General features: G+C 40.1%; 5 protein-coding genes and 1 pseudogene across 8 annotated transcripts in view; 5 read left to right on the forward strand and 1 right to left on the reverse strand.

Moving 5' to 3' along the window:
* Positions 1-1,148: 1,148 nt before the first annotated feature.
* LOC115075014 lies at positions 1,149-2,083 on the forward strand (annotated as a pseudogene).
* Positions 2,084-8,395: 6,312 nt separating this feature from the next.
* LOC115075304 (olfactory receptor 5B21-like) lies at positions 8,396-10,032 on the reverse strand. Its single transcript, XM_029575598.1, has 2 exons — positions 9,124-10,032; positions 8,396-8,497 (listed from the first exon to the last, which is right to left on the reverse strand). The coding sequence occupies exons 1-2, from the start codon at positions 10,030-10,032 to the stop codon at positions 8,396-8,398; spliced, it is 1,011 nt and encodes a 336-aa protein (XP_029431458.1).
* Positions 10,033-21,035: 11,003 nt separating this feature from the next.
* LOC115075305 (olfactory receptor 5F1-like) lies at positions 21,036-22,001 on the forward strand. The gene has a single exon (XM_029575599.1). It carries the CDS (start codon positions 21,048-21,050, stop codon positions 21,999-22,001), a length of 954 nt encoding a protein of 317 aa, XP_029431459.1. The 5' UTR covers positions 21,036-21,047.
* Positions 22,002-34,425: 12,424 nt separating this feature from the next.
* LOC115075206 (olfactory receptor 5F1-like) lies at positions 34,426-38,309 on the forward strand. 3 transcript variants are annotated; one of them, XM_029575470.1, is made up of 2 exons: positions 34,426-34,450; positions 35,190-36,136. In XM_029575470.1, exons 1-2 carry the CDS (start codon positions 34,426-34,428, stop codon positions 36,134-36,136), a joined length of 972 nt encoding a protein of 323 aa, XP_029431330.1. The 3 variants fall into 3 exon arrangements, with proteins under 3 accessions (XP_029431330.1, XP_029431332.1, XP_029431331.1); XM_029575471.1 differs by lacking the exon at positions 34,426-34,450 and adding an exon at positions 38,289-38,309 and having other exon boundaries at positions 35,183-36,112; XM_029575472.1 differs by lacking the exon at positions 34,426-34,450 and having other exon boundaries at positions 35,177-36,136.
* A 13,386-nt stretch (positions 38,310-51,695) lies between these two features.
* LOC115075015 (olfactory receptor 5F1-like) lies at positions 51,696-54,386 on the forward strand. Of its 2 annotated transcripts, XM_029575089.1 has the most exons (2): positions 51,696-52,305; positions 53,440-54,386. In XM_029575089.1, the coding sequence occupies exons 1-2, from the start codon at positions 51,696-51,698 to the stop codon at positions 54,384-54,386; spliced, it is 1,557 nt and encodes a 518-aa protein (XP_029430949.1). The 2 variants fall into 2 exon arrangements, with proteins under 2 accessions (XP_029430949.1, XP_029430950.1); XM_029575090.1 differs by lacking the exon at positions 51,696-52,305 and having other exon boundaries at positions 53,421-54,386.
* Positions 54,387-68,816: 14,430 nt separating this feature from the next.
* The window catches only part of LOC115074790 (olfactory receptor 1020-like), a 7,964-nt gene continuing 4,691 nt past the window's right edge, over positions 68,817-72,089 (forward strand). The window contains exon 1 of the mRNA XM_029574614.1: positions 68,817-68,831. Coding sequence (XP_029430474.1) covers positions 68,817-68,831 — 15 coding nt within the window. The remainder of the gene's footprint in view (positions 68,832-72,089) is intronic.

Genomic DNA, 72,089 nt, shown 5'->3' on the forward strand with positions numbered 1-72,089 from the left:
GAAATAAAAAACCCGAAAGCTTTAAAGCTGTCAAAAGTTCAAATAATGGACTTCAAAGGCAAAACTGTTTGAAACATGTGTCAGAGAAGTCCATATCATCATGTGTTGCTATTTTTATGTGTCAGGAGAACTCATTATAAATTATAGTCTGGCAAGAATGAGAAGCAATTTTTCCAGATGCTTTTTCTTCTCATACTTTTTTGGTTCACTGGATTTTTTTGTTAATAAGAGGATTGATAAACGTAAGCATCTCTAGCATGATGACTAATGACCTCAGTAAAATCAGAGAAGGCTGAGATAGTCCTGTAGAATACTCTTACTGTTCTTTATTAAACAGGGCCAGTAGTTCCATTAGGCAAACTAGGCGGTCACCTAGAGCACCAACATTTTCGGGATAGCAAAATCTAGCCAATGTAAGGACCAGATGAGTGCTCTGCCAGAGCCAAAAATTCAAAAGAAGGGAGTGCTATGCTGGAGTCACTGCTTCCAATAGAAGGGAGTGACAGCCTCTAACCAGTAAGTTGGGGGAGGAGGGTGCATGACCAAAAGTTGCACCAGAACCATTAGTATAGGCCAGACTGGATGTATGGGAGAATAATCTGCTATTCTGTTCTATTCAATTCTATTATCAAGCACTGTTACCATGAATAATGTTTTGATCATCAGTGAATGATGACCTATTCATTTACACCACAGATATAATAAGTGATTTACTGATTGGTTATGTTATGTAATAAGTGGCTTTTCTGTTTTGCAATACTAATGACACTGCCACTGCTTATTGCCGGCATTAGTAGCATGGGATCTATTAATGTTTTGGTACCAGACAGGTACTTGTGATTTGGATTTGCCGTTGTTGGAGACAGAACACTGGGCTTGATGGACCCTTGATCTGATCAAGTATGTCATATCTTATGTTCTTATATTCTTATGTCATGTGCTGACTATCTGCAATGTTTCCCTAGATATTGCCAAAGACATTGAATCAAATGTACTAATATAAGAATATCCAATTCTTTCTTTACGACCAGAATCATGAGAAAGATGATTAAATGGGACTATTTTCAACTTAAAATTACATGAATCATACTTTTATAAAAGTTCTTCAATCCCATTTTTTGTACCTGCAGCTAGAAACAACTGTATAAATGGAAGGCAGGAACCAGACTTCAGTGACTGAGTTCATTCTCCTAGGACTCACTGATAATCCAATACTACAGATTCTGCTCTTTGTCTTTTTTCTTCTGGTCTATATTATCACCCTGCTGGCTAATACTGGGATCATTGTTATAACTTGGCTGGATGTACATCTACAGACTCCCATGTACTTTTTCCTCTCTCACTTGTCTTTTGTTGACATCTGTTATTCTTCAGTCACCACTCCCAAAAACCTCCAGAACCTCCTGGTAGAGAAGAAATCCATCTCCTTCCTTGGCTGTGCTCTGCAACTGTATTTTTGTATTGGTTTTGCAGCTTCTGAAGGTTTTCTGCTGGTGGTGATGGCATTTGATCGTTATGTGGCCATATGTAACCCATTACTTTATTCAGTCATTATGAACAGGAAAGTGTGCATTCAGCTGCTTATTGCCGTGTATCTGGTCAGCTTTGTTATTTCACTCATACATACAATTTGCACTTTTCGCTTATCCTTTTGTGAGTCTAACGTGATTAATCATTTTTTCTGTGATATCCCACCACTGTTGCTACTCTCTTGCTCAGACACTTCTGTAAATGAAATTGTGAGTTTATAATTATTGGGTTTATTTGTATAATCTCCCTTTTGACCATTTTAATTTCTTACACCTGCATTATCTCCACCATCCTGAGGATTCGTTCTGCAGAAGGGAGACACAAAACATTCTCCACCTGTGCCTCCCACTTTACTGCTGTGCTGATATTCTTTGGGACAATTCTTTTCATGAATTTACGACCACCTTCAAGTTTTTCACTGGAGCAGGACAAAGTGATTTCAGTGTTTTATACAATGGTCATTCCCATGTTAAATCCTTTGATTTATAGCCTGAAGAATAAGGAGGTGAAAGCTGCAATGAGGAAAGTATTGAGACTAATCTTGGTCATATGACAGATAGTTGATTACAATTCAATACACATAATACTATTTAGTATTTATCATTTCATACTCATTAGAGTCAGTCCCTATTTCATGATGTTTATAATTTAGTTATGACAAACATACATGACAAACATCTATCGGAAGTGTATTTATTGGATAGAAGTGGTTACAATCTGAATGAAGCCTCAAAGCTAAGTGTTGTTAGGCTGGATTTGAATGTGGACAGAGAGAGAACACGACAATTGTTTCAGAAAGTTAATTCAAGGTGGTATAAGGTGCAGCAAGGTAAAAAGTGTAGTTGGGAGTGAGTGGTGAAGGGAAGGACACAAATTAGAATGGGTTGCCCAATGAATTGAGTTATAAGTATGACTGAAAGGATCAAAAAGAGAAGATCTGTAATGAGGACCTGCAAATGAAAGTAATGCATTTGCTGGACTTGATTAATCCAAAGATAGAATAGCAAATGCTGCAGGAGACTCCACAAAAATAGAAATAATTGTCATGGCTCAAAACAGTATTTGGAGCAAGTAGTAGGAGACAACATAGACACTCTATTAGCCCCTACATGCTGCATATAGACATGCTCGCAAACATTAATTCACCTAAATATATGACTGTGTTTTGTTTAAAATGAACTCTGTATTTCCATAACATAGACAATCAGAACTAATGGTGCTCCCCAGTCCCTCCGAACCAAATAAATCTCAAGCACATGATATGGAATTAACAAAGGTCACAGTTTATTATCACATTTAAACTACATATCTGAAGAATCTGAGCCCAATGTCATGCCTTACTAGATTACTGTTAGTAAGTATCCCCCTCCCTGACTTCCAGTTCTCCACCACCATGGGCCAGCGGTATCAACCTTCTACCAGTGAGGACTTACAACACCACTCCAGCAAACTCTGCAACTTGCTGAGGTCTCTCTGTCACATCCCAACAGGTGAGGTCGCATCGCAACCAGGTCAATGTCCTCACTGTCTGAGTCAAGCACAACAGCCTTCCGGCCCAGCTGCATTCCTTCTTTGACATTATCCGCCACAGAAACCCAAAATTTAACAGTTCATACATATTTGATTGCCAGAACTCGGATTACCCCCAGCTGTGACACAGCACAAGCACAAACCATAAAATATCGTATAGACAAACGATGGAGGAAAGGTGGGAGATGCCACCAACAAAAGTGAGCAGGGTGTTCATCTGCCCAATTTAAACCCATGACTGACCCCTCTCCTGTCTCTGTGAAAATGTACCTCCCAGGGCCTGATTTTGGAGTATTAAAAAAATTAACTCCCAGGAAGACTAAACTGCAAAAGGGGGGAAGGAAAAGAGAAGCATGAGGAATCAACAAAAGGGCCAGCTCCCACTCACCTTACTGACTGACTCCCTTCTCCCACCCCCAAACTCACTCCATACTTGACCGAGCCCTTTTCTCCTTCCAGCATACTAGGCCTAAGAAGGAAGCACTGAGCAGATACATTGTTAAAGCAGCCAGGCAAAGGTTTGCTCATCCAGCCTTAGACTAACGTGGGCAATGAGGACTAAGGCCCTCCCCCAGGACCCCTGATCCCAATAAATCTCAGACATGTGGTAAGGAATTAGCACACATTAAAACTACCCAGCCCGATGCAATGACAGAAGACTGTTAGACACCCCCCCCCCCCCTCCCTTCAGTCAGCATCTGGGCCTTCAACTTCACAGCCCAGAAAATCACCCCTCCACCCACGAGGGCTTCCAACACCTGCTGAGGCCTCTCAGCCACATTCCAACGAGAGAGGTCCCACCAAAACCAGGTCAGTGTTCTCACTGTCCCTATGATTCAAGCACAATGGCCTTCTGGCCCAGCTGCATTCCTTCATTGCCATTAGCCTTCACAGAAACCCCAAATTTAACAGTTCAAACACATTCAATAACCAGGTTTCAGGTTACCTGCCACAGATGTGGACTATCATTCAGATAAGTTCCTGTCCCTTCAAATGTGACCACCTAATAGAGGAGGAGAATCCTCTCCAAAGCCTCCTTTAGGGAATTATTGAAAAGTTCATTACCAATCTTGGACAACTGTACTCCATCTGCTCCATGCAATCCAGAAGAGAGATCCAGGGTCCAGTCATGCCCAACCTGGAATCTATCAGAGAAACCACACAATGGCCTACTTGTTTGTTAACCTTGAATAGGTTTCTGTTCCATAGATGTTGCTCACCCAGTTTAGGCCTAAATAAAATATCAGATCATCTCACTTTCATACCTGGCAACATATTCATTAATAAACCCAAATGTTTCCTTTGCAACAGGAGTGCCTGCCTAAATCATTACCCCATGAATTTATGACAATGGTTTCACACAGTCTCAAAGATCTCAGTATCACAGATTTGCTGCCATGCAGCCTCACCGTGCTCTGCTTCTATCTGCATTTATGCTTCCCCACCAGCAGAGGCCTTCAGCAAGATCTGCTCCCAGCTCCTCACTAACTACCTGACTCAGCAGTTCCTGCACCACTTAAACCAGCCTGTCCTGTCCATCTATGCCTCTTCATGGAATCACCCTTGGCTCTCTAACCTGGTTGCTTTTACCTTGTTCCATGACTTGGGGCCTATTCAGGTGTTTTCTTCCCTTGTGGCCTCTGGGTCTCTAACCTTGTACCTTGCCTTGCTGTCTATTCAGGCCTCTCATTGCCTAGTAGCATCCATGCCTTCTGCATTGCTTCCTTCAGGCCTCAGTGCTATCTGATCTGTGTTGTCTTTGTCTAGTGCTTGTCTGGTCCTGTATTTGTCTGCCTTGTCTAGTCCTGCCTTTGTCTGGTCTTGTTGTTCCTTACCCAGACTAGGTCCTAGTATCTATTCTGTGCCTTACCATTGCATGTTCTTGCCCAATCAATATATAGCCTTAGTCCTTGCTCAGTATCCTGTCCAGTCTGTATCCAGCATAAATATAAACTAGAAGCAAGAACAGTGATAGAGAGAAGCAAAAGCGATAGAGAGAAGCAAAAGCGATAGAGAGAAGCAAAAGTGATAGAGTGCAAAAGTATCTTAGTGGCTAGAGCAGCAGGCAGGAAACGAGGGCTCAAATCCCACTGCCATTCCTTGTGACCATTGGCAAATCACTTTACCTTTCATTGCCTCAGCTATAAACTTAGACCACAAGCCCCAGGGGAAATACCTGAACATAATTTGGTACTGCTTGTCCAGAGCAGTTATATTATTAAATTATTTTTTTGTCGTTGAGATAAAACACCATTCATACGGGCAATAAGCAAAATACTTAATGGTGGTGTTGGGGGTGCTAGTAAACACTGAATATCAACAGCCAGTAAAATAAAAACTTTTAGTCTTTTAATATAAGATATCTCATAATACGACCAGTGCAGTGTATCAGACAAAGCAGAGTAAACTTCAGCTCACCTCTTCTGAGTCAATAAACTCAAACATGTCACCGCCTCTAAACTTACACACCAATAGGTTAGTTTGTTTATTTGCTTAATATTTTACAACTGGTTTGGATTATTGTTATTGCTAGAGATGTGCATTTGTTTTTCCTGAATTAGGCAATTTTCAGGTTAATGCACACTAACTTTGTCCCATTAGTACGCACTATCGAGAGGTCAGAGGTTAGCACACTAATCTGAAAATCGGGGCCCCCTGAAAAAAAAAATACAAATTGCGGGAAAAACTAAATTTCCTGTGGGGGGCCCTGAAATGAAGCCCAACAGGAATTAAAAACACGATGCACATCTCTAGTTATTTCATATATGCTAATAAGACTTGATTCCAGTAAGTCATATGATTTCTTATAAATTGAGCCCAGAAGGCAGAAACAGAACATAATGCTGATCTTTAACAAACAATTTATCGGTGGGCCCGGTGACGAATAACCGCAGCCCACCCTTGACGGCAGTGCGCCCGGCGAATTAGGATGGAGGACGGAGGACGGGGGTGGGGGGGGAAGCGCAGCGAAGGGTGAACGGCCAAAATTCCCCCACACCCAATACTAGCCTCTCCGCCCTCCGATCCTGGTCGCTGCCTCGCCCCGACCCCCGCGGGGGGTCATGACGTCAGGAGGGGCATCGGCAGCACCCTCCGATGACGATCACAGCCCTATAAAGGGACGTGACAAGCGGCACGCCCTTTCCCCTAACCTGACCTTTCCACCCCTTCCCATAACGTTCCCCCCCCCAGCCCTACTCTAAACCACCCAAAATGTTTATCTTACCTTGTGCGCGCCGAGCCGCGCTGCCTTCCCCCGTTCCCTCCCAGGCCACTCTGAAATCGGAGCAGCCTGGAAGGGAGCTTTCCTTCCCCCTAACCTGACCTTCCCACCCCTTCCCCTAACCTTTTCCCCCCTAGCCCTAATCTAACCTCCCCTCAAAATGTTTATCTTACCTTTTGCGCCTGCCTCTGGGCAGGTGCAAGTTGCGTGTGCATACACGATCCTCCACAAAATGACTAGCTGTGAACTATGCCACAAATCATGTTGGATAAACGTGCTGCTAAAAACCAACCTTTATTAAACTATTTATTTAATTTAATATGTTTATAATTTTTTAATTTTTGATTTTTAAGAGACAGAGACCTCAGAACTGGTAAAACAGGTTTGTTAACCAAGTTTTTTTGAAAAACCAGTAGATTCAATCATAAGTCTCTATATGTCTCTCTTTTCTCTATTTTATTAAAAACATTTCCACTCTTTGAAATGCATGACTTTGTAGTCTTGAAAAATAGATAATTAAATCTTATTCGAAATTGGTAACAAACTACTTTCAATTTATGAAATGTTCTCAAACAGTGTGCTTAAATCACTTCCACAGTGAATTGCTTCAATGATGAATATACTTTTTTTAGTTTCTACTGCTTCGGCGGCAAAAGATTTTTTAGCCGCTAACCATCACACTGTTATAAGGATTTTATCAAAGAATAATTTGTTAACGGAAAGCCCATGGTTAGTATGTTTTATCACGTGAAGGACAAGACCATTATGATAACTCTTTGTCCTAGAAAATATTGCACTTATCTTAAGACTTGTGGCCGTTTTCTTTTGTGCCTTAAACAAGTCTGTGCTGAAAGTCCCCGCCAACGTTAACGTTTCGCTTAACGCTTCCTCAGGGCGAAGTCTGTGAAACAGAAATTATAAATTCAACAATTTATCAATAAATCATTTTCACAATCTTTGTATATTGTTGTACTCACGAGACTATCTGTGATTCAAAACGTACGGGCTTCTTACTGCCGACCAACGCGGCTATACTGATTTTATAGTACTCCCAAGTTTTAAAATGTGACCAATCTGGCTCTACGATTTGAGCGTGCTGAACGTGACTGCGTAACTGTTTTTTTATTTTTGTAAAACATTTGACAGCTCCAGCGTCTACTGCGTATTGACGTCAGAATTTAAAGGGAGAAAGGAAATCACCATAAAATTTGATTTTGTTTGTATACTGTGTGCAGGGAAAACTCGAACAGAATTCTTTTACTGCATTTGAATTACTTTATTGATGTAATTCAAAATTAAAGATATTTATATGCAGATTACTTCTGGAGAACGTTAGTTTTAAACTTATTTTATCTAATCAAGCTGTTCCATTCTATTTTGCTATTTAATCCCGCCGGTTCTTCTGAACTCAATTTGAAGATCCATTCTTTTTCTCTTGGTTAAAGTAATTTTTCTCTGTTACCGCCTCTTGCATCCGCTGTAATATGATCAATTGCAAACCAACGGAGTTCATGGATTTCGTGATTTTCTAATAAACAATGTTCCACAATGGGTGCTGTAATTCTTTTATTCTTTAGGCAGCTTTTATATTTACAAAAATAAAAAAACAGAGTTACGCAGTCACGTTCAGCACACTCAAAACGTAGAGCCAGATTGGTCACATTTTAAAACTTGGGAGTACTATAAAATCAGTATAGCCGCGTTGGTCGGCAGTAAGAAGCCCGTACGTTTTGAATCACAGATAGTCTCGTGAGTACAACAATATACAAAGATTGTGAAAATGATTTATTGATAAATTGTTGAATTTATAATTTCTGTTTCACAGACTTCGCCCTGAGGAAGCGTTAAGCGAAACGTTAACGTTGGCGGGGACTTTCAGCACAGACTTGTTTAAGGCACAAAAGAAAACGGCCACAAGTCTTAAGATAAGTGCAATATTTTCTAGGACAAAGAGTTATCATAATGGTCTTGTCCTTCACGTGATAAAACATACTAACCATGGGCTTTCCGTTAACAAATTATTCTTTGATAAAATCCTTATAACAGTGTGATGGTTAGCGGCTAAAAAATCTTTTGCCGCCGAAGCAGTAGAAACTAAAAAAAGTATATTCATCATCGAAGCAATTCACTGTGGAAGTGATTTAAGCACACTGTTTGAGAACATTTCATAAATTGAAAGTAGTTTGTTACCAATTTTGAATAAGATTTAATTATCTATTTTTCAAGACTACAAAGTCATGCATTTCAAAGAGTGGAAATGTTTTTAATAAAATAGAGAAAAGAGAGACATATAGAGACTTATGATTGAATCTACTGGTTTTTCAAAAAAACTTGGTTAACAAACCTGTTTTACCAGTTCTGAGGTCTCTGTCTCTTAAAAATAAAAATTAAAAAATTATAAACATATTAAATTAAATAAATAGTTTAATAAAGGTTGGTTTTTAGCAGCACGTATATCCAACATGATTTGTGGCATAGTTCACAGCTAGTCATTTTGTGGAATAAATTGGATACTAGCTGGTCCCTGTTTTTTGACATACATGATCCTCCGACAGAACAGCAATGGCCGCTCTGTAGGAGGCCTCTGGCCCCGCCCCATCCCACCCCCGGACCACCCCGCCCCAACCCAGGCTGCCCTGCCCCCTTACCGCCCTTTTAGTAAAGCCCCGGGACTTGCACGTGTCCCGGGGCTTTACGCGCGTCGCCGGACCTTTTTAAAATAGGCCCGGCGCTTGTAACCCTTTTAAAATCTGGCCCTTACTATGCAATTTGAGGTCTTGCAATCACTAATTTTATTCCACTGTAACCAGTCAACAAGAATACAAACCTTTTTTAAGTACTTTCCTCAATACAGCTTTCACTTCTTTGTTCCGCAGGCTGTAAATCAGGGGGTTTAACATGGGAATCACCATAGTATAAAACACTGAAGCCACTCTATCTTGCTCCACAGAATAACTTGAAGAAGGCCGTAAATACATGGAAATAATTGTCACATAGAATATAAGTACTGTAGTTAGGTGAGAGGCGCATGTGGAGAATGCCTTGCGTCTCCCTTCAGCAGAGCGAATCTTTAGGATGGTGACGAGAATGTAGATGTAAGAGATTAGGATAATCAGAACAGAGGGTATGCCATTAAATATGAGAATGATAAAAATTACAAGTTCATTGATAGACGTGTTTGAACATGAGATTACCAGCAATGGAGGAGCCTGGCAAAAAAAATGATTAATCACATTGGAACCACAGAAAGATAAGTGGAAAGTGAACATTGTGTGTATCAAGGAGATAACAAAGCCACCCATGTAGGCTACAGTCAACAAACGAGCACAAACTTTTCTTTTCATGACAACCAGATAAATTAACGGGTTACATATTGCCACATAACGATCGTATGCCATTATCACCAGCAGATGACCTTCTATCGTGCATGCAGCGGCAAGAAAATACAATTGTAAGGCACAGCCAAGGAAGGAGATGCTTTTCTGCTCTGCCAGGAGGACTTGCAGGGTTTTCGGAACGACAGCTGAAGAATAGCAAATATCTACCAAAGACAAGTGACAGAGGAAAAAATACATGGGAGTCTGCAAGTTCACATCCAACCTAGTTATAACAATAATTCCAATATTACCCAAAAGGGTAATAATATAAATCAGTGAAAACAGCAGGTAGAGCGGAATCTGTAGATTTGGATCGTCGGTGAGTCCAAGGAGAATGAACTCAGTCACTGAGGTCTGATTCCAGCCTTCCATTTATTATGCTGATTGCATCTGCTGGTATAAAAAAGTGTTTTGAGCTAATCCAGTCACTTTTTAAATGTATTCTAATTATTTATCAATTATGCACCGTAAAGCAGTATCGACTATTCAGTGTGTTTTTAAGTGTCTATGACACAGAAAGAATAATATAGTCTTCCAAAACAGCACTAATCTGCTCATTCTTCAGGGTATTGATCTTCACTTTGTCGGTCTTTGTAAAGTGTTAGTAATCTACGGCATCCTGTAGTCATGCTCTGGGTTTCTATGACAATTTTTTTGTAGATGTAATTACCTATGCAGATTTGGCCATGTACTGTTTGTGTTATTATCTTGAAACTGATTTTTAACTATACATATTTGTTGTGAACCGCTAGAAACTACAGTATGTGTGCAGGCTAGAAATCAATTTAAAATAAATAAATAAAATTTGGGAGGAAGATGGGACTGCAAGTTCACAAGCCACAGCAAATATTGCTAAATCCCTACATGAGTTTGCATTGTTGAAATACTGTATATAGTGGTTTATTATATCACAGCCATCAGCACATTGCTTATTGCATATGTGATGTAATGGAGGCAATTTTTAGACTGCTGCTTTGGGACAAAATCTGCCAGTAATGTATTTTGCACCAAGTTTCACAGAGAAAGTAAAGTATGCACTCAGCAGCACCTACTTTTTGTGCAGGTAGATTTTCTACAGAGAATAAACTGAATTCAAGTATTTTATTATATTTATGAACGAAATTGTAGTGAAGAAATGTATGATTGCTCTGTATTTGATTCATTTAACATTATGAATTAATTCAATATTTTGATGGGCAGTATATCGTATTGCTTCCTATAAACCAATTTGGATTGTTCTTGCGATTAAGGAGGGCAGTGTATAACATGACTCAGGAATGTCCCCTTTAAATGTTCATGTGTTGTGAAAAACTCTTTATTCTTGTAGCCAGATTGATGATGGACAATGTCCAGACAGCCAGTTTACACATCTAAATCACTGTTTACCACTTGGGACAGTTCATATATGCGATGAATACACAGCTTCATGAAACCATTCAACAAACTAGGAACAATAACACAGAAAGTTCATCTGATTGATTCACAGAACTATTTTTTTTTTTATTATGTATTTGTGGCAATATCAACAAGAGATCTATAATGGACCCAAGCAGATCCAGAGAGGATTTATTTGAAAGAACAGATCTGCTGAAAATCTAAACTATCATGAAGCTCAAACCAGACTGAAATCTAACTTGTCTAAGTCTGAATTGTTCAGACATTCTTTTGATTCAAGAAAGCAAACCTTCTAGGCATAATAAATTAGTATGCATGCTGCTAAAATAAAAAGAAAAAGATAGAATTACAAAGCAAACAGAAATAAAGACTTTGCCCAGGTTCTGATGATGTTCCTTTCTGACCTGGGGTAGAATATGATATGTTTTCCTGCTATTCTTATTGGTGTTTATGCTGCAAAATAAAAGGTTAAAAATGCATTATTCTCATATGGAGGTGATTTACGTACATGCTACATTATATGCTTTAGTCCTTTGAACGTTACCTTCCTGTGGGTCGTGCTAGCATAAGTTTTTGATTGCCATGGTTCTTTTGATGTCTGCAGTATTTTAGTAAAGGGCACTGCAATTTGAGGGGTACTTGCTATTATGAATCATCTTCTTGACCAATAGTGAGTCCAACTGTTATGTTTTATATCATGAACTTTAAAATTAGAGATTTTTTTTTTATAATAAATAGCTGTCCTTAGACAATTTATTCTTATTTAAAAAGTTTACAAATTTGAAAGCCAGGGTTGGCCTCATCATTCAGGCTGTCGTGCTTTGTGATTTGTTATAAGGGATTCAGGGTGTGATCCCATCCATTAAGGTCATTTGGACCTGTGCTTACTGCACAGTGATTTACTCAGGCTGGAGAGTTAGGGAGAATTCACAGTGGCAGCCCCTGCCGGCCAACAGTGGTGCTGGGGTGTGTATCGATTGGGTTCCTGTGGCACCCAGTACATACCGGTTTTGGAGACAGGGATTGAAGATGGAGGTTTAGAAAATAGGTGGGGAGGTGGAAAAGGGCGGGAGAGAGACAAAACATGTTACACAGTAGTCAGGTAGTCAAATATCTCTAATTTATCAACCAATTAGTTTTACTGGCTCAGGATTTTCAAATAAATAAAACCACAATAGATGCTAAATATAGGTCACAGAAACAAGATGAAGGAGAAATGCCAATGAAAAAATATATGGCCATTTTTTGTTACCAAACACCAGAAGCAACAAAAGGAATAATTTACCTCTACTAGTAAATCACAATAGAGCATTAAAGAGTGATTTCACAATTGAATACACTATTCTCTTAATCAAGTTCTGAAAAAAACAATTGCAGTAATTGAATGCTAATACTGTTATTTGTGTGGCATGACATGAGCCGAGTATCCATCCATGAATGAGTTTTCAAGATTCTGACACACACAAACACGGTCTCATGCAGGTACAAACACACCTATGTTTCTTTAAGGAGACCATTAAAAAATGCATCCTTCTGGAATCTCACATGGTAAATCAGGATTAACAAACTTCTTTGTCTGGAAATCCAGATAGAGAAACAGCACGATAGCTAACATCGCTAGTAATACATAAACAGTAGATAGTGGAATGAAAATTATGTGTGAAAAGTGATTTTCTTGGGCTGTAATTTTACTATGGTTGTACAAAGAATCTACTATAGCTATATATATATATATATATATATATATAGTAGATAGATAGATATTTGTATAAGTCCAGTTTTTAATATGATATCTTAATAATTAAACTTACCATATATTTATGCATAAAGCCTAGATAATTAAAGAGATTATTATTTTACTGATATTTAAAATGTTTTCTTAAATAGTGAATGCAAATTGAATTAATTTACTTAAGGTGGGACTTGCCCTCCTATTACATGGAAAAAAAGTCAACATATTTTCTGTCTGTACCTGTACTGGAACTGGTGCTTACAATCTACTCCTGCCTGAATCTTATAGAAGAGTTTATAGTGTGTGCAGCAACCTCTGGGACATGACCGTTGGGTACTCACACCTCAGAGAGTCAGACAAATGGAAGTTAAACAATTACATTTCATTTTATTTAATAGACTAAACAATCCTTGCGGCCTACAGCTGCATATACTTTGTATGATATGTTTTCAAAGCAATCTAATACTAGCTTATCTTCATTCCATAATATTTTTCTTGGATCAGTGCTTAGAATTGTTTGGGTCGTAACCATTTAGATGATCTTGGCTTATTTATATTGTTTTAGTGTGTTTATTTCAATAATATTATGATTTAAATTGCTTTTACAATGGTGACTATTTGCATCTGTGGTTCACTGCTTTGTTGTCCCCTGGGGAGAACCCTTGAAAACTATGAAAAGAAATAAATAGAAAGTATGTACTAAGGGCAATAAAGGAGAGCAAAGAGCAGTCTGGGATGACAGTTGTAAAAAATGGCCAAGATCTAGACATGCATGAAAAGCCGAGCACAGCAAGAGCTGGTGCTCCACAACAGCTGACATTAGGTCAAATATGGCACTTGATGATTGTGATAATGGCGGTGATGATTGCTTTGCTGGATCATTCATTTAAAGATGCTCACGTAACATTTCTATTGATGTAGGTGAGGCAATTGTACAAGACTGTGACCCCATCACTGTTCGCACTAATTCGTGTGAGGTGGCACTATTAATGTCAGGGGTTCTCAGCACAAAGCATCTGGGCTTCAGGATCTCTACAGTAAACATTCATCAAATGTATTTGCATGCATGTGGTCTAAAAATAATGTACATTTGCATATTTGTTTGCTCAGAAAACCAGATCTGTTTGTGGCTTAGATTATAAAAGAGATCACTGTCAGCATCTAGTAGTAACAATACAAAATAACATAACAGGTAACTTGTAATCTTGTTTACTGAAATTATAAAAGAAATGTCTCTGCTGTGATAATGCTTACCCTCTACTTTATTGTAATATTTCGAACAATATAATTCCTCTATTATTTTGTAAGAATGTGCATTGATTTTGAAACAAAATGAGAAATGCACTGAAGAAGGCTGTTTCATTTCACTGAAGAGCAAAACAAAATAAACTTGCTAAAGAAAATTTAATTTAAATTAATTTATATTTTGTTTAGGTTTCCATTAAAGTCTATGGGGCAAGCAGTGCATAGTTGTTTTTTTTTTGTTGTTGTTGTTTTTTTTAAGTCAGACAAGCAAGTACCACTGGGGGATGAAGGAAGGAGCAGGGCAGTTTCAACCCACCTATCCCACCTTGCCTGTTCCTTTATTTTTTTAAACCTAATTCAAACAATTAGTGAAACAGAAGCCATTTTGTATCACTTGTTTGAATGAGTACAGAGGTACAACACTCAGGCTGAAGTACCTAATTACAAGTCTCAGAGTTAGAGAAGTTTAGAAAATAATTGTGAGTTACTGTGCTCACTACTACAGTACACTACTTAGTAGGCTACTAATGGGCCAATGCATTAAAACCCATGCTAAAATCAGAATTAGATTTTAGCGTGGGTTTTATTTTATTTGCATGCTAAAATGAGTTGTCTCTGCAGGATGTAGAAAGCTAATAACATGGTAATAAAGCATAATAAGCAGCTTTTCTTACTCTTCAGCCATGTTCCTTATCAGAAGCTTAAAATCTAGGCAAAAAATACCTCCCCCCCCCCCAAAAAAAAAGTCTCTTTTCCACCCCTCACCTCTGATCTGAAGCAACTCCTGCAAGCCTCCAAGAGGATCCTCTTCCAAGGACCTGGGATAGAACTTCCTCCAACTCTGAACTGCCTGATAGGCCCCTTAGCCGGGACTTCCTGTGGTGTTGGCTGATGATGTCACATCCTCCAGGAGTATACAAGGAAGTCTTTTGCAACGATCCAGCACCTCAGCAACAGGTCTCCTGGTGTCCTAGTGTTCCGGTGTGTGTTGATTTCCTTGCCCTGTCCTGCCTTGTACTTTCTTATGTGCTCTTTGTTGTGGATCCTTGCCTTGTCCCTTCCTTCTCTGTGCTCTGTTAGTTGTCTAGTTCCTTGCCTGTCTGCTTTTGTTCAGTTCCTTTCCTTGCTTGTCCTGATGGTCATTTTCATTTCATTTAATAAAATGTATTAATCGCGTCACACAAAATTGCATGATGAAGTGATGTCCAATAAAGTAGTTTTGACTGTAAAGTTATTCTGGAAAGCTGTGTATTCTCCCATGTAGCATTTGCAATGTCATATCTGTTGATTTTTATTCTGGGATTTATGATTTTGTTTTCCTTATTTAAAGGAAATTAGTACCGGAAAACAAATTCTCTTTTTCTGATTTATGTTTAATGTAATTAAAGACACATGTTTTAAAACAGATAGTTATATGCTTGGACTTTTGTTATTAAGAAGGTATTTCAGCTACAATAAGAATATACTGTTAGATATTATTTTAAACAAACCCAATATGAGAGTGATATTCTGTGTCCATTCCAAATAAATGGCCTTATCACTTCTTGCTCATCCTACTTCTCTGTAGGTTGTATTTTGGACCAATGTTTGTAAAACGCAGCTGAAGTATTTTCTGAATTAAGCATGGTAACCTTTTCTTCCAATTTCCTAACTGGGTGTTCAGTCAATAAGAAGAGGGGAGAAGGAATCTGTTCCCTCACTTTTGCTTTCCTTTGGAGAACCTTTAAATTGTAGAACACTCTTTTTTACTGAACTAGTCCAGGTAACATTGGGCCACTTTGAGAATTCCCAATCATTCCTTCTTTCTTCTTCCTCCTCTTCTCTCAAACTATATTGCTGAAGCCCCTGTCTTGATATTCCTGATGTCCGATGTTCCTTCGTTCTCCAGATGTCTTCATGTTCCTGATGTCTGACGTTCCTTCCTGATGCCATTATCTTCGCCTCTGCCTCCAGTTCCTTGGTTCCTTGATGTCCACTTTCCTGGGGTGCCATGGTCGTGGTCCATGACCAGCCCATGGGCAGGCTGTGTAGGGCACCTCATGGTACAAGACTATCTTATCCTTCGCAGTGCAAGCCTTCGGAAGACTTTTGCTTGTCTCCTTAGTTTTGAATCCTGAGTTGTATGAAGAATCTTGTATTTTGAATCCTGTGCTTGAATCCTGTCCCATACTTCGGAGCTCCTTGCATTTGCGTCCATCCATGCCAAAGACTCTGTCTGAATCTACTCCATCCGGCGTGGTCCGCAACCAGCCACAGGCGGCTGTATAGGGCGTGTCCCGGTGCAGGCCTCTTCAGTATCTTCCCCATGTTCCAGTATCAGTCTCCATTTTCTCTCCTAGATTCTGCTTCGAGTCCAACGTGGTCCGTGACCAGTCCCACAGGTGGACTGTGTAGGGTGCACTGCGTCGCAGTCTCAGCCCAGTATTTGACCTTGCTCCTGTATTTTCTGCTGCCGAGCTTTGCTCCTGAACCTTCATCTACAGTGTCCTCACCTGAGTCTTCTTCTACAGTGTCCTCGCCTGAGTCTTCGCCTATGTCTTCGTACAAGAGTCTTCCATGTTCCAAGGTCTCCATCTGCCCTCGTCCTCTGTCCGGCCTGCCGCCTATTGCCGATACGCAGCAGCAGGTCCGAAAGGACTTGGAACGGTTGGAGGACAGTTCATTGACCAACATTGTGTTGCTGGTCTTCTTGGGGCGTGCAGGTCCGGTAGAGGGTCATACCTTCAGTCTCCTTGTCTTCGCTCCAGCCTTGTTCTGTTCCTTGTCTGCCCGTGCTTACATCGGCTTACCTCTCGCTGCGCTCTCAGGTCTCCTCCCTGAGTGGCATGGCGATCCAAGGGCTCAACATCTCTCATCAGAAGCGACATGCCTCCATGCTCGCAACAGCTGTATACATGAACTTAATCTGGAATGGGTCCAATGTTGATGTGGGTCTCTTTGCAGTTGACCCAGTTGCAATCTCTTATGGTTCACACTAGGTGCATTCATTTAAAATGAATGGTCATACTTGGGCTTTGTTCAGATGTCGCCATGGGTACAGACCTACATAATCTGTGTGATCACCTTGTACATAAGGCACATTTTGCAGTCATAACATATTGAAATGTTCCATAGCTCAGTGGTTCCATAGCTCCATAGCTCAGTGGTTCACACTAATTCATAACACTGCTGTTCTATAGATACTAACTTATGGCTTACAGAAGAAAAATAACATATGATAGTGTAGGGACCTTATTGGAAGTACCTGGAGAGGGAGGCAGGGTATAGTTATAGGCTAACATGAAAGCTGACATGAGGATTGGTCTATTATTTTGGTTTACTATGCTCAATATATATACTTGCTTGCTGTCTATTTCTGGAGTTTGTGTAAAGCAAATGTTTGTTCTCATATTGCATAAATAAATAGCTTAAAAGAATGAATAGGCATTCTGAAATGAATTAGGTCTAATTTCTTTCTTTCTGGAGGGCCATTAAATAAATTGAGAGTGACCCTGCATTAAATAAATACTATTTGTTTCATTTGTGTTTTCACCCATTCATTTCTATAGAGAAAAATGGGTGCAATACAGTTAGGAATTGTTATAGAATAGCCATTAACAGCTAGCCCAGTGAGACATGTATGCCTTTTCAGACCTTGGCAGGATATGATGTCAAGGATACAGCATTTTTCTAAACCAACCTATCATTGTTCTGCAGATCTCCAGACACTGATCTTGAAGACTTAGCATGTTTGAGATGTATTGAGCAAAGTTTGCAATGCTTCATTGTCATATCTGTCTGATGCTTGATACACAGCTGCTAAAGTCATAGTACCGCCATAAGGGACTTGTTGTCTCATGTCTACCTGTCATTCCCCTAATACCAGTCAAAATACAAAATCAATCCAGCTATATAGGGAACTCTATGAGACACTTACTTTGCAACCGTCATACGTAGCCGCAGTAGAATGATGGCTTATAATATCAAGCCCTTGCAACTCTGGGCTTGAATAATCATAGGTTGCTGTGAGTGTTTAGAATGCAAACATTGTGTAACCACCACTAATGTCTGCACACCGCTTTCCACCAGTTGGGTAAATGATATCTTACGTCCTGAAGTGCTCGCTCCTTATCCAATCCTTTTTTAAACACAGCTATACTAACTGCACTAACCACATCCTCTGGCAACAAATTCCAGAGTTTAATTGTGCGTTAAGTAAAAAAGAACTTTCTCCGATTAGTTTTAAATGTGCCCCATGCTAACTTCATGGAGTGCCCCCTAGTCTTTCTACTATCCGAAAGAGTAAATAACTGATTCACATCTACCCGTTCTAGACCTCTCATGATTTTAAACACCTCTATCATATCCCCTCTCAGTCGTCTCTTCTCCAAGCTGAAAAGTCCTAACCTCTTTAGTCTTTCCTCATAGGGGAGTTGTTCCATTCCCCTTATCATTTTGGTAGCCCTTCTCTGTACCTTCTCCAGAGGGGTCAGGAAGTGTAGTGGCAGATAGCAGTGAGGGTGGGTCTATGGAAGCATGGTGAGATGGGGGGGGGGGGGGAGCCTGGGAGCACTAGCAGGATTGGGCAGTGGGGGACAAGGACAGCAGCAGTGGGCATGTTGGCAGGGTTCTGTGGGGGTATGGGCCTTGATCACATATTTGCAAAAAAACCAAACAAACAAGTAATTCAATATGCATGGGAGACAGGAGCAGGTATTGTACAGAGAACACATAGGAGTTCTTAGGGTTCAGCAAACAAGCAGACTATGATGATTTCTCTTTCATATAAGGTTCCATGGGCTCCAGACGTTCTGTTTGAGCTGGAGTCCCAAAGCATGAAGCTCAACAAACAAAGGCCTCCTCAAAATTCCTCACGCCAGAACCACACAACTGAATTCAACACGTGAAAGAGATATATCCATCGCCAGCCCCACTCTATGGAACACAATACCAATCACAATAAGAAATCAACCAGATATCAAAACTTTCAAATAAGACCTGAAAACCTGGCTTTTCACCAGAGCCTACTCAAACTCACTCAATCAAGCAGACCACCAATCAACCACGCAACCCAACACCAAGAAAAACACTCCATCCCTCTAACAATTAAATAACGCCCACCATGTGAACACTTAAGATAATGTGCAACTGACCTCACTTATTACTCCTAGCCTCTTTAGTCTATATGTAACAACAATTTCTATTATATGTATATATTAACTTTAATGTATGTAGTAACTCTGCTGCTACATAAGATTGATAATATATAATAATAATTTTATATGTATTTACCAAACCTTTAAACCCAAACATTATTTCAATATGACAGTTTACTGCAATGATGTTTGTAAACAATATTATGTCTCTACTAATGTAAACCGTTCTGATGGCGAAACCGAATGATGGTATTGAAAACACGTTAAATAAATAAATAAATATAATTTACGTTTTCTGCAGAAATCTTTAGTTCAGCTATTGAATATTGTTTGTGCTTTGCCTGTTTGACACCCGGGACATGTTAAACTCCAGAGGTCATGTCCCATATGCCACTGCAGATAATATAAACTCTTTAATAGGACTCAGATGCCAAAACGTTCATATGAGTTCTGGTTTGTACATAATGTAGCAATATCTGCACTCGTATCTGTGTCTAGATTTATTTTGCATAGTATATATTTAAGAATATTAGAGACATAAATCCTATTTAACTGTATTTTCATTCATTTATTTTAATAATGCTTACATATCATTATATTTCTGTTCATCTGCATATTAATAGCATTACTCTATCTGACATATACCTCAAATAAGTGTAGTAGAATAGCAAAATTGCAATTTTTTTGCTGTACTCTTCTGAATAATCTTTTATTTCAGTATAGAAATAGTTATTTTTTGTCAGTTTTTGAAAAGTATTTTATCCTTTTGAGCTAACATTTAAGAATAAAAAATGTGCATTGCCTATTGTATTTGTATACTGCCAGGGGGATTAAAGAATTTGTCATAAGTGGGATCAGATTGACAGATTCTAGATGTAGGACAAGATCAAGCTGTTATTTCCTTTAAGAAACCATAGTTTGTGTGTCACAATCTGTCAAAATGTATTTATGACAACTGGGATTGTATCACATGAAATTCTCACAAAAAATGATACTTCTTTTATGTTTCCCACTTTTTTCTTCTTTAAGAGTTTTCATGGTCATTTGATTGCTGTTTCCGATGAAATTGAAAACAGAAAATGTTAAACAATGTAAATATCTATGCAGTTGGATCACAGAAGATGGAAAATATTTAAAATAATGAAAAAGAACTGGAAAAGCAAAAAAATGAATTTTTAAGATGATAATTATTTGCTGAGGAGGAAATGAGATCAAAAGCCAGAGAGAAGGCTCAAGGTGCATATGTCTTTTCTGCGGCAGAATGCTAAAGTGAAACATAGGTCAGAGAATGCAGAGATTTACACTTAAGTGAAATGTGTTGCTATAGAAGAATTCTGAAGATTGCTGGAAGGACACGGTCTGACATGAAACCTGATGTGATAAAGGGAGGTGGAAAGATGTGATAGAAAACCAGGCCAGGTAATTCAAGTTTTGATTGCAAATTAGCAAATGAAGAGCAGTCTGGGCTGACAAAGCCAACAAATGATCACAATCTGGAAATACAGGGGCAGAAAAAAAGCACAGGGAGAACTAAAGCTCCATTGTTCTCAACTTTTATATCAAAGAAGGCAGCAGATGATGATGAGCTTTTATCACCATGAAAACTCTGAATCTGCTAAACCTCATGGTTTACGGGATCTCTGCTGCATAACATGTTTAAAAATGGCTATAAAACTTGTATTGACCAATGAAAATAAGCCAAGAGTAATTCTATAATTTGGTTGTTCAAGATCTCTCTGCCTTTTGTTTACTGTAATGTAGCATTCCACTGTCATAGCTGTCAATTGTACACTGAGAATAGTTGAATAGGCTTTGCATAAATCTGAGCTGCTGTGTTTAAATCTAATTTCTTATACCAGCAGATATGATCTCTAGAATAAATGGAAGGCAAGAATCAGACCTCAGTGACGGACTTCATTCTCCTAGGACTCAGTCGTGATCCCAAACTACAGATTCTGCTCTTTGTGCTGTTCCTGCTGGTTTACATTATCACTGTGCTGGGCAATATGTCTCTCATTGTTATCTCTAGGTTGGATTCAAACCTGCAGACCCCCATGTACTTTTTCCTCTCTCACTTATCTTTTGTTGATATCTGTTATTCTTCAGTCATCACCCCCAAAACCCTGCAAGACCTCCTGACAGAGAAGAAAACCATCTCCTTCCTTGGCTGTGCTCTACAGCTGTACTTCTATGCTGGTTTTGCCACTGCAGAGGACTTCCTGCTGGCAGTGATGGCGTACGATCGTTATGTGGCCATATGTAACCCATTGCTTTATTCAGTCATTATGAGAAGGAGATTGTGCATTCAGCTGATCAGTGCATCATACGCGATTGGCTTTTGTAATGCCTTCCTACATACAATTTGCATTTTCCATTTATCCTTTTGCAGGACCAATATAATTAATCACTTTTTCTGTGATGGTCCTCCACTCCTAGTAATTGCTTGCTCAGACACTTTTGTCTGTGAACTTGTAATTGTTATCTTTGTTGGTTTTAATATCATAAGCACCTTTCTGGCTATCTTAGTCTCTTACACTTATATTCTCTTCAACATCCTGAGGATTCGCTCTGCTGAAGGACGACACAAAGCATTCAATACTTGTGCCTCCCACTTCACCGCTGTGCTGATATTCTATGGAACAATTTTTTTCATGTATTTAAGACCTGCTTCCAGTTACTCTATGGAGCAGGACAGAGTAGTTTCCGTGTTTTATTCAATGGTGATCCCCATGTTAAATCCTTTGATATACAGCCTGAGGAACAAGGAGGTGAAAGCAGCACTGCTGAAATTATGGAGACAGCAAATTACAGCATTCAGAAGGCTTATTAGGTGAGAAATTGATACTCAATAAGATGGCAAATGGTAAAAATATCCAGGGAAGTTATATGCATAACTTTTTCTAAGTATTCAGCAGGGAAAGTCTGCTTCTGACTATGCTTGGATAATGTTTCACTTAAACTTTTCTTCATCCATGCTTGTACATGGAAATTTAATTGGAAGGAGCTTTGAATATCACCTCTAACAGGCAATAGTTATTTATTTTTTGTTCTATATCAAGGGCATCTAATTTCTATAACTAGTGATATGCTTGTATGAATTTTCTGTTGTATTTATTTGTTTTATATTGCCAATAGTGTTTTGTTTTGCTGTGTTTAACTGCTTATGTGCTGATTGAAATAGCTGAGAATTGTAGATTAGCAGAATATGTGTATCAAATAAATAAATCAATAAAAATATTAATTAATAAAAGGAAATTATCCCATTTTGTCCCAAATTTTTCAACAAATTATCCTCTAAATGGGACATAATGGGTTTAATTACATTCTAGTGTTGATGAAAGTTTTCAATTCCGCCTTCTGTATTGATTGAAGAGGAAACAGTATAATTATATTTTCTGCTATACTCATTGTATAATCTCTTACTCATAAAGATACCCAAGTATTTTGTTTGTGAGATGTATTTGAAATTCCAAGCATATAGTTCATTTCTAAGACTATAACTGTAAATTTCTAATAGACAAAGTATATATCAAATGAAGAATTCTGGGAGTAAGCAATTATATTTCACTTCCGAAAACCATATCCTTATAAATGTTTGATAGGTTGACATGAGGCCCATTATTTCACTTTTGGCTCCTGTTTGGTTGTTTTGGGATCGTACGAATCTAAGAAGATAAGAAGTTGCCATACTAGGTCAAACCAAAATTCAAGAAGCCAATAGCCTGTATCCAACAGTAGTCAATCCAGGATACAAGTGCCTGGCATGTACCCAAATATTAAATAGATCCCATGCTACTTATGTAGATAATGGGCAGTGGATATTCCCTAAGTCAACCTGACTAATAGCAGTTTATGGACTTCTCCTCCAGGAACTTCTTTAGTACATCTCTATCTTTTTGAGATTTGGTGACTAGAACTGAACATTGTACCTAAGGTTTGATCTCACCATTTATTTATTTATTTATTTATTTATCTATTTATTTATTTATTTAGTTGCTTTTATATACCGACATTCGATCGAGATATCACATCGGTTTACATGAAACAAGAAACCAATAAGGCAGGGACTGCTTATTTTACATTGTAACAAGGTAACTTACATTGTAACATGATAACTTACATAATGGTTAAAGCAATACATTTGTTAACTGATTAATATTGAAAAAGCATAACAACATTGTAACTTGAAAGGATACATGAGCTATAGAGATTAATGTTTAGAATGTAGATCGAGAGGAAACGTTGTAGTTAATAACTTGTTTAGGGATACAGGTTGGTTCGTCAGGGGTTTTTTTTTCATGTGTGGGTGGGGGGGTGGGAGAAAGGTGGCAGGGGAGGGGGGGTGAGGGGAGTGGGGTGGGAGATATATAAATAATTATGTAGAGGGGGTTACATCAGGGCGGAACAGTGGAGGGGGTTTCATTTGGAGGCAGGTTGGATCCCAGTGCGGGGGTTATGTATCAGAGGGGAAGGCCTGTATGTGGATGGCTTGCATTCCCCAATCAAGAGGAAAAAAATCTTAGATGAGTTTAAGAAATATAAGACCTCCATTGCTTTCTTACAAGAACGCATCTTGATGATTCAGAGCATTCCAAACTTAAAAGAGAGTGGGTAGGCCAGTGCTATTTCTCCTCATACTCTAACAGACAAAGAGTGCTTGCATTTTTCTTTCATGAAAGTGTCCCCTTTGAATTTGAAAAACAGTTCAAAGACCCTGTGAGTAGATAAATTATTTTAGCTGGCACACTATTCAGGACTAAAATAGTGTTTCTCACAGTGTATGCACCCAACCGCTGCTCTCACAAGTTTTTTTTCTTCTTTGGTCTCAAAACTGTTGTGTTGGGAAGTCTACACTCTAGTAATGGGAGCAGACTTTAATGTTTCTGATAATCCAGTGGTTGATGTTCATCCAGCTAAAACTCCTTAAAAGAATCAGGTTGATTTAGGGATTGATTTTATGTGTCAAGAGTGGAGGGTGATGGACACCTGGCGACTGTTGCATATACATGATAGACATTATTCATTTTATTCTCATGTTCATAAGATTTAATCAAGGATAGACTATCTTTAAATTTATGACTCATGGTTCGATAGGTTACAGTCCTGTGAAATGTATAAGGTGCTCTTTCGGATAATGCATTTATTGTCTTCAAGATGGCTTTTGCTGTGGATGGTGGTTGTAAGCCCCATTGGAGAATGTCAGCTTCCCTATTTTATGATAATGAATTTGTCCAATATCTCCATGAGTGATGAAAGGACTACAATTCTGGTCACCACACCTCAAAAAAGATATAGTTGTGATAGAGAAGGTATAGAGAAGGGAAACCAAAATGATAAAGGGGATGGAATAGCTCCCTTATGAGGAAAGGCTGGAGAGGTTAGGGCTGTTCAGTTTGGAGAAGAGACGGCCGAGGGGGAATATGATAGAGGTCTTTAAGATCATGAGAGGTCTTGAATGAGTAGATGTGACTCAGTTATTTACACTTTCGAATAATAGAAGGACTAGGGGGCATTCCATGAAGTTTGCAAGTAGCACATTTAAGACTAATCAGAGAAAATTCTTTTTCACTCAATGCACAATTAAGCTCTGGAATTTGTTGCCAGAGGATGTGGTTAGTGCAGTTAGTGTAGCTGGGTTCAAAAAGGTTTGGATAAGTTCTTAGAGAAGTTCATTAACGGCTATTAATCAAGTTTACTTAGGGAATAGCCACCGCTATTAATTGCATCAGTAGAATGGGATCTTCTTGGTGTTTGGGTACTTGCCAGGTTCTTGTGGCTTGGTTTGGGCTCTGTTGGAAACAGGATGCTGGGTTTGATGGACCCTTGGTCTGACCCAGCTGGCAATGTCTTATGTTCTTATGATTTTAATGATTCCCACAGTGTTTCTGTAGTCACGTACTGAATTGCTGCAAAAACAGTGATTGGAGGCATATCTTAGTATACCAGGTAAGAAAGCATCATCAAACTTCCAAAAAAATCTTGGAGTTAACTAAAATGTTGGCGCAGTTTAAGCACCTTCACATATGGTTGCAAATGGCAGAGGTTCATAAAGAATTAGATAATATGCTGAATAATAAGGCAAGACAGAACCTGAGGCATTACCGGTACAAATTATATCAATGGGGCAATAAATCTGGAAAATTTCTTGCAAACTTCCTAAAAAATGTTAGACCTAAAACATATGTGGCCACTTTACTATATCTAAATAAGGAACATAAGGGTAAATCAGAGGTTCTTACAATATTTGAAAATGTTTTTGGAATCTCTACGCATTAATGTTCAGCAAAAATTATTCAAGGGGATAATTTCCCCCCAACTTTCTCTAATTTATAAGGATCAACTAGAATCTCCCATTACAGGGGAGGAAATCAGGGCAGTTATACACAAGCTTAAATTGGGAAAGTCATCAGGTCCTAATGGGCTGGGGCCTGAATTCTATAAAATTCTTGGATCAGGTATACTTTTGGTATTGAAAGAGATGTTTACAGCTGCTCAGATTGCAAAGTCATTAGGATCTGAACATAACCTAACAACTGCGGCCTTAATCCCAAGCCTAGCAAAGATCCTATGCTTCCAGAATTATATATAGACCTATATCTCTTTTAAATCAAAATATTAAGATTTATGTGTGGTGTTAGCAGACCGAATTAATCAGGTTATTCAATCGTTAGTTTCTGTTGATTAAATGGGATTTATTTCTGGGAGGAATTCTTTATCTAATTTATTGAAAGCACTTTTGGTACTCTCGTTAGACAAACAGAGCAAGGGTGAAAATATGCTAGCTGGTCTGGATACTATAAAAGCTTTTGGGTTGAATGGCCTTTTATGTGGTGGGTATTGCAGAAATGTATCATTGGGGAGCAATTTTTGAGTTGGGAATAGCTTTTGTAGGACCAGCCTGTTGTACAAATCCTTGTCAATTGTGCATTTTCCAACTCCTTTGTCATGGAGAAAGGAACCAAACAGAGCTGCCCTTTGTCACTACTGCTATATATTTTAACAATATAGCACCTGTGGTGGTATAGGAGAATAGGCAAGTAGACTGGTAGAATCAAGACTCCTGTGATGATAAAAGGGGCACTGCAGGCAGACAGGGTAGTTGCATGAATATCCCTAAAGTGGTATAAGTGGATAGACAGGTAGGCAATGTAGTAGCATCAAGACCCCTGCTGTGCTATAAGGGGCATAATAGGCAGGCAGAGCAGTAGCATCAAAACCCTATGGGGGTGTACAGGTTATAAGCAACCAAATGTCCGATCTTCTGAAAATTGTTTATTAAGTGGAATCAAATATATGCAAATAAGCCTGACTCCAGCCGAGTTTCGCCCTCTTTCAATAGGGCTGCATCAGGGGTCTTTGCATGTGTAATTGCTATATCTTCGGCACAAAGTAGTATCTATGGGCTATGAGCGATGCGAAGTTTCACCAGTCTGTGCAATACAAGCCACAAGAAATAAATTATATCAAAAGTGAGCCTCCCAAGCTCAGGAGTGCAAATTCACTGCAATCGCTTTCTTAACAAAACGAAAATGTTAAGAAAGTGATTGCAGTAGATTTTCAAAGGGATACGCGCGTAACCCCCGAAAACCTACCCCTGCCTCCCCCTGCGCGCAAGCCCCGGGACGCGCGTATGTCCCGGGGCTTGCAAAAAGGGACGGGGCATGGGCGGTCCGGGGTGGTCCGGGAGGCGGGGCATGGCCTGAGTCTACAGGCACAGCGGCCATTTACCGCTGTGCCCGGGATCGCGGGCCGGTCGTCAGCCAGCGCGTGCAACTTCTTCAACAAAGGTAAGGGGGGGGTTCTAGGTAGGGCTGGGGGGCAGGTTAGGTAGGGGAAGGGAGGGGAAGGTGTGGAGGTGGTGGAAGGAAAGTTCCCTTCGAGGGACCTCTCTGTCTATTTAGTCAGATAAATTGGAACTTCTCCGGATAAGTGCCACCTTCAAGAGTTATGAGGCTAAGAAGCAGCAAAGCTGCTATTTATTCATATAGGTTGGAATTTATCCGGATAAGGGTTGCACAAATGACGTACCTGCAAATGTTTATATCCAACTTATTTTATTTATTTTATTTAGAGCTTTTTTATACCGGCATTCATGATACAATCATATCATGCCGGTTTACAGATAACAAGGGGTGCAGTAACTTAGTACATATAACAAGTGCATAAGAAACAATAAAGTTACAATATAACAGGGTTGCTAGAACTGGGGGAGAAAGGAGACCGTAGTTAAATAAATTATACTGAAGTAAAATATTTACAATGAGCAGTAATTACATTATGCAGCAATGGTCTGTTAATGGATTAATTAAAAAATGTAAGTGTGGAAATTTTATCTGCACAATTTACATGCCTTTACCGCCCTACCTCCCCAATAAGTTGAGTTTTATGCATGTGAATCAGGAGATTTTCTAACATGCATATAACAAATTAGTCTACCGGTTTGCCCAGTCTAGTTTGCTCTAGATATAATGCAGGTGTAAATAAATATACACAAGTAAGCTGCCAAAACTTCGTACATAAGTAGTATATAAAATAGCAACTTACACACACATACATGTTAGTCCTGGCCCACCCCTTGTTTGCATGTGTACCTTTACTTGTGCACGTGCATATGCACACATATTTGACCGCTTTTGAAAATAAGCATTACACAAGCTTGGGCCACATGCATGTGTATACAGACATTTTTGCTTGCATAAGTGTCTGCAAATTCACCTTCTCGTGACCCCTGGCACTGCCCAGGCAGAAAAAAAATAAGTAGCAGCGCAGCAACTTTCTCCACCAACACCCAATTCCTTCGCCCTCCTTCAAGGGAGAGAAAAAACTGCAACACAGATTTGTCTAATTTCTGAAACCTGCTCCATTTCTTTTGGGGACTTCCAAAATAAATGAATGAGGTCCTGTTTGCTTGGGATGCACATTCATTTTAAATGAATGCACTTTCCTAATGTAAGTACCATAGATCTAATTAATAGCAGCGTATACTAATGTTCAAAGATGGAAACTAATCATAATCCTGTCTGCAATGATGAAAGTGGTTATGCTGAGGGTGGGAGGAGGAAATCCACCTACTAGATGCAAATGATGGATCATGGCACAAGGATCTCAGCCAAAGTTCTGTTTGATCTGGAGGCCCAAACAAGATAGAGGAAAGTTGTCAGTCAAAAAATAAAAAAATAAAAAATAAAACCAAAGCATGAAGCAATTGCAGTTTTGTGCTGAAATCATTAGTTCAATTATTGAATGTTGCTTATGCTTTGCCTGTCTGATGCCTGGGACATGGTAAACTCCAGAGAGCATGTCCCCTATGCCACTGCACATAATATAAACTCTCTAAGAAGATTCATATGCCGGCACATTAGAAGTATCAACATTCATGTGAGTGCTGTATCTGCAAAGCTATACGTGACGTGGTCGAGGAACAGCCATGATAACCTTCGGGGCCTGAACTCCTGACGAATGTTGCGTATGCATGATAGAATTATTTATTTTACACCCATGTTCATAAGATTTGTAAAAGGACAGATTATCTATTAATTCATGATTCAATAGGATAGTCCTGTGAAATGTATGAGATGCCCTTTTTGGATCATGCATTGATTGTCTTCAAGATGGCTTTTGCTTGTGGCTGGTGCTTGTAAGCCCCATTGGAGAATGTCAGCTTCCCTATAAGATGAAACATAATTTCTCTACATGTGCGATGGAAGCACTACAGGGAATGTAATGGTTTCCTCAGTGTTTCTGTAATCATGTACTGGAATGCTGCAAAAGCAGTGCTTAGGGCGCATATCTTAGCACACCAGCTAAGAAAACATCATGAAACTGCCCCCCAAATTCTTAGAATTAACTAACATGTTTGTGCAGTTTACGCACCTTCACATGCAACACCTGAACCCAGCTGTTAGGTTGCAAATGGGGGAGGCTCGCAAAGAACTAGATAATATGCTGGCGAATAAGGCAAGACAAGACCTGATCATGTATAGAATTGCTTGCAAACTTGCTCAAAAATGTTAGAACTAATGTTGCCAGGTTGCTGTATCTAAATAAGTAACATAAGGGTAAGTCAGAGGTTCTTACAATATTTGAGACATGTTTTGGAACCTCTACCCTAGTGAACCACAATCTAATCAGCAAATAGTATTCAAGGTGGTAGTTTTCCACCAACAATCACCAATTGATAAGGATTGATTAGAAGCTCTCATTACAGGAGAGGAAAGCATGGTGGTTATACACAAACGTAAATTGGGAGCGTAATCAGGCTCTGATGGGCTGGGGCCTGAATTCTATAAAATTCTGGGATCAAGTATACTTTTGCCATTGAAAGAGATGTTTACAGCTGCACAGATTGCAAGGTCATTAGGATCTGAATGTAACCTACAACTATTTTCTTAATCCCAAACCCTGGCAAAGATCCTGTGATCTTCCAGAAACATATAGACTTATATCTCCTTTAAATCAAGATATTAAGATTTTAGCTGTGGTGTTAGCAGACTGAGTTAATCAGGTTATTCAATCTTTAGTTTCTGTTGACTAAATGGGATTTATTTCTGGGAGGAATTCTTTGTCTAATTTATTGAAGGCACTTTTGGTGCTCTCCTTAGATGAACAGAGCAAGGGTGATGGCATGCCAGCTGGTCTGCATGCTGAAAAACCTTTTTACCAGGTGGGATGGCCTTTTATGTGCTGGGTATTGCAGAAATGTATCACTGTGGAGAAATATTTGAGTTGGCTAGAGCTTTTGTAGGACCAGCCTGTTGTGCAAATCCTTGTCAATGGTGCATTTTTCCAACTCCTTTGTCATGGAGAGGGGAACCAGACAGCGCTGCCCATTGTCACTACTGCTATATATTTTAACAATAGAGCCCCTTGTCATCCATTTATACAACTTGACAATTTTCCAAGAAATAGAGTTTAAAAGGAAAGAGGTTAGAATAAGCATGTTCGCAGATGACATGCTACTGTTTGTGAGAAATCCAGTGACTAGTTTAACTGACATTATTGACACTATAAAACTGTACATCACATTTTCGGGTCTCAAGATAAATTATTATAAGTCACTTGCTTTTATCTTAGGTGCTAACCTTCATGGGGGATGGAAGGGAGAGTTCCTTCTCTAGTAGAGAATGGAAGGTATGAAATATCTAGGACTATGACTCTCTCATTCCATCAGAGATATATATCGTCACAATGGTGTTGTCAGCTTGGAAAGAGTAAAAGTACTACTCAGTAGATGGAGCTCATTCCTGTGATCAAGATGAACCTAAAATCCTTTATTATTTTCAAATGATACCACTCTGGCTCGGGAGTAGAGAGATTATTCTTTAAGGATCTTTGATCTCCTCCTTTATATGGAGTCACAAGTGAGCAAGAATTACACTGGATACATTGATGCGTGACCAAACATTTGGAGGTCTGTCCAGATAAGTACCACTATTTGAAACTTTTATGGCTATCTGACCTAGCCAGATAAGCAACTCTATTTGAGAACTATCCAGATATCTAAACGCTTTTTAGACATATCCAACTAAGTAGCAGCTTTACCACTACTTATTCAGAGAAATTAGAACTTATTCTGATAAGTACCACTTTCAAAAATTATCTGGCTAACTAGCAGTACAGCTGCTTTCTATTAGGGAAAATTTGCAATTTATCTGGATAAGTGTCACACAATGGATAAACCTGGGTATTTTTATATCAAAATTAAAAAATATATGAGTGCAGATATTATCTGTGCAATTTACATGCATTTACTCCCACATAAATTTGTATTCATGTTAATAGGGACATTTTCTAACATCTGTATAACAAGGAAAATGACCAGTATTACCACTTAGTCAACCAGTTTCCCATCCATCTGCAGGTAGTCAAAACCCTACCCCCCCCCCCCCTATTTTGAACATATGTAAATTGTATACAAAATAGAAACGTATTTGCATAAATGTTAGCCCTGGGCCAGAATGACCCCAGCTTGCCCCTTTGTTTGCATGTGTATTAACATGCAGATCCATGCATATTTGATCACATTTTAAATTAAGCATTACTATGTGTATATATAGCCTTTTTTTGTATGCATGAGACTGAAAATTCACCATCTAATACTCAATGTCACTGCCCAGGCAGAGACAAAATTAGTAGCAGCACAGATACTCACCCCACCAAGACCCAAATTCTTCTCTCTTTCTCAGAGGGAAAAAATCTACAGCATAGTGGCACAGTGGGTGGCACAGTGGGTGAGGGCAGTGGAGAACAGTAAAATGGGCAGCAGACCAAAACTTGCTTGGGAAAAATTCAAGAGCATTGTCAGAGCTTAAATAACAGAATTCTCCTAAGACAATGTCTACAGAAGTAATGCGCACTTTGCAGAGTATATCATAGACATGCTCAAGATCTGAAGAGCGGCAATAAGTTGAATAATAAAAATATTTAATGCAATTTATTTTCTCTGTGTATCTCCTTGGTAACATGGCCTATTCAGGGTCTAACAAGGCAGTGAGGGGATACATAACTTACTGGGAAGGGCAGCTGGATACTAGAATAAGTAATAATTCCTACCTCTATTACACCAGCACCTTGTCCCATTCATTTTTATGTCCCACAGTCTTCAATGGCAAACAGAAATGAATGAGGCAGGAAATAAATGAGATAAATAGGATTTGTCTAATTTCAGAAATTCCCCTTCCTGTCCCCAAAACACGGCACTGCGCGTGCATGTACCACAAAGAAACCTGAGATCTGCAAATAAAGCTCTGCTAACTGTCCCCTCTGTCAAATCAGCACATCTCAGGCAAGTAAGGGAAAGAGCACTGTCACTGGCTGGTCCTGTACTCTGGAATACCAAGCCACTCGAAATAAGACTACAGACACATCTGAAATTATTCAAAACTAATCTGAAAACCTGGCTTTTTAAACAAGCATTTTATAAAGAGAAAGAAAAGGAGAAAAATAGTTGAGCGATAAGGATGCACCAAGCTAGAAGTTTTTAGTAACCTACATAAGCATATTAATGTTAAAATCAAGCTGCCCAATTTGTTCCTAACAATCAGGTTTAACTTACACACCTAGTTTATTATTTTACATTGTTACCGTACTATGATGGCACACGAGTAATTTGTAATCTATACCACCCATATTTCTCTTTATCACGCCCTTCTGTAAACCGTTGTGATGGTATTTAACTTAACGACGGTATAGAAAAAAAATTTGAAATAAATAAATAAACGGGGTCATGTTTGTTTGGTATGCACATTCATTTTAAATGAATACACATCCCTAATTTTCTCACCATAGATCTATAAAAAGGCAAAACAGCATAAGATGCATTAATAGCAGCAGCAGATATTAATGCTCCATGATGGAAAATAATCATAATACGGCCATTACTATGCAAGGTATGCTGAAGGCTGGGAGGAGGAATTTCACTTAGTATTTCTAATTGAAGCACCATTTCACAAAGATTACAGCCCATGATCATTTTGAGATGGAGACCCAAACAAGACAGAGGAAAATTGTCAAGCCAAATAAGCAAATACATAAATACATATATAAATAAAATCTAGGTATGAAGTAAATGCAGTTTTGTGCTGAAATCATTAGTTTAATTATTGAATATTGCTTATGCTCTGCCTGTTGACTCCTGGGGTATGATAAACTCCAGAGATCATGTACCATATGCCACTTCACATAATATAAATTGTCCAACCGGATTCAGACACCTGCACATCACATGTATTAATATTCATGTGAGTGCCATCTTGTATATAGCTGTATTTGCATACGTATTTGTGTCTAGATAAATGTTACATAATATATATTAATACTAGAGACCTAAAACATGTTTAGCATTACTTTTCACTAACAAAAAACAAAGAGCAAAAATTGCGAACCTGTCGAAACTAAACAATATAGACACAAAAGGTATCGCCAGATACAGTCATTGATAGTTGACACCGTTTGTCTGATCAATCGTATTTTTCACAAATGAAAAAAATGAAAAGATTTTTTTGGAAAAAATTTTTTGGGGAAGACAGGACTGCATCAGCAAGCCATCGTCGACGTGCTCAATGTAACCACATTGAGCCGTCCGGTCTTATCAATCATTTGCAGCCTGTGTGTTGAAATCACACTCTCCGGTGTTGTTTGAATTAATATATGCAACTTGTGTGTTCACAGCTTATTTTTTCAAGGAAATTATAATCAGAGAATCCCACAGTGCAATTACCTCAAGCACTAATCTCTAGCAAGATGAATCGTCAATAACCTTGTAATATCACAAACTGTAGTCCGTTTAACATAAATGCCTTAAATGCATGCAACTTGTATTCAGTATATATTAGGTGCTGACTCGACAGCGGCCGTGTTTCGCAGCCTACGGCTGCTTCTTCAGGAGTCAAAAAAACTCTTAATAAGCGATCTATTTAGAGCAGGACATAGAGTCTCGATGTCATCCTGTACAGCAACGCCGGGCTAGCCAGTAGTTTCATGGACATTTTATAGCTGTTGTTTCTGAAACTGAGAACAGAAAAGTTAAAGAATATAAATATCTCTGTAGTTGGATCACAGAAGATAGAAAACAATTAAAATACAAATAATTACTTGGAAATCAAACAATGATTTTTGAGAATGTAATGATTTCCTTAGGAGGAAATTAGATCAAAAGCAAAAGAGAAGGTTACAGGGTGCATAGATGTACTCTGTGGCACAATGCTAAAGTACAATATGAACCCTATAGAATAGAGATTGTAAAGAATTTACAATCATGTGAAATGCAGTGCTACAGAAGAATTCTGAAGATTTGGAAGGATATGAAACCTCATGTGATAAAGGGAGATGGAAAACCTTGGTAGATAACCGGGTCAGGTAATAAGAGCTTCTGGTGACAAATTAGCAAATGTAGACATAACAGAACGATAGGGGAAAGCAAAGAGCAGTCTGTGCTGATTAAGCCAAAAATGGTCAAGATCTGGACATACAGGTGCAGTAAAAAGTAAAACTGAGCACAGAGAGAACCGAAGCTCCATAGTCCTCAACTTTTAAATCAAAGATGGCACCAAATGATGACTAAGCTTTTATTTCCTTGAAGACTCTGAATCTGGTAAACTTCATGTTTAATGAATCTCTGATGCATATTTATTTCCTGCTGTATAAAAAGTATAAACATGTTTTTAAAAATTCTGGGGTACATTTTAAAAGACAGCGCGCGCGTGTGTACTTTTATTCGTGCATCAGGCGCGAACAAACGTACGCTGGATTTTATAAGATATGCGCTTATCTTATAAAATCCGGGGTCGGCGCACGCAAGGGGGTGCACATTTGTGCAACTTGCGCGCGCCGAGCCCTGCGCGCGCTGCCCGTTTCCTCCGAGGCCGCTCTGAAATCGGAGCGGCCTCGGAGGAAACTTTCCTTCCACCCCCCACACCTTCCCCGCCCTTCCCCTACCTAACTCACCCTCCCGGCCCTATCTAGACCCCCTCCCCCTACCTTTATCTGAAAAGTTACTATTGCCTCCGGGCAGTAGTAACTTACGCGCGCTGGCGCGGCAGGCCCAGACACAGGCCGCTGTGTCGGGGCACTCGGCCACGCCCTCGGACCGCCCACACGCCCCCGAACACGCCCCTGATCTGAAACCATGCCGCTGGCCACGCCCCTGACCGCCCCTTTTTGCAAGCCCCAGGACTTACGCGCGTCCCGGGGCTTGCGAGCGCTGCCGAGCCTATGCAAAATAGGCTTGGCGCGCGCAGGCGGGGTTTAAAAGGGTTACGCGTGTACCTTATGCGCTTAACCCTTTTAAAATCTGGCCCGATATGTATTGAATGATGAAAATAAGCCAAGAGTAATTCTAAAATGTGGTTGTTGGTAAAGATATTTACCTCACAGATTTCTTTGTTTGTTATTACCCGTGGAGTACCATTGTACACTGTGAATCATAAAACAAAATGGTTAAATACGCTTAACTCAAATCTAATCTGCTTTGATTAAATCTAATTTCTTTTACCAGCAGATATGATCTCTAGAATAAATGGAAGGCAAGAATCAGACCTCAGTGACTGACTTCATTCTCCTAGGACTCACTCGTGACCCCAAACTACAGATTCTGCTCTTTGTGCTGTTCCTGCTGGTTTACATTATCACTGCGCTGGGCAATATGTCTCTCATTGTTATCTCTAGGTTGGATTCAAACCTGCAGACCCCCATGTACTTTTTCCTCTCTCACTTATCTTTTGTTGATATCTGTTATTCTTCAGTCATCACCCCCAAAACCCTGCAAGACCTCCTGGCAGAGAAGAAAACCATCTCCTTCCTTGGCTGTGCTCTACAGCTGTACTTCTATGCTGGCTTTGCCACTGCAGAGTGCTATCTGCTGGCAGTGATGGCGTACGATCGTTATGTGGCCATATGTAACCCATTGCTTTATTCAGTCATTATGAGAAGGACATTGTGCATTCAGCTGATCAGTGCATCATACACGATTGGCTTTTGTAATGCCTTCATAAATACAATCTGTGTTTTCCATTTATCCTTTTGCAGGTCAAATGAAATTAATCACTTTTTCTGTGATGGTCCTCCACTCCTAGTAATTACTTGTTCAGACACCTTTGTCTGTGAACTTGTAATTTTTATCTTTGTTGGGTTTAATATCATAAGCACCTTTCTGGCTATCCTAGTCTCTTACACTTATATTTTGTTCAACATCCTGAGGATTCGCTCTGCTGAAGGAAGACACAAAGCGTTCAATACTTGTGCCTCCCACTTTACTGCTGTGCTGATATTTTATGGAACAATTTTTTTCATGTATTTACGACCTGCTTCCAGTTACTCTATGAAGCAGGATAGAGTAGTTTCAGTGTTTTATTCAGTGGTGATCCCCATGTTAAATCCCTTGATTTACAGCCTGAGGAACAAGGACGTGAAAGCAGCATTGCTGAAAGTAGGGAGACAGCTAAGTAAAGCATTCAGAGGGCTTATTGGGTGAGAAATGTATATTCATTAAAATGGGAAATGGCAGAAATATCCAGTGAACGTTATATGCATAACTTTTCCTAAATATTCAACAGGACAAGTCTGCCTCTGAAAATGCTTGAATAAAGTTTCACTCATATTTTTTTCCTTCCAAGGTTGTGCATGGAACATTAGCTGGAAGGAGCTTTGAATATTGGCTCTAACAGGCAATAATTCTTTATTTTTTATTCTATATCAAAGGCATCTAAATTAAAGGCCATGAAATCACATTCTAATCTTGAATGACGTTTTGGACTAGAGGATGAATTTGCATTCAACATTCTGTATTCATTGAAGTGGATATCAATCACAAACACACCCACTAACACACAATAGTGTATTCCAGTAACGTTATTTGTCAACAAACTCAAAACGATGGTTAAATTGGTATATATTTGTAGCACTTCCAACTGCCATAAAACTTTGTTGGACCCTTAATCCTAGAGGCAGTGTTAACAACAGAATCTTTTATGATATAGGGTCACTTTGCTTTTAGTTAATATCACTTATATTTTGTTCATTTTGTATATATTTTGTATATTTTCAATAAAAACAGTCTCTCAGAATTGCTGATGAACTACAAGTCTTAACAACTGATATTTTATCTTTTTCAATGTAAAGCTGGAACAACCACGATATCCGGTCACAATCCCAAAAAATTTTGAAAATACTTATCACAGAAGAACGTGTCACAGTCCCAAACAACCACAATATCCGGTCCCAATCCCAAAAGGTTTGAAAATACTTATCACAGAAAAACGCGTCACAGTCCCGACACGGCCATGTTTCGGAATACAAGGTCCTGCTATAGGGGAATGACTTCTTCAACACTTCTTATCTGTGTAAATCCAGACACTGTTCCATCAGCATAACCGAATGGCTATTCGGGGCGGATTTTCAGAGCCCTGCTCGCGTAAATCCGCCCAAAACCGGGCGGATTTACGCGAGCAGGGCCCTGCGCGCCGGTGAGCCTATTTTACATAGGCTCACCGGCGCGCGCAGAACCCCGGGACTCGCGTAAGTCCCGGGGTTTTCGGAGTGGGCGTGTCGGGGGGCGGGGCAGGAGCGCGCGGCGTTGCGGGGGCGTGTCGGCAGCGTTTTGGGGGCGGGTACGGGGTGTGGCTACGGCCCGGGGGCGTGGCCGCGCCCTCCGTACCCGCCCCCAGGTCGCGGCCCGGCGCGCAGGAGGCCCGCTGGCGCGCGGGGATTTACGCCTCCCTCCGGGAGTCGTAAATCCCCCGACAAAGGTAGGATGGGGGTTTAGACAGGGCCGGGCGGGTGGGTTAGGTAGGGGAAGGGAGGGGAAGGTGAGGGGAGGGCAAAGGAAAGTTCCCTTATAGGCCGCTCCGATTTCGGAGCGGCCTAGGAGGGAACGGGGGTAGGCTGCGCGGCTCGGCGCACGCAGGCTATTCGAAATCGATAGCCTTGCGCGCGCCGATCCAGGATTTTAGCCGATACGCGCGACTACGCGCGTATCTACTAAAATCCAGCGTACTTTTGTTTGCGCCTGGAGCGCAAACAAAAGTAGGCTGTTCGCGCTCGTCTGAAAATCTACCCCTTCATGTGTAGCTTTTTTCTCTTCCCGCGGTCTGGATACAGACTCGCATAATTCAAAAATGGCGACGAACCGGAACCCTTTTAAACCCCTCACCAGAAAACTTGGCAACATCCTCAGTCCTCAAACAAGTCCTCTTCTCAAAAAGTAGTCCTCACACGCACGGTCTTCCACCACGTCCAACAATTAAGTCACGCCCTTGTATTTCTTCAAAAGTCTTCCACCTCGTTAGTGAAGTCCTCTATCACGTCCGATCGGCTCTTTACTCAGATATTCAACCAAACTTATTAAAGTATGGTTCTCTTACCAGAAGAATGTAGTATATATATATAACCTCTTCAAAAATGCGTGACAACCCAGGTGGGAAAAGTTATTCAAAACCATCCCAACGGACCAATCTAGTATATAGAATAAATATAGGCTCAGCAGAACCCCAGGTTAAATCAACGAATACCAATACAGTATCCCCAGGTAGACTTACCTCCAGAAGACCTTTCCTCCCTGTGATTACATCCCGGGGGCTATTCCTCTCAAGGTTGTATGACTTGTAAAGAAATGTCTCAATCTTGAGGCTAAGCTCTTTATTAAGTAAAAGTAGGAAATAAGAGACAGTTAAGAATACGAGAAATACAGTCAGTTCTCTGGAGTAGATTGAGACAGTTCTAATAATGATGTGTCCCAGAATCTACTCAAAAAATACATGGCATACAGCTTTCTTATATACAATCATTGATAGCAAAGTGCTTTACTATTTTTTTTCTTTTCCGGGACTTCCATATAAGAGATGGAAAAATACTGAATCTCCTCTAAAACCATGGCTAATGTTAAAGGTTGCCAAGTGTCTTATCTGAGAGATACTTTTTCTGTTCACTGGCTTCTTGCCTTGGGCTGCTCATGTTTCTCACAGAAATGCCTCTGTTTCACTTGTGCTGTATTTTGTTGAGTTAGTCTTTTTATTATTTATTATTTAATCCAATCTATCTTCAGGGATAGCGTAATATCTTAAATATAATGGGCCGCGGGTATTTTGAGTTATGCAGGGGCCTAGCTGGAATTCTGTGGGCCCTCTCAATCTGGGAACGGATGGTTGAATTTTACCTGGAGGCAAGTCGGAATCAGGTTAACTAAAAAGGCAATCGCGTCAGAGCCCTCTGCCCCTTCGGGAACGCCAAGGGTTCTCAGGTTGTTGCGGCGATTGCGGTTCGAGAGGTCCTCTACCTCCTGTTGTAATTGCGCCACATCACTATTGATCTGTGGCAGTGACACAGTAGAAAGTAGGAGAGACGATGTCTGGGATTCTACATCCTCGAGCCGGCTTTGAAAACTCATGATATGTTGACACATAATATGTAGATCTCCCCGAATCGCTGTCGTAGCTTCAATATTGTGTTGTATCATATCCTTCAATTATTTTAGCTCCAAAAGAACTAAGTCCGCCAATGCCATGTTTTTTGATGTTGAAATCTTTTCTGGCAAGGGTGGGTCTTGCTTCACCCTTTTGCGGTAGACATTTTCCACAAAGATCGTGTTCTTTCCCAGTGGAAATCAGCAGGGTTTAAGTTGGGTTTGCAGTTAATGTAAGCAAAGTCTGGCGGAGCATCAGGATCAGGCAGCCATCTTGTCTCAGCGCAAGAGCGCTACCCATCAGCAAAGGATTTTGATAAATATGCAAATATATATTTTATTGCATTATGTTTATGCTTGCAAGTAATTAAAAAATATCTCTCTTATGGTATTAAATTAATGACAAGCATACATTATAAGAAAAAATCAAAGCTATCTTCTAGGTTCACCGTGATTTCACCACCGAAACCTCACCGTGAATTACTAGTTGGCCCTCCTATAGCAGTATAAATAGTTGACAACTATGTGTGCTAGCTTAAAGGCTCTCTTCTGGCAATCAAAACATGCAATATTATAACACACATTGCAATAATGCCACTCATTTTCATTGATCCTGCTCAATCCCACCCCTTTGAACACTTTTGAAAAATTTGCATTTGCACCACAGGTTGCAATAACTATCACATGTGTTCTGGCATTACCACAGCCATTGGGGCCCTAAAACCATAACACATTTTGATGAATGACCCTGCTAGCCATTATCTGGATAAGAAGCTCTATTTGTGATGTTTCCAGCTACCTTAATGTTTTTCACTTATGCAACTAGGTAGCACTTTTCCATCTATGTAGTCAGATAAAGCAGAACTTATCTGGATATGTTCCACTTTCAAGAATTATAAGTCTAAGAATCAGCAAAGCATCTATTTAGTTGTATGGATTGGAATTTATCCAGATAAGTGTTGCACAACTGATGGACCCACAAATGTATATATCTAACTTTAAAAATATACGTGTGGAAATTTTATCTGCTCAATTTAAAGTCATTTAACCACCCCTCATCCCCATAAGTTGAGTTTCATGCATCTTAATCAGGAAATTTTCTAACATGCATATAACAATGAAATTACCAGTTTCCCAATTAGTTTTCCCATTCCAGTTTGATCTACATATAGCAGGTATAATTATATGCAAGTAAGCTGCCAAATCTAAATATATAAGTAGCAAATAAAATAGCAACTTACACATATAAATGTTAGCCCTGGCCCGGAACACCCCTGGCTCACCCCTTTTTTGCATGTGTACATGTATTCAACCCATTTTTAAAATAAGCATTACCGTGCTTGGGCCACGTACATGAGTACAGCCATTTTTGCTTGCATAAGCCTTTGCAAATTCACCTTCTAATGCACACTGGCACTGCCCAGGCAGAGGAAAAAATCAGTAGCAGCACAGCAATTTTCTCCAAGATCACCCAATTCCTTCGCCCTCCCTGAAAGGAGGGAAAAAACTGCAGCACTGAGTTACTGGCTGGAAAAGTGGGTGATACCAGTGGAGAACCGAGTAAAATGGGCAGCAGACAAAAAGTTGCTTGAAAAAATTCAAGAACTCTGTCAGAGCTAAATCTCAGCATTGTACTATGACATGATCAAATTTAAACTAACAACTGGAAGGGGGACAATAAGTAAATCTGCAGCTCTAACAATAAATTTTAAAAAGGGAAACTTTGATAAAATGAGGAAAATAGTTAGAAAAAAACCTGAAAGGTGCAGCTGCAAAGGTTAAAAGTGTTCAACAGGCTTGGACATTGTTTAAAAATACAATCCTAGAGGTGCAGTCCATATTTTATTTATTTTATTTAGCATTTTTCTATACCGACTTTCCAATAACAAAATTATTGATCAATTCGGTTTACATTTTAAACAATAACAACAATGACAAGTAAATGTCTTACAATGAACAGGTCGAATTAACTTGGATTAAGATATAAGGGGGTAATAACATAATTAACATGAGCGGTGCCTAATATAGGCTAGAGGCTGGGTTTTAATGATAGACTGCCAAAGATAATAGACTGCCAAAGATCATGTGATTTCTTGAGAAGATCTATATAGTTCTCTAGCGTGTTACCACTGAGGGGATATTGGCAGGGATATTTCGCAGGTTGATGTTATGGGAAAGCTTGGTTGAATAACCAAGTCTTGAGTCTTTTTTTAAATGTAGTGGAGCATTGCAGTGATCTGAGCTCTGATGGGAGAGAGTTCCAGAGTTTAGGCCCAGCTGTGGAGAAAGCTCTTTTACTTAATGCTGACTTCATCGGTGGAATTTGAAGGTTGTTTTTGTAGGCTTGTCTCACTGGTCTGGAAGATGTGTGGAGTTGGAGAGGGAATGTGAGCTCGAGTGGTGCCAGGTTGTGTATTGCCTTGTGGGTTACTGAGAGCACTTTGAATAGTATTCTGAATTTGACGGGAAGCCAGTGTAGGCTTTTTAAGATGGGTGAGATGTGGTCTCTTTTGTTGGACTTGGTTAAGATCCTCGCTGCAGCGTTCTGCAGCATCTGTAGCGGTTTTATGGCGTTGGCAGGGAGACCCAGTAGAAGTGAGTTGCAGTAATCTATTTTCGTGAGAATGATTGCTTGTAGAACTAATCGGAAGTCTTTGAAATGTAGGAGTGGTCTCAGTCTTTTTAAGACTTGTAATTTGAAGAATCCATCCTTTACGATGTTATTTATGAGTGATCTATAATTCATTTGGTTATCAAGTATAACTCCTAGATTTCTGACTTGTGGAGTTATTGTTAATTGAGTTGACAAGATGGTACTTGGAAGTGTGTAGGTTCCGTTTTGGGAAATGAGGAGATATTCTGTTTTGTTTTGATTAAGGATCAAGTTGAGGTTAGTGAGTAAGTTGTTGATGGCTTGTTGGCAAGAGTTCCAGAAGTCCAGAGTTTTTTGGAGAGATTCAGTAATTGGAATCAGTATCTGAACATCGTCTGCATATAAGTAGTGGACGAGATTCAGGTTGATGAGGAGCTGGCAGAGTGGCAGAAGGTAAATATTGAATAAGGTTGGAGAGAGTGATGATCCTTGTGGGACTCCTAAGTTGCAGGTGACTGGTGGAGATTCTTCCTTGTTGATCTTGACCTTATACTGTCTGTTCTGTAGGAACGATTTGAACCAGTTGAGGGCCTCATCTCTGATGCCAATTTCTGCCAGGCGATCTATTAATGTGTTGTGATTGACCGTGTCAAAAGCTGCTGTTAGATCTAGGAGGATGAGAAGACACGGTTGTCTGTTTTCAAGTTTAAGTAATATAGAGTCCGTTAATGAGATTAGGAGGGTTTCGGTGCTTCGAGATTGGCGGAAACCGAACTGCGATGGGGAAAGAATTTTGTGGTCGTTTAGGTATTCTGTTAGTTGTTTGTTTGCAACTCGTTCCAAGATTTTTGCGATGAATGGTAGATTAGCTATTGGGCGAAAATTGGCTGGGTTTTCAGGAGAAAGATTAGGTTTTTTTATGAGTGGTTTTATGATTGCCATTTTTAGTGGGTCAGGTACAATCCCGTGAGAGAAGGAGCAATTTATGATTTGTGCGATGGGTTTGGATATGATTTTAGCACAAGAGATGAGGAGATTGGTGGGTATGGTATCCTGAGGGTGAGAAGAAGGTTTGAGCTTTTTTAGGATATTTTCGATCTCTAAGGATGAGGTCGGTTTGAACTCCTTAAGGCTAGCCTTTTGTGATGAGACTGCAGCTCGAGGTATTACTGGCGTAGTGTAATTATTATTGTTATTATTAATGGACTGAGTTAGTAGATTTGGTATCTTGTTTTTGAAGTAGGTTGCCAGTTCTTCTGCTTTGCTTGCTGCTTTATCATCTGGTATGGATGTTGGTAGGGGTTTAGTGAGGGATGAGACCAAAGAAAAAAGCGCTCTAGGGTCGAAAATGAAGTGGTGGATTTTTTGTGAGTAAAAGTCTCTTTTTGCTTGGAGGATGGATATTCTGTAATGGTGCATCATGGTTTTGAATGCTGTGATGTTGGTGTATGTTGGGTTTTTCCGCCAGTGTTGTTCTTTTTTTCTGAGATCCTGTTTTAAGGATTTTAGTTTTGGTGTGTACCAAGGTTTTCTGTTGTCCTTGTTTGCTTGAGGAGCTTTGGTAATAGTTGGGCATGTCGTATCGGCCACTTTTTTGGTAATGTTGTTCCAGGACAAAATGGCTGAGTCCGCGTTAGTAAGGTCCAGTTGGTTAAGTTCATCCGATAGTCTGTTGCTGAGAATTTCCTGGCTGCACATTTTTTTGAATTGGATTGTGTTATTCTGCTTTTCTGGGAGTGTAGGTAGGTTTATCTTTAGTGTTGTGTTGATCAGCTTATGGTCTGACCAGGGAACTGGAAGGCATGTAGGGTGAGAGGAAAGAGTAAGTTCCTGGTTAATGAAAATGAGGTCCAACGTATGACCAGCTTTGTGGGTGGGTTCCTTAATTATTTGTTTGAAACCCATGCAGTTTAGTGTGCTTAGGAGAGTTTCACAGCTGTGAGAATGGGGAGATACATCCACATGGAGGTTGAAGTCCCCCAATAGTATCGCTGGTGTGTCGGAGTTGATGTGTTTTACTATATTTTCAATCAAAGGTGATGGATCGGTTTCGAGGTATCCTGGGGTGGCGTATGTAAGCCCGATTTGAAGGTGAGAGGATTTAAATACGGCAAATTCTAGAGAATGTGAAGATATTGAAGTTTGTAGTGACATTCCTAGTGTTTTTTTTGCTGCCAGAAGAAGACCTCCTCCTCGTTTTTTGAGTCTGGGGATTGAGAATATGTTGTACGAGTGAGTAGGGAGTTGGTTGTTTGTAGCGATGTCTTCTGGTTTTAACCAGGTTTCAGTGATTGCAAATATGTCTGTGTTTGTTTCCAGCAGATAGTCATGAAGCAGGTGAGTTTTCTTAGTCAAAGACTGTGCGTTCAGCAGTGATAAGGTGAAAAGTGACAGTCCCAGTAGTTGGTTTAAAGGTGAGATGACAATAGGGATGAGTCTTTTTTGTAAAGAGTGTGGTAAGGCTTGTTTTTTTGCTGATGGTCTCTTGAGGTTGTGGATGATGGGGATGGATGAGATCGCCATGATTGGTTTCGTAACTGAGCGCTGGATGGTTGCTAGTTGAGTGAGCGCTGTGTGTTGCTAGTTGAGTGAGCGCTGGATGGTTGCTAGTTGAGTGAGCGCTGGGTGTTGCTAGTTGAGTGAGCGCTGGATGGTTGCTAGTTGAATGAGCGCTGGATGTTGCTAGTTGAATGAGCGCTGGATGGTTGCTAGTTGAGTGAGCGCTGGGTGTTGCTAGTTGAGTGAGCGCTGGATGGTTGCTAGTTGAGTGAGCGCTGGATGGTTGCTAGTTGAGTGAGCGCTGGATGTTGCTAGTTGAATGAGCGCTGGATGGTTGCTAGTTGAGTGAGCGCTGGGTGTTGCTAGTTGAGTGAGCGCTGGATGGTTGCTAGTTGAATGAGCGCTGGATGGTTGCTAGTTGAGTGAGCGCTGGATGGTTGCTAGTTGAGTGAGCGCTGGGTGTTGCTAGTTGAGTGAGCGCTGGATGGTTGCTAGTTGAGTGAGCGCTGGGTGTTGCTAGTTGAGTGAGCGCTGGATGGTTGCTAGTTGAGTGAGCGCTGGATGTTGCTAGTTGAATGAGCGCTGGATGGTTGCTAGTTGAGTGAGCGCTGGGTGTTGCTAGTTGAATGAGCGCTGGATGGTTGCTAGTTGAGTGAGCGCTGGGTGTTGCTAGTTGAGTGAGCGCTGGATGGTTGCTAGTTGAGTGAGTGCTGGGTGTTGCTAGTTGAGTGAGCGCTGGATGGTAAAGTGCAGACTGGGCACTGGGTGAGATCTGGATGGCTGCTTACTAAATGAGCGCTGCCATGGCTCACCGAGATGAGTCGGAGTAAGAAAGAGTTACTGGACTTCTTTGGATAGATTTGGTTTAGGGGCCTCACAGTGCAGGCACAGGTGCTGCTGTTCTAAGGCGTGTTAGAGATATTAGTCTTTTGCCTGGGAGAAATAGAGGCTGACTGCTATAGGGATAGGCCCTGGGGCACTCCAAGGGGCTACACTAAGGGGCACACAAAGGGGCAAGCCCCTTTGTCGCGCTCCTTCGGCGCGCGGCGTTCGGCACGCGGCGCTGGGCTGGAAATGATTTAAAACCCCTCAAGGGCTGGCTCCTATTGGAGGAGCTGTGTCGGTGGGCGGGACGTTTGTTCGCTCACCTCGGGGCCTCGCGAGAGGCTTGTCCCTGGTCCACCTCCCCTGGCCCCGATGGGCCTACGCCGATCGCGCGGGGAGGGCCGACCCGGATCGAGGGGGCAGTGCAGGGCGGCGGCGCCGGAGAGAAAGGATCGCCTGCAGTCGTTTTCGGCCCTTTAAAGGGCTCTGGGGAGGCGTCGGGGCTTCCGGGGAGGGCTTAGCTGTGCCCTTCCAAATGCGGCTGCTTTTTTGTTTTTTAAATTCGCCGTGTTTTTGCAGCTGTTATTTCCTCACCTCGGGGCCTCGCGAGAGGCTTGTCCCTGGTCCACCTCCCCTGGCCCCGATGGGCCTACGCCGATCGAGGGGGCAGTGCAGGGCGGCGGCGCCGGAGAGAAAGGATCACCTGCAGTCGTTTTCGGCCCTTTAAAGGGCTCTGGGGAGGCGTCGGGGCTTCCGGGGAGGGCTTAGCTGTGCCCTTCCAAATGCAGCTGCTTTTTTGTTTTTTAAATTCGCCGCGTTTTTGCAGCTGTTATTTCCTCACCTCGGGGCCTCGCGAGAGGCTTGTCCCTGGTCCACCTCCCCTGGCCCCGATGGGCCTACGCCGATCGCGCGGGGAGGGCCGACCCGGATCGAGGGGGCAGTGCAGGGCGGCGGCGCCGGAGAGAAATATGTATTCCACACATTATAATATATGTATTCCACACATTATATGGAATACATATAATATATGTATTCCACACATTATAATAATATGTATTCCACACATTAAGAAAGGTGGAAGGAAGGCAAAACGATTACCGTCATGGTTAAAAGGTAAGGTGAAAGAGGCTATTTTAGCCAAAAAACATCCTTAAAAAATTGGAAGAAGGATCCATCTGAAGAAAATAGGATAAAACATAAGCATTGTCAAGTTAAGTATAAAACATTGATATAAGTTAAGTATAAAACATTGCACTGCCCCCTCGATCCGGCCGACCCGGATCGAGGGGGCAGTGCAGGGCGGCGGCGCCGGAGAGAAATATGTATTCCACACATTATAATAATATGTATTCCACACATTAAGAAAGGTGGAAGGAAGGCAAAACGATTACCGTCATGGTTAAAAGGTAAGGTGAAAGAGGCTATTTTAGCCAAAAAACATCCTTAAAAAATTGGAAGAAGGATCCATCTGAAGAAAATAGGATAAAACATAAGCATTGTCAAGTTAAGTATAAAACATTGATAAGACAGGCGAAGAGAGAATTTGAAATGAAATTGGCCATAGAGACAAAAACTCATAATAAATATATCCAAAGCAAGAAACCTGTGAGGGAGTCGGTTGGGATATTAGATGACAGAGGGGTTAAAGGGACTATTAGGGAAGATAAGGCCATTGCAGAAAGACTAAATGAATTCTTTGCCTCCATGTTTACTAATGAGGATGTTGGGTAGATACCAGTTCCGGAGATGGTTTTCAGGGGTGATGAGTCATACGAACTGAACGAAATCACTGTGAACCTGGAAGTTGTAGTAGGCCAGATTGACAAACTAAAGAGTAGCAAATCACCTGGACCGGATGGTATGCATCCTAGGGTTCTGAAGGAACTAAAAAATGAAATTTCTGATCTATTAGTTAAAATTTGTAACCTGTCATTAAAATCATCCATTGTACCTGAAGACTGGAGGGTGGCCAATGTAACCCCAATATTTAAAAAAGGCTCCAGGGACGATCCGGGTAACTATAGACCAGTGAGCCTGACTTCAGTGCCGGGAAAAATAGTGGAAACTATTCTCAAGATCAAAATCGTAGAGCATATAGAAAGACATGATTTAATGGAACATAGTCAACATGGATTTATCCAAGGGAAGTCTTGCCTAACAAATCTGCTTCATTTTTTTGAAGGGGTTAATAAACATGTGGATAAAGGTGAACCGGTAGATGTAGTGTATTTGGATTTTCAGAAGGCGTTTGACAAAGTCCCTCACAAGAGGCTTCTATGAAAACTAAAAAGTCATGGGATAGGTGGTGATGTCCTTTCGTGGATTACAAACTGGTTAAAAGACAGGAAACAGAGAGTAGGATTAAATGGTCAATTTTCTCAGTGGAAAAGGGTAAACAGTGGAGTGCCTCAGGGATCTGTACTTGGACCGGTGCTTTTCAATATACATATAAATGATCTGAAAAGGAATACGATGAGTGAGGTTATCAAATTTGCGGATGATACAAAATTATTCAGAGTAGTTAAATCACAAGCAGACTGTGATACATTACAGGAGGACCTTGCAAGACTTGAAGATTGGGCATCCAAATGGCAGATGAAATTTAATGTGGACAAGTGCAAGGTGTTGCATATAGGGAAAAATAACCCTTGCTGTAGTTACACGATGTTAGGTTCTATCTTAGGAGCTACCACCCAGGAAAAAGATCTAGGCATCATAGTGGATAATACTTTAAAATCATCGGCTAGGTGTGCTGCAGCAGTCAAAAAAGCAAACAGAATGTTAGGAATTATTAGGAAGGGAATGGTTAATAAAACAGAAAATGTCATAATGCCTCTATATCGCTCCATGGTGAGACCACACCTTGAATACTGTATACAATTCTGGTCGCCGCATCTCAAAAAAGATATAGTTGCGATGGAGAAGGTACAGAGAAGGGCAACCAAAATGATAAAGGGGATGGAACAGCTCCCCTATGAGGAAAGGCTGAAGAGGTTAGGGCTGTTCAGCTTGGAGAAGAGATGGCTGAGGAGGGATATGATAGAGGTGTTTAAAATCATGAGAGGTCTCGAACGAGTAGATGTGAATCGGTTATTTACACTTTCAAATAATAGAAGGACTAGGGGGCATTCCATGAAGTTAGCAAGTAACACATTTAAGACTAATCGGAGAAAATTCTTTTTCACTCAACGCACAATAAAGCTCTGGAATTTGTTGCCAGAGAATGTGGTTAGTGCAGTTAGTGTAGCTGGGTTCAAAAAAGGTTTGGATAAGTACTTGGAGGAGAAGTCCATTAATGGCTATTAATCAATTTTACTTAGGGAATAGCCACTGCTATTAATTGCATCAGTAGCGTGGGATCTTTTTAGTTTTGGGGTATTTGCCAGGTTCTTGTGGCCTGGTTTTGGCCTCTGTTGGAAACAGGATGCTGGGCTTGATGGACCCTTGGTCTGACCCAGCATGGCAATTTCATATGTTCTTATGTACACAGAAAGAAAGCACACATTGCACAATAGATTTTAGACATGCTTAAAATCATGCTACATATAATTGTAGCAATTTTCGAAAGCCATTTACTTGAATAAAGTGAACATAAGTGGGTAACTCCTATGGACAATTCAATGGCATGGTATTGTAGCAATTTTCAAAAGCCCACTTACAGAAGTAAAATCCATTTACACATGTAAAACCCCATTTTATCCATGTAAATGCTTTTGAAAATAGGCCCTTCATCATCAAGATCAGTGTCACTGGATCTGGAGAGCAGCAAAAGATTAAAATAGGAAAATGTTTCTTTGCAATATGTTGTCTATGTTGTCTCCTTGACAACATGGCCTACTCATAGGGGCGGATTTTCAGAGCCCTGCTCGCGTAAATCCGCCCAAAACCGGGCGGATTTACGCGAGCAGGGCCCTGCGCGCCGGGAAGCCTATTTTACATAGGCCTCCCGGCGCGCGCAGAGCCCCGGGACTCGCGTAAGTCCCGGGGTTCTCGGAGGGGGGCGTGTCGGGGGGCGGGCCCGGTCGTCGCGGCGTTCCGGGGGCGTGTCGGCAGCGTTTTGGGGGCGGGTACGGGGCGTGGCTACGGCCCGGGGGCGTGGCCGCGCCCTCCGTACCCGCCCCCAGGTCGCGGCCCGGCGCGCAGCAGGCCCGCTGGCGCGCGGGGATTTACGTCTCCCTCCGGGAGGCGTAAATCCCCCGACAAAGGTAAGGGGGGGGGTGTAGACAGGGCCGGGCGGGTGGGTTAGGTAGGGGAAGGGAGGGGAAGGTGAGGGGAGGGCAAAGGAAAGTTCCCTCCAAGGCCGCTCCGATTTCGGAGCGGCCTTGGAGGGAACGGGGGGAGGCAGCGCGGCTCGGCGCGCGCAGGCTATACAAAATCGATAGCCTTGCGCGCGCCGATCCAGGATTTTAGTGGATACGCGCGGCTCCGCGCGTATCTACTAAAATCCAGCGTACTTTTGTTTGCGCCTGGAGCGCAAGCAAAAGTAGGCTATTCGCGCTCGTCTGAAAATCTACCCCATAGTCTGTAAAGTCTGTTAGGTCATACATGACTAATTGGAAGGGTTGACTGGCTGCTAGACTAAATAACTCTTCTTAACTCTATTACCCTTGATCCTTCCTCCATTTATTTTTATGGCACATAGACTTCAATAGCCCACAAAAATGAGACAAGAACGAAACAAATCAGACAATAGGATTTGTCTAATTTCTGAAACCTGCTCCATTTCTTTTGGGGACATACATCCCATTTGTTTGGGATGCATATTCATTTTAAATTAATGTGCGTTTCTAATGTAAGTACCATAGACTAATTAATAGCAGCGTATACTAATGTTCAAAGATGGAAACTAATCATAATCCTGTCTGCAATGATGAAAGTGGTTATGCTGAGGGTGGGAGGAGGAAATTCACCTACTAGATGCAAATGATGGATCATGGCACAAGGATCTCAGCCAAAGTTCTGTTTGACCTGGAGACCCAAACAAGAGAGAGGAAGGTTGTCAGTCAAAACAAAACAAAAACAAAAATCAAAGCATGAAGCAATTGTAGTTTTGAGCTGAAATCATTAGTTCAATTATTTAATATTGCTTATGCTTTGCCTATCTGACTCCAGGGATATGGTAAACTCCAGGGAGCATGTCCCATATGTACGGTACATAATTTAAACTCTCCAAGAGGACTTAGACACCCGCATATTACAAGTATCAACATTCATGTGAGTGCTGTCTTGTATGTAGATTAGCTGCATAGATATATGTATCTAGATTTATTTTGCTTAGTATGTATTAATATTTGAGACATAAAACAAATATTAACAGCATTTTTCTACATTTATTTTTAATAATATTTTAATTTCATTATATTTGTGTGCATCTGTTTATTAATAGCATTACTCTATCTGCTATATCCCTCATATAATTGTAGTGTAGGAAAATTGTATGTTTTTTACTAAATTCTTCTGAATAATTTTTTATTTCAGTTTAAATAAAAGTTATTTTTCACCAGTTTTTACAGAGTATTTTATCCCTTTGTGCTATCATTTAAGAATACATTTTATATTGCCTATTGTTCTTGTCTTCTGCCAAGGGTGATTAAATAATTTGTTATAAGCAGGACCAGATCCTAGGTACCAGGACAAGGATCATGCAGTTATTTCCTTTAAGAAACCATAGTTTGCGTGTGTCTCAACCTGTCAAAATGTATTTGTGACACCTGGGATTGTATGACATGAAATTCTCACAAAAAAATGAAGAATCATTTATGTGTCCCACGTTTTTCCCCTTTAAGATTTTTCATAGCCATTTTCAAGTTGTTGCTGATGAAAATGAACACAGAACATGTTAAAGAATATAAATATCAATGCAGTTGGATCACAGAAGATAGAAAACATTTAAAATAATGAATAAGAACTGGTAAAGCAAAAGATGATTTTTGAGACTGTAAATATTTCCTTGGGAGGAAATGAGATCAAAAGCCAGAGAGAAGGCTTAGGATGCATATATCTTCTCTGTGGCAGAATGCTAAAGTGAAACATGAACCTATAGTAAAGTGAATGCAAAGAATTTACACTCATGTGAAATGTGGCACTATAGATGATTTCTGAAGATTGCTGGAAGGACGTGATCTGAAAAGAAACCTGATGTGATAAAGGAAAATGGAAAAATGTGGCAGAAGACCAGGTCAGGTAATTAGAACTTCTGGTGGTAAATTAGCAAATGAAGTACATAAAGGAACGATAGGGGAAAGCAAAGATTAGTCTGGGCTGATGAAGCCAACAAATGGTCAAGATCTGGACAAACAGGTGCAGTAAAGAGGAAACCTGAGAACAGAGAGAACTGAAGCTCCATAGTTTCCAGATGAAGATTGAGCTTTTATGATAGTGAGAATTCTGAATCTGCTAAACTTCATGGTTAAGAAATCCCTGATGCTTATTGCTTTTATGCTCTATATAAAAAGTTAAAAATTGCTTTTAAAATTATAATTATTGAATGATGAAGAAAATAAGCCAAGAGTTATTCTAAAATTTGGTTGTTGTTCAAGATATTTACCTCACAGATCTGTCTGCCTTTTGTTTACTGTAATGTAGCATTCCCCAGTCACAGCTGTCAATTGTACACTGAGAATTATAAAACAAAATGGTTAAATGCACATTGCTCATATCTGATCTGCTTTGATTAAATCTAATTTCTTTTACCAGCAGATATGATCTCTAGAATAAATGGAAGGCAAGAATCAGACCTCGGTGACTGACTTCATTCTCCTAGGACTCACTCGTGACCCCAAACTACAGATTCTGCTCTTTGTGCTGTTCCTGCTGGTTTACATTATCACTGTGCTGGGCAATATGTCTCTCATTGTTATCTCTAGGTTGGATTCAAACCTGCAGACCCCCATGTACTTTTTCCTCTCTCACTTATCTTTTGTTGATATCTGTTATTCTTCAGTCATCACCCCCAAAACCCTGCAAGACCTCCTGACAGAGAAGAAAACCATCTCCTTCCTTGGCTGTGCTCTACAGCTGTACTTCTATGCTGGTTTTGCTACTGCAGAGGACTTCCTGCTGGCAGTGATGGCGTACGATCGTTATGTGGCCATATGTAACCCATTGCTTTATTCAGTCATTATGAGAAGGAGATTGTGCATTCAGCTGATCAGTGCAACATATGTGATTGGCTTTTGTAATGCCTTCCTACATACAATTTTTGTTTTCAATTTATCCTTTTGCAGGACCAATATAATTAATCACTATTTCTGTGATATTCCTCCACTCCTACTAATTACTTGTTCAGACACCTTTGTCTATGAACTTGTACTTTTTATCTTTGCTGGTTTTAATATCATAAGCACCTTTCTGGCTATCCTAGTCTCTTACACTTATATTCTCTTCAGCATCCTGAGGATTCGCTCTGCAGAAGGAAGACACAAAGCATTCAATACTTGTGCCTCCCACTTCACCGCTGTGCTGATATTCTATGGAACAATTTTTTTCACGTATTTAAGACCTGCTTCCAGTTATTCTATGGAGCAGGACAGAATAGTATCAGTCTTTTATTCAATGGTGATCCCCATGTTAAATCCCTTGATTTACAGCCTGAGGAACAAGGAGGTGAAAGCAGCACTGCTGAAATTATGGAGACAGCAAATTACAGTATTCAGAGGACTTATTAGGAGAGAAATCAATACTCAATAAGATGAGTATCAATGAGATCAAAAGCTAGAGAGAAGGCTTAGGATGCATATGTCTTCTCTGTGGCAGAATGCTAAAGTGAAACATGAACCTATAGTAAAGTGAATGCAAAGAATTTACACTCATGTGAAATGTGGCACTATAGATGATTTCTGAAGATTGCTGGAAGGACGTGATCTGAAATGAAACCTGATGTGATAAAGGGAAATTGTAAAATGTAGCAGAAGACAAGCTCAGGTAATTAGAACTTCTGGTGGTAAATTAGCAAATGAAGTACATAAGGGAACGTTAGGGGAAAGCAAAGATTAGTCTGGGCTGATGAAGCCAACAAATGGTCAAGATCTGGACATACAGGTGCAGTAAAGAGGAAACCTGAGAACAGAGAGAACTGAAGCTCCATAGTTTCCAGATGAAGATTGAGCTTTTATGATAGTGAGAATTCTGAATCTGCTTAACTTCATGGTTAAGAAATCCCTGATGCTTATTGCTTTTATGCTATATATAAAAAGTTAAAAATTGATTTCAAAATTATATTTATTGAATGATGAAGAAAATAAGCCAAGAGTTATTCTAAAATTTGGTTATTCAAGATATTTACCTCACAGATCTCTCTGCCTTTTGTTTACTGCAGTGTACCATTCCACTGTCAGAGCTGTCAATTGTACCCTGAGAATTATAAAACAAAATGGTTAAATCCACATTGCTCATATCTGATCTGCTTTGATTAAATCTAATTTATTTTACCAGCAGATATGATCTCTAGAATAAATGGAAGGCAAGAATCAGACCTCAGTGACTGACTTCATTCTCCTAGGACTCACTCGTGACCCCAAACTACAGATTCTGCTCTTTGTGCTGTTCCTACTGGTTTACATTATCACTGCACTGGGCAATATGTCTCTCATTGTTATCTCTAGGTTGGATTCAAACCTGCAGACCCCCATGTACTTTTTCCTCTCTCACTTATCTTTTGTTGATATCTGTTATTCTTCAGTCATCACCCCCAAAACCCTGCAAGACCTCCTGGCAGAGAAGAAAACCATCTCCTTCCTTGGCTGTGCTCTACAGCTGTACTTCTATGCTGGTTTTGCCACTGCAGAGGACTTCCTGCTGGCAGTGATGGCGTACGATCGTTATGTGGCCATATGTAACCCATTGCTTTATTCAGTCATTATGAGAAGGAGATTGTGCATTCAGCTGATCAGTGCATCATACGCGATTGGCTTTTGTAATGCCTTCCTACATACAATTTTTGTTTTCAATTTATCCTTTTGTCGGTCCAATATAATTAATCACTATTTCTGTGATATTCCTCCACTCCTACTAATTACTTGTTCAGACACCTTTGTCTGTGAACTTGTAATTGTTATCTTTGTTGGTTTTAATATCATAAGCACCTTTCTGGCTATCCTAGTCTCTTACACTTATATTCTCTTCAACATCCTGAGGATTCGCTCTGCAGAAGGACGACACAAAGCATTCAATACTTGTGCCTCCCACTTCACCGCTGTGCTGATATTCTATGGAACAGTATTTTTCATGTATTTAAGACCTGCTTCCAGTTACTCTATGGAGCAGGACAGAGTAGTATCAGTCTTTTATTCAATGGTGATCCCCATGTTAAATCCTTTGATTTACAGCCTGAGGAACAAGGAGGTGAAAGCAGCACTGCTGAAATTATGGAGACAGCAAATTACAGCATTCAGAGGACTTATTGGGTGAGAAATCAATACTCAATAAAATGGCAAACATGAAAAATATACAGAGAATGTTATACATATAGGGGCAGATTTTAAAAAAGTACCCGCGTGCGTACTTTTGTTCATGCAACCGGCGCAAACATAAGTATGCCGGATTTTAAAAGATACGCGTATCTTTTAAAATCCGGGATCAGCAGACACAAGGCTGTGCAAAATTGGCAGCGGCCTCGGAGGGAACTTTCTTTCCGGTGCCCCCCACCTTCCCTTTCCTTTCCCTAACTAACCCACCCCTGGCCCTAACTAATTTTATTTCAAAAGTTACGCCTGCCCGAGGCAGGCGTAACTTGCGCGCATCGACGCACCATGTTCCAGTCCGGGGGCTGGTCCGGAGGCCGCGTCCACGTCCCCGGAACGCCCCTGGGCCGGAACCATGCCCGCGGCCCCAACCCTGGAATACCCCCCGATGAAGTGCCGGCCGCGACACGCCCCCGACACGCCCCCCCAGGAAAGCCCCGGGACTTACGCGCGTCCCAGGACTTGCATGCGCTGCCGAGAAAATATCATAGAAAATATCAGAAAATATTTTTAGGAAGGAGCGGAAGGTTTCATCTTTCATCTGTTAACATCTTTCCTTAAATGCAAATTTGAACATTAACCAACTAGTTGGCTATTCTAACAGATATGTTGGTTAATGTTCAAATTAAAGGATTTGCAATTAAAGAAATTTGGTGCTTTAAAGTTGACATTCAGTTGGTATTTAACTGAAAGTCGACATTCAGTTGGCACCTTGAAGTTGACATTTAATTGTTTGAAAAGTTGGCACAAGTAAGAGAATGGATAGATTCTTTAAAAATGTTTAATTCATGCTGGACACATATAAACAAAGAAAAACTAGGTTGCAGGAGATCGATTAATAATTATATGGAGTAGTGACAAAATAATGCTATGTGAAACCTTCCGCTCCTTCCTAAAAAAATGTTCTTTGATAAAAAAATATTTTTTGGGATACAATTGAAAAAAGAGGGTAGAAAATAATTATCAACTCACAGGGGTGGTTAAGAGCAAAGAATATAAAAAGAAAGTACTAAAATATATTAAGCAGGTGAAAGTATATGAGTAATAGAGTGTTAAATTGAGGTTATATCCAGAGATAGCTTAGTTGGCCAGTATTGCAGTATGTTGTATCTTACCGTTGAATTTTTACCAAGGTTAGTAACTATGGATATTAACCATTATACATATTTTGAAGGTTTGGTGTGATGTTTTAAATTGAGGGTATACATAGGCATTGTTTTCTACACTCTGGAAACACCTTCAAAATGAACAAAATGTCATGTTTTAGAGATCATGTCCTTAAATCCCTCTAGTAATCCAGGGTTATACATATGGCAGCTGTGTACTGTTCTGAAATGTGAGATTATGATTACATTTTCTGCATATTGAGGGAAAAGATACAATTTTTGATAACCTGAATGATGACTATGTAAAGATAGGATATGGAGGATGCAGAGTTTAAAGGGATTTGCGTAATTTGAATTTCTTGCAGAAGAAAAAGGAATGTCTATGGAGAGGTCAAAAGAAGAGGGAGATAGGATGAAAGTTTTGGAATTAGACAAATAATTTGCATTCATAATTCTGTATTGATTGAAGAGGAAATAGGTAGATGAAGTAAACTGGAATTTTTCATATATTTATCATCATAATATTTTCTTCTATATCATTATACAATCTCTTACTCAGAAAGATACCCAAATATTTTAGTTTTTGTGGGATGTACTTCAAATTTCAATCATACACTTCATTTCTAAGACTGTAACTGTAATCTTCTAATAGATGAAGCATATATCAAATGAAGAATTCTGGGAGTAAGCTATCATGTTTCACTTCTGAAAGCCATGGGCTTATAAATATTTGTTAGGTTTACATGATGCCTAAAGTTGTGTTTTTGACTCCGATATGGTTATTTTGGTATCATGTGAATCTAAGAACTTAAGTACATAACAAGTTGCCATACTGGGTCATACTGAAGATCCATCAAGCCCAACATCCTGTTTCCAACAGTGGCAAATCCAAGATACAAGTACCTGGCAAGTACCTAAACAATAAATAGATTCCATGCTGTTAATGCGGGAAATAAGCAGTGGCTGTTCCCTAAGTCAGCTTGACTAATTGCAGTTGTCTAAACCTTTTTTAAACTGAGCTAAGCTAACTGCCTTAACGACAACAAATTCCAGAGTTTAAATGTGTCTTGAGTGAAAAAGAAGTTTATTTGATTTGTTTTAAATGTGCTACTTGCTAACTTTATGGAATTCCCCCTAGTGCTTCTATTATCTGAAAGAGTAAACAACCCGTTCTAATCCTCTCATGATTTTTTAGACCTCCATCATATCCCCTCCCTCAGCAGTCTCTTCTACAAATTGAAGAGCCCTAACCTCTTAGCCTTTCCTAAGGGGGAAACTGTCCCATCCCTTTTCTCATTTTCGTTGCCTTTCTATGTAGCTTCTTTAGTGCATCCCTATCTTTTTTGAGATGCGGTGACTAGAATTGAGTGAGGTACTCAAGATACGGTTTCAAAATGGAGTGATACGGAGACATTATGAAATTCCCTGTTTTATTCACCCTTCCTTTTCCAATAATTCTTTCAATTCTGTTTGCTTTTTTGACTGCCACAGCCCATTGAGCCGACGATTTCAATGTATTGTCCACAATATCACCCATAACTTTTTCCTGGTTGGTAACTACTAAGATGAAACCTAACGTCATGTATCTAGGTCATTTATAAATAATATATTAAAAAGCACCAGTCCAATTACAGATCCCTGAGGAAAGCCACTGTTTTCCTCTCTCCACTGAGAAAACTGACCATTTAATCCTTCTGTTTCCTGTTTTTTTAACCAGTTTGCAAACCACCAAAACAGTTTTTCACTCTGTTTTTAATAATGTTTTGTAATTAAATTGCTTTATTTAAAATTATCTAATCTTGGTATTTCCACATAATTTGTTCTATTTTGTTGCTATTGTGGGGTATTGTGACTATTAGTGGCTGTTTTTTTTACCCCTGTTATATCCCACAAGATTCAGCAGCTATCTCTAGGGTTTCCAAATCAAGGGCAGGAAGCACCACATGCATCTGTGGCCTGGAAACTGGGGAAATGCTACCAAGCTGCCAGGACTCAGTATCTGCAGGGAGCGAAGTGTCTTACGTTTGTAGGGAAACTTTCATATCCCTAATTAAAAGGAGAGTACCAATTTACTGGGGAGGTACTGCGTAGAAGTAAGTGAGAGAGGCTTGTGTTTTGCTGTCCCAAGTGAGAACAGCAGATGATGTGTCCTAGCTGTTTATCATGCCAAAACACCAACTATCCTTGTGGATTTGGGGTTATACTTTCAAGCAGTCAGGAGCCTGTTGCCGCCTGCTGTGTAATATGTTTTCCTAATTTATGGGGAAGGAGTAGGAATTGTTTCCGTTTAAGAGTCAGCTTCCTTTTGACTAGTCTAGCCAGCCTTTAAGCTTGCTTTTGCTTTTTTTTAAGCCAATTTTGAGAATCCCCTGTGACAGCCAATCCCCTTGCTGCAGTGGATTGAAGTGCCCCTGATTCTGAGGCAGGGTCTGGGGTAAGGAAGACCTGGCAATGTGCTTTATCTCCTCCACAGTATAGACCTGACAGTGACCTGATGCAGAGGAAGTATATTTTTGTAGTAAATATCTTTGTGCACTATTTCTCAGTTTGGAGGCAAGGAAGCTTTATTCCACTGTTCCTGCTTTGTATTTGATTTTTTCCCCTTTTCGGTTCAAATAATATTTTTGTTCCATTTGGAGCTGATGGCCCTTGGTACCCAGGGCTCAGTAAGCAAACCCTTTAATGTGGAGCCTTTCATCCTGAAAGAAACAGAAGTGTGTAGAAATTCATCTAGAAGAAGAAATCCTAGCAAAGGTGTTATGAGAGGTGCCCAACAAGCATTGCATAAGGTGTTAAAGTATTTAATGAGAATTCTGGGAGAGTATTAAATCTGGGACTAAGTTCTGATAAACTATTCAGACTATTTTCTAAGTACCTTCAATGAGAAAAGTCAATAATTAATTGGGGTTTGAAGAAGATTTAACTAATTTCAATCTAAGGAATCATAGGAGTTAGGGAACTGGATAAAATATGGAATTCTGGTAAACAGAGTGCTTCCAGCAAATGTAGAGTCTTTGCTCTTGAAGAGGAGTGACAAGTTTATTATATTTTTCTGTTTTATTACTATTTATTGACTTTGACCAAGAAAGAAATTTCAGTGTAAATATTACTCAGTCTTATCAACTACCAGTAAAGAATTCATAAACCAATATTCTTAAAATTGTGTGTTTACGATCTGCAGAGACAGTGTTAATATTCAGTGTTGTGTACTAAGGATGGATAAAGGGCTAGTCTTGAAAGAAGCTGAGTATAAGAACTATTGTTCATCCCCACAATTAAAATTCTGGCACTCAGAATTTAAAGCTATCTGGTATGATGAAGTAGAGACTATGAGGCATTGAAAAAGTGCTGTATAGAAAAGGTCTTTTAGAGGACCATAATTGTACGCAATTTTAAACCCATAGCAATCTAAAACTTAACTAGGAACAGAACAAATTTAAGATGAAGGCAGCAGTCCAGCAGCAAGAGTGGGGCTCCCAGTCTTTTGCATTGAATGTTACATGTATGATTATTTACCCAGCAGTGAGAAATTGTAAATGTACATCTGATGGAAAGAGCTTTCTCTCAGAGAATAAATCCAATCTCTGGAGGCTAGAGCGGCAGACCTGGAGGAGCTGAGGCAGACAGAGAGGTATATAGATGAGACCTTCAGGGCCATAGTAGCCAAGTCCCAACTAACCCGGAAATGATTTGCCACGAAAAAAAAAAAAAGAACCGCAGGACATACGAAATTTCCCGCAGTTCCACGATAACAAAACCGGAAATGATTCCTGCATCCGATTCACATCGTTAATAAGTATTGCTGTTAAGCAGAGATGGCACCATAATGCGCAGATATGATCATGACTGTACGGCTTCTGGCAAAATTTACAGATGATTCGCTCATCATAGAACCTTTTTACATCTAAGATTCTATAAAAATGGCTACCGTGGTCTGTCATTTGTCTTAAAGCAACCCCGTTCTTTTGTATAAAGCACAACCCTTATGTTTACACCTAAATGTTGTTCAAATGTTGAGACATCACCTAGCATGACCTTTTTATACTCTGAACACCCTAACTCTGCATGCAGATTTTTAGCCCAGACTAACAGCTCTGTATCTGTGAGCTTTATTAGTGACATGAGGGCTGCAAGGCTCCCTGCAAAACATAGAGCGTTATCTGTGCTATTCAAGTCTATTAAATGCCTTCTCTTTTTATGTATGATTTGGCTGTATAGAATAGACCTGAAAACACTTCATGCCCCTCCTTCCCTGTTCCGTATAATAAGAACGACAATACAAAATGTCTCACCAATCTGTTTCTCTCTATAACTCTGCTTGAGTTTACTAACTTAATCTAAGAAATCATCAGCGTTCAGATCCTGAGGGTTTAACTTTCCTGCACGAGTGCAAGAGATCGCAAGAGATCACTCCAGGGCCCCCGCTGGACCACCAGGGACTTTTTAGCTCTTCTCCAAAACTGAGGGAGTTTTGGGGAAGAGCTAAGATATCTATCTAACTGAGCCAATTTTTAACTACTACTAACTAATCAGGTGATGCAACAAACCGTGTTAGTGCTCTAGCGTGCATTATATCATATAAATCGAGTGATAAATGCAATATTTTGCATGTCCCTCCCCTATTACAATGACCTCCCCTATACATATACCCTCCCCTATTACAATGACCTTCTTTGCGGTTCAACAACCAATTGAATTGTGTCCATGATAAAGCTACAAGAGAAGTTAAGTGCAACTTAATGGCTCTTTTGGTGAACGACATGTGACAATAAGAGAAATTCATAAGAATGGTGTCAAAATTTAAAAATTGATGGACTGAGCTTTAAAAGTGCCAGCATTTCTAGTTAATGTGGATGAGTGACACTGTCAGGATATGCTTCGTTTTTAGTGTTTGATATAAGACATAAAAGTCTTAAAAATAAAAATAAATATAAATTAAAATTGAAGATCAGACCAAAATAGAGAAGATGGAGGTTACACGGACCAATGATTAAAACAAACAAATAAATAGAAATCTATGGGAAAACAGTCTCAATTGAGTTTAAAAATCTGTCCTGAGGTCTGTGCTTCCTAATCATATTAGAAGTGCACAATGTGGGAATGCATTCTTTGGTTTAATTGTAGATATAAACAAGTTCCTGTCTCTATTAATTGCTGATATTCATGTTTTATATTTAACATTTTTTAAATGGCTAAGTTGCCTAATCATGTGTGCACCACACCCATTATCTTGTTTGTTTCCACCTCCAAGACCAGTCCCCACCCCAGTTCTCTAACCCTCTTGGCAAGATGGCTACCTCCACCTCTGAACACTGACCTCCCTGGTGTCTCCGGGACAGCGTGGACGATTGTGATCACCATTTTGAATCAGGAATCACCTAGGGCACGCGCACGCACGCCAACCCCTTTCTTATGCATGTCATGATGGGAACCTCAGGGGCATCCCCTCCGCATGACATCATCTGCCTACATGCATTTAACCTTTCTCAACCTTCCTTCCTATGAGTTAGCAAGGACTTCATGCCTGCTGAATACCTCTTTGTTGCAGATGCTCGTTGTTCCAGAGTTTCTGCTTCAGCTTCAGATGCCTTAGGTACCCACTCCTTGGGGGCCTTGCCGCGCTCTAGTGCTCTTCTCCCCAGAGGTCTTCCTCTGTTCCAGCCTGCACTATATCAGAGTGAGTACTGCTTCTACCCAGCCAGTGTCTCCATCTTCTCTTCTCTACTTCAGTGTGGATTCTTGGCGTCCCCACTCTGTGGACCACTACTGGATCTACCCTCTAAGCCTGTCTACTTCAGTGTGGATTCTTGGCATACCCCACTCTGTGAACCACTACCAGATCTACCTTTAACAACTACTTGAAGAGAGCATGTTACAATGCACCCCGCTCTGTGGGCTACTTCTGGATATCATCGCTGGGTATACTCTCCTCTGGACTGTGCCTTACTGTCCTTCCTACGGACAGTTCTCCTCATTGCACTATAATAAATACATCTCTTTCTCTGTGTGCATTACTGCTGAGAACTAGCCTATCGTGGCAAGTTCCTACAGGGCTCCTCCCTGTGGGTAAAGACATCTCTTGCCACGACTCAGGGCCCACTTTCAAGCCAAATTCTAACATTGAGAAGCAGTAATAATGGATAAGTGCACTCCTGGTTCTGGGTGCTGTACGTTTGTGGCCCCTGTCTTTTGCTGTTGCATAATACATTGAAGGCTATATACTGGATATGGCTAATAGTTTTAAAAACCATAAGTGAAGGAATGAAATAATTAAAGATAACTGGAAAAGGTATTTTAATGCATCTGAATGCTAGTGCAAGATCAAGAGTCAACTAGTACCATAAGGGAAGGGAACTTTGAAAGAACCTGAAAGATAGCCAGAGCAGAGGAGGAAACATCCAAAGCTACCAAGAATGATTCAGCGCAGCAGCAGCTGCAGCGGTGGTGCTGGATACTAAAATCACAAATAGTAGGAACAGAGCAATGCAGCAAGAAGAGTGGCAGCAAGACCCAAAACAATACAGCAAGGGCTAAAACAGAAATGGTATCAAAAGCTCAATGTACCAAGAGGGGCAAAGTGATATCAGGAGTAGCAGAAAGGGCCCATAGATCCAAGAATGATGCAGCAGGTGTGAGAATATGGATTTCCAGGGCAAGACCTAGAGTTGGCAAGGAACAGGGGCATAACTACTCAAAGGTACCAAGAGTGGTTTGGAGTCGCAGTAGTGGCAATGGAGATTAAAATCTCAAATGGTAGGTGCAGATCAACACAGCAAGAAGAGTGACATTTCCTAGCATGCAGAATAATAATGTTTGTCAGTGGCATATATTGTCTTCCTTAAGGATATCAACCCAGTCCTTAGGACACACTTAGGCAGTCAGGTTTTCAGAATATCCACAATGAATATGCATGAGATTGATTTGTATACAATGAAGGCAATGCATGCAAATCTATCTCATGCTTATTCAGTGTGGGTATCCTGAAAACCTGACTGGCTAGGTGAGTCCAGAATCCACTGGTTTACTGGCTGGCTAACCTCTGACCTATACTAAAGATGTACTACAATATTACATCCAGAAAGTCTCATATTGTGTGCAAAACTGTCTCTCATACCTTTATCATTTGTACTGATTTCTTGTGCACATACAAAAACTGTTTGACATGAGAAGATACAGATAAGGCTCAGGCTTGTGTTCATTGCAATATTCTTTTGATGCTAAGAGTAGTTGCAGATTAGAAAACAAGATAGCATCATATAGATTGAAAAAAAAACATATTGTCATCAAAAACCTCAAACCATACAATTCAGAGAATAGCAAACAGCTAGATGTTTCAAAACCCCCAAGGCATAGAGGCAGCCAGGGTGTCTTAAATAGCACAGAGGCATCAAAACACATAAGGCACATAGAACAGACAGGTTTATGGAAAAAGGAATTATGGAAATTATGGAACTCCATACCAAACTACATTCATCAACTTACTTCTAAAAATGACTTCAAAAAAGCAATAAAAATGTACATATTGTCTATGGACTTTCCAGACCCACAGAGTTAATCTTTCTTTGAAGTGATTTAAGTTATTTGTACCTCTGCTATTTCCTTTGTTTGTTTTTATCTCTGATTATTTTACTGATTTATGTATGTTAACAGATTATGATTTTATGTATATTAACTGTAAACTGCCTAGATCCACCAATGTATGTATATGCAGTATATAACAACCTTTAAAACAAACAAATAAATAAATAAATGTCATAACTAGTAAAGAGGCATCAAACCCACCAATGCACAGGGTATTTGTAGAATAGCTTAAACAGCATATTTGCATCAAAACCCCCAAGTTATCTAGCGAGAGATATTGGGAACCAACAATAGTTGATTGAAAATTCCAAAGCAAGGAAGTCACCAAAATAGCAGCAAAGCAGCACCAACAGTAGCATGAATTTCCCAAGGCACTGAAAATCATCAAAATGGAATATGTAATGGCAAATGTTTTTCAACGCACCATAAATGATCCAGAGGCAAGTTGGATAGTAACAGTGGCAGACTTAGGCAGACAATTTTAGTACCAGGAGCGAGATGGGGTGAGAGGAGAATCATGCCTTTTCTTTTCAAATTTTACAATTCATTTTGGATGCATAACACCTCACTATAAATAAGAATAAGAGTGAGTGAAGTAGCCAGGATCCTAGAGGTATATGACAAAAAAGTAAGATTAAAAAACCAGAAGAGAGGTAAGATGGGAAAAGAAACATATGTTTTCTTTGAATTTTTGCACTTTACTTTATGGGGAATACCTCATAACAACCAGGAAAGAAGTAGGATGAAAGATCTAGCATGGGATTCAAGCAGCCCCTAAGGTATAGTGTTAGGGTCATGGCAGCGAGGCATGGTAGAATAAAGACCCCCAATCTGTAGTATCAGTTGTATGGAAGCAGCAGGATAAAAGTGGTAGCAAGACCAGAAGTTGTAGCATCATGGGCATGGAAGCTATGCATTGGAGCAGCTAGTCCTCCAAGGTACCTTCTGCTGTCTTTCTATTCACATGGAAATTATGGAAAACTAAATAAAGGCAGATTGATTTTCAAAAAGACCTACTTTTTCAAAAATTATGGTTCCAGCCTTGAATGATTAGGAATAGTCTAGTGGTTAGAGCAGTAGGCTAAATACCAGCAGACCAGAGTTCAAGCCCCACAGTCACTCCTTGTGATCTTGGGCAAATCACTTTATTTATTTATTTATTTATTTTTGGTTTTTATATACCGGAAGTTCCTGTATAATATACATATCACTCCGGTTCACAGATAACAGAGATAACTATCGCCGGGATGGCGGTTTACATGGAACATATAGAACAGTTAATCTATTATAAAGTAGAATACAAACTAAGATCTACTAAGAACACATAAATAAAGCAAATAAACATTACAAAATTGCTGTGGGATGGGAGGGTTGTTACTTTACCCTCTATTGCTTCAGGTACAAACAGATTGTAAGCCTTCTGGGGATAGGGAAATACCTACAGCACCTGAATGTAATCTGCTTTGAAACGCTGAAAAAAAAAGTGTAAAAAGTAGAATGTAAAAATCTAAATAAATAAATATCTCCTGCCATTGAGAAAACAATTTCAATAGGCACAGGTGGGCAGAAAAGATAATGCTGAGCCATCACGGACAAGAATGGCATATCTGTGTCTACATTCTTGATGGGTGTTAGACTCCATTTCACAGAAATTTTAGCTGAGGTATTCTTTGTTCGGGTGTGGCAAGGATTTATGTTTCTAGCTGCTTTAGCTATGGTCTGTTTCAGAAATACAGCTCTGTGGAAGCAACTTGGTATTGGCATATTAAAATTTTGAGGGGAGAAGTAGCAGCTGACAGGATCCTGCTTGTTCTTACAATATTTTCTTGGGTGGCCACTCTTTTCTGCACTGCATGCCACTGTGCCTCTTTCTCTGGCACTCCGGTTTGTGCACCCTAGCTTCCACTATCTCCTTAAGTTTAAGTGAGATGCTTTGACCTGAGGGCAAGTCTCCCTTTCACCCATGGATCACAAAGCATGCCAAACATATACATTTTATTGTCTGTCTTAGGTTTCAGTTTTTCTTATGTCTGCCTCAGCAAGAAGTCTTTAAACTGCAACATCTCTTCTTCTATATCTTCTTGCTCATGGAAACTATTTCTTTTCCTCCAGAATATGGGGATCACCCTGCTCAGGATGGTGGTGCTGGAACTCAAATCCTCCTTGGCATTCATGAAGGGCTTCAGGATTTGTATCAATTAGATCATTACCGCCTAAACAGTGAGAAATTCACATGAATAGCTCTTTCCAGAGACAGATCATGAAGGGGTATCTACTTGTTCAATAATCTCTGCAGTATCAGATAGGTGGAATTCCACTGGTGCCAACATCTTGAATGAGACACTTATTAGGCATCTCAAATTATCCCTGCTTCTTATGGAGACCAGCGCCATATCAGATTATATCTGGGAGAACATCCAGAAGGGGTTTATCCAAGGTTCCACCTCTCCAGCTGGGGCAGGTTTCCTTTTTGTCGGTAAAAAATACGGGACCTTGCATTCTTGTATCTACTTCTGTGGTCTGAATGCCATCACCATCAAGGACTGGTATCCACTTCCACTAATATCCGAACTCTTTGATCAAGGGGCAAGGATTTTTTCGAAGCTGGATCTCCGAGGAACCTATTACCTGATCCAGATACGACATGGTGATGAATGGAAGACAGCCTTCAACACACGGGATGGCCATTATGAATATCTGGCCATGCAGTTTGGCCTTACCAATGCACCTGCTGACTTCTAGAACCTTATGAATGAGGTATTCTGATATCTCCTTTATGAGTGCGTGATCGTCTACCTCATTGATATTCTGATTTATTCCAGCAACCTGTGTGCCCATCGCCAACATGTCACTCTGGTCCTCCAATGTTTGAGGGAGAATCATCTCTAAGCCAATCTGGAAAAATGCATTTTTGAAAAGGAGTCCCTGCCCTTCCTAGGGTACATTATTTCCAGCCGGGGCTTCCAGATGGACCCAGTTAAACTAAGGTGTATTCAGGAATGGTCCCAAACCAACAGGCTGCGAGCTCTTCAACACTTCCTTGGCTTTACGAATTATTATCGCAGTTTCATCTGAAACTTATCCAAGCTAGCCGCACCCTTCACAGCTCTGACCCATAAGGGGTCAAAAGTTAAGACATGGCCTGTTGAAGAGGAAGTGGCCTTCAGTCCCTCAAGAGGTCCTTCTGAGGAGCGGGTACCTGTCATCTGAGGCTGGAACACAGAGCTACGAACGTATGTAGAGAGGCAAAATCAGTGGGAAGGGAATCCTTGCTAACTCTTAGGAGGAAATGAGAAGAGAGATTATATACATGTAGGCAGTGACGTCATGTGGAGGGGATGCCCCCAAGGTTCCTGCCATGATGTACATAAGAGGAGGGCTGGCACACGTGCATGAGTGCTTGCCCTAGGTGATTCCAGGATCAAAATGGCGAATGCAATCACTCATGCTGTCCCGGAGATGCCGGGGAGCTTGGCGTTCAGAGGTGGAGGCAGCCATCTTACCCAGAGTCAATGGATTAGAAAGAAGAGAGGTGAGCAACAGAGGGCGCAGCCATCTGCAACTGACAGGCTCAACAGTACCCCCCTTCTTAGTGCCCCTCCCATGGGTTTTGGTTTCCTAGGATAGGTCTGATAGAATTCTCGGATCAGGTTCTTATCAAGAATGTTGACAGCAGGCTCCCAGGAGTTTTCCTCCGGCCCATATCCTTCCCATGAAATCAAGTACGCCCAGTGTTTTCCTCTCTTACGTACATCCAGGATGTCATCTACTTGATATGTGATAGCTTCCTCAGCATCAAGAGGTATTGGTCAGGGGTCTTGGAGGAAAACTCTGAAAGTATGAGCGGCTTCAAGAATGCCACATGGAAGGCATTGTGTATCTTCATAGAGGAAGGCAATCTCAAGCTGTATGTCAATGCTCCTAGGTGTCGGAGAATGGAGAAAGGTCTGATGTAACGCGGCATGAAACACGCAGAAGGCAGCTTGAGGCAAAGGAATCTCATACTGAGCATTACTTTATCTTCTGGCTGGAACTGAGGTGCCTCTCTGTGATGTGCGTCATACTCTCTTGTGTACGTTAACAGAAGGTTTGTTTTAGAGCGGTGAATATGAGTGGCTCAGGATTTTGGCTTTGGCCGCAAGATATAATATATTTGGTATGCAAGACTATAATAGTTTGAAGGACAACATCTATGCCGCAAATTTCATCGATTGAAGACGATGTTTGAAGTTTGATATTTAAAGGATGGGATATGAGTATGGTGGCATTGAACGAGCATAGCAGAAATATTGTGGAAATGACAAATCGCGGCAAGAACCCAGTACTATGTGTGATGACGCTTCAAGTATTAAAGCAATGTAAAGAAGATTTATTCTGATTATGAAGACGCAAATAAGGGAAGATATACAACATTTTTCTGGAGGATACCGACATGATAGTATAGTTGCACCATTGTGAATTGTTAGTCCCTGAAGAAGCCCGCGTGGATGGGTGAAACGAGATCTTCGTTGGAGTTATCAAACTTATATGTTGAAGCAATTGATTTGCTAATTGTTGTTACCCATTGAAAAATGTATAGATGTAGGGTGACTACACATTACAAGATGTTAATTTATGTACAATTGTGTTAAGTATACGATCATGTTGGCAATTTTTAGGGGTTATGAGTATTAAGGGGAGTATGGATAAGTAGAGAATGAATGGAGGGTAATGCATGGATAATATAGTTTTAATGTAAGGGAGATCATTATACACATAGTGGGTCTTATGTATTAGATTAGTTGAGTCTAATTTAAGTGTGTAATTGTACATACATAATAAAAAGTATTTTGCAGCATTATAATTTGCTGAGTCCCTCTGGAGTGTATGTATATTGAGTATTACGAACAGAGGTAGTGCATGGACATTAATTACCTGGTGAGGTTTCACAAATAGTTTAGCCAGTTCAGCAGCGGAAGGTAGCCCGGGTAGTGCCACGAAGTGTGCCATTTTCGAGAAGCAATCAACAGTCACCCATATCATGTTGTTCCCACCAGAAGGTGGCAAATCCACCATGATGTCGATCACGATGTGTGTTCAGAGTTCTTCAGGCACTGGCAAGGGTTGGAGAAGACCCCAGGAATGTCCAGCAGGAGCTTTCTGTCTCACTCAGGTAGCACAGGAAGCTATATATGCTTGTACATCTGCCTATATCATGGACCACCAATAAAAGCATTGAAGCATGGCCAACATGCGAGCTTGTCCAGGGTGACTGGCCAAATGAGAGTCATGTGCCCATCTCAATAGCTTCTTCCTCATTCCACGAGCCAGCACTGTTTTACCAGTGGGGACCGCATGATTGGCTTCCAAAACCACCTTCTCTAGGTTGATGATGTGGTGAGGTTCGTCGGGCACATCTTCGGGTAGAAAGGAGCACAAGAGAGCATCTGCCAGGACTTTCTTCTCTGCAGGACAGTATTTGAGCAGAAAGTCGAATTGGTTGAAGAATAATGACCACCTGGCCTGTCAATGATTAAGCCGCTGTGCATGATGCAGATATTCCAGGTTCTTGTGTTCTGTATACACCATTATTTGGTGTTGAGCTCCCTCCAACCATGGGTGCTACTCCTCAAAAGCTAGCTTAATAACTAACAGCTCTTTATCTCCAATTCCATAATTCCTCTTGGCTGGAGTGAAATGCCGAGAGAAAAATGAGCAAGGTTGAAGTGTGTTGGTATCGCCGTTTTGGCTCAGCACAGCTCCCACGCTGACATCGGAGGTGTTGACATCGATGATGAATGGGCAACGAAGATCAGGGTGGCAAAGACAAGGTTTTTTTAGGAAGGCCCCTTTGAGGATTTGAAAGGCCGCTACAGTTTATGGAGACCACTGAGATGGGTTGGCTCCTTTTCTTTGTGTTTAAATCTTTTCATTAATAGCAAAACAGGTATAAGTTGTATATATAACATACATTTCCTTACGTAAATCATGATACAGAAAGTGCAAAACAGCAGTACTTCTTATAATCGTATGCGTAAAGAGAAAAAAAAAGAAGAAACAAAGAGGAGCAGGGAAGAATAGATAAAGAAGAGGGGAGAGAGAGGAATACAGAGAGATAAGACAGGAGAAGAGTAAATAAGGATAGGAAACTGGCTAAGTGATGAAATCATCGTCAAATGTCATCCATTCTACTACAATGAGTTTATGTAGTCATTCAGAAGCTTCCATACCCTACCCCAAGATAGCAGACAGCGATATTTAATAGCCATTGACTGTTCGTATTTGCTAAAGATACAAACTGAATTCCATCAAAGGTGCTCCGAAAGCAGATCACTGTGTTTCCAGTTAGACATGATATTGTGTATAGCCACACTCAGTAAAAAATCTAGTAATTTACGAGCGAGAATGGGAGTATTATCAAAGAATAGGTGAGAGGTTATGAAAGGCCTAGTACCATTGAAACAGTTTTCCATACTGCCTCCAGAATATGGATACATGAGGACAGTAAAAGAGCATATGGGAGAGTGATCCTTTAGCACCCTTGCAGGACCAACAAGCATGAGAGGTAAGTAACCCAGCACGGTGTAGCTTCCATGGCATCCAGACTGCTCTGTACATTACAAAGAAGGATGTCTGAGTTAGACTGGAAGACAGTGATATGCGATTGGAGACCTTCCATACATATGACCAAGCTGCTGAATCTGGTTGATGAGAAAATTCAGATAACCACACAGAGTAGAGGCTGTTAATGGAACGAGGAGTTAAATAAGCTTTAAGCAGTTTGTAAAAATGAGAAGCTAAATGGCCTAGAGCACCATACGTCTGGTAAATATTAAGTACATATGGTAAGTTAACTCCGACCAATTCAGGTAGAGAAATCACATGGAGAGCATTACAGAGTTGAAGCCAGGCATAAAACTGAGATTTTGGTAAAGTATATCACAATCTCAACTGCTCGAAAGGGAGAATATCATTATTCTGTAGGATAGAGTGGAGAAACCATATCCCTTGGGATTGCCACAAAGGTCAATTAATAGGGTGGCCACCAATTTGGATCAGAGTGTTGCACCAGATAGGAGCATAGTGGGACGTTTTCCAAGAGCTGGAATCAGGCATTTGAATTGTATCAAAATCCAAAAGGGCTTTTAGGTCATTCATGACTAACTGGAAGGGTTGACTGGCTGCTAGACTAAGTAACTATTCCTAAATCTGTTACACCTGCTCCTTCTTCCATTTATTTTTATGGCACATAGACTTCAATATCCTACAAAAATGAGACAAGAACGAAACAAATCAGACAATAGGATTTGTCTAATTTCTGAAACCTGCTCCATTTCTTTTGGGGACATACATCCCATTTGTTTGGGATGCATATTCATTTTAAATTAATGTGCGTTTCTAATGTAAGTACCATAGACTAATTAATAGCAGCGTATACTAATGTTCAAAGATGGAAACTAATCATAATCCTGTCTGCAATGATGAAAGTGGTTATGCTGAGGGTGGGAGGAGGAAATTCACCTACTAGATGCAAATGATGGATCATGGCACAAGGATCTCAGCCAAAGTTCTGTTTGACCTGGAGACCCAAACAAGAGAGAGGAAGGTTGTCAGTCAAAACAAAAACAAAAATCAAAGCATGAAGCAATTGCAGTTTTGAGCTGAAATCATTAGTTTAATAATTTAATATTGCTTATGCTTTGCCTATCTGACTCCAAGGATATGATAAACTCCAGAGAGCATGTTCCATATGTACGGTACATAATTTAAACTCTCCAAGAGGACTTAGACACCAGCACATTACAAGTATCTACATTCATGTGAGTGATATCTTGTATGTAGATTAGCTGCATAGATATATGTGTCTAAATTTATTTTGCTTAGTATGTATTGATATTTCAAACATAAAACATATTTAACAGTATTTTTCTACATTTATTTTAAATAATATTTTAATTTCGTTATACTTGTGTCCATCTGTTTATTAATAGAATTACTCTATCTGCTATATACCTCATATAATATTAGTAGTGTAGGAAAATTGTATGTTTTTTACTATATTCTTCTGAATAATTTTTTATTTCAGTTTAAATAAAAGTTATTTTTCACCAGTTTTTAAATAGTATTTTATCCCTTTGTGCTATCATTTAAGAATACATTTTATATTGTCTAATGTTCTTGTCTTCTGCCAAGGGTGATTAAATAATTTGTTATAAGTAGGACCAGATCCTAGGTACCAGGACAAGGATCATGCAGTTATTTTCTTTAAGAAACCAAAGTTTGCGTGTGTCTCAACCTGTCAAAATGTATTTGTGACACCTGGGATTGTATCACATGAAATTCTCACAAAAAAAATGAAGAATCATTTATGTTTCCCACGTTTTTCCCCTTTAAGATTTTTCATAGCCATTTTCTAGCTGTTGCTGATGAAAATGAACACAGAACATGTTAAAGAATATAAATATCAATGCAGTTGGATCACAGAAGACAGAAAACATTTAAAATAATGAATAAGAACTGGTAAAGCAAAAAATGATTTTTGAGACTGTAAATATTTCTTTAGGAGGAAATGAGATCAAAAGCTAGAGAGAAGGCTCAGGATCATATGTCTTCTCTATGGCAGAATGCTAAAGTGAAACATGAACCTATAGTAAAGTGAATGCAAAGAATTTACACTTATGTGAAATGTGGCACTATAGATGATTTCTGAAGATTGCTGGAAGGACGTGATCTGAAATGAAACCTGATGTGATAAAGGGAAATTGTAAAATGTAGCAGAAGACAAGCTCAGGTAATTAGAACTTCTGGTGGTAAATTAGCAAATGAAGTACATAAAGGAACGATAGGGGAAAGCAAAGATTAGTCTGGGCTGATGAAGCCAACAAATGGTCAAGATCTGGACATACAGGTGCAGTAAAGAGGAAACCTGAGAACAGAGAGAACTGAAGCTCCATAGTTTCCAACTTTTGTATCAAAGACCGCAC

The sequence above is a fragment of the Rhinatrema bivittatum genome, chromosome 13 (assembly GCF_901001135.1).
Source record: "Rhinatrema bivittatum chromosome 13, aRhiBiv1.1, whole genome shotgun sequence".
NCBI lineage: Eukaryota > Metazoa > Chordata > Amphibia > Gymnophiona > Rhinatrematidae > Rhinatrema > Rhinatrema bivittatum.

Coding starts and splice junctions, on each gene's coding strand:
- LOC115075206 (XM_029575470.1), top strand. CDS start 34,426: ATGCGCTTATCTTATAAAATCCGGG. Junction 34,451..35,189: donor CTTATCTTATAAAATCCGGG/GTCGGCGCACGC, acceptor AATAAATGGAAG/GCAAGAATCAGACCTCAGTG.
- LOC115075015 (XM_029575089.1), top strand. CDS start 51,696: ATGGAAGGCAAGAATCAGACCTCGGTGACTGACTTCATTCTCCTAGGA. Junction 52,306..53,439: donor TGTACTTTTTATCTTTGCTG/GTTTTAATATCA, acceptor AATAAATGGAAG/GCAAGAATCAGACCTCAGTG.
- LOC115075304 (XM_029575598.1), bottom strand. CDS start 10,032: ATGGAAGGCTGGAATCAGACCTCAGTGACTGAGTTCATTCTCCTTGGA. Junction 8,498..9,123: donor TGAAAGCTGTATTGAGGAAA/GTACTTAAAAAA, acceptor CTTGAAAAATAG/ATAATTAAATCTTATTCAAA.
- LOC115075305 (XM_029575599.1), top strand. CDS start 21,048: ATGGAAGGCAAGAATCAGACCTCAGTGACGGACTTCATTCTCCTAGGA.